Source organism: Dasypus novemcinctus, chromosome 10 (assembly GCF_030445035.2).
Source record: "Dasypus novemcinctus isolate mDasNov1 chromosome 10, mDasNov1.1.hap2, whole genome shotgun sequence".
In the NCBI taxonomy this organism is placed as follows: domain Eukaryota; kingdom Metazoa; phylum Chordata; class Mammalia; order Cingulata; family Dasypodidae; genus Dasypus; species Dasypus novemcinctus.
Genome location: NC_080682.1, coordinates 100794567 through 100866655, shown reverse-complemented (window position 1 = coordinate 100866655; position 72089 = coordinate 100794567). Strand labels below are relative to the sequence as shown.

The 72089-nt window shown below is 40.4% G+C and overlaps 2 protein-coding genes across 5 annotated transcripts in view; one reads left to right on the top strand and one right to left on the bottom strand.

The window, feature by feature from the left end:
• TRIM21 (tripartite motif containing 21) overlaps positions 1–6659 on the bottom strand; it is a 19510-nt gene extending 12851 nt beyond the window's left edge. Inside the window, exons 1-4 of one of the 4 annotated variants that reach the window (XM_071218231.1) lie at positions 6586–6659; positions 4751–5205; positions 4216–4311; positions 2901–3148 (exon numbers count right to left, since the gene is read on the bottom strand). In XM_071218231.1, coding sequence (XP_071074332.1) covers positions 2901–3148; positions 4216–4311; positions 4751–5158 — 752 coding nt within the window. In that variant the 5' untranslated portion in view covers positions 5159–5205; positions 6586–6659. Of the gene's footprint in view, positions 1–2900; positions 3149–4215; positions 4312–4750; positions 5209–6585 lie in introns of all 4 variants that reach the window. The other 3 variants (XM_004478396.5, XM_071218230.1, XM_004478397.5) reach the window with 3 other exon arrangements.
• A 25373-nt stretch (positions 6660–32032) lies between these two features.
• On the top strand, positions 32033–32986 carry LOC101427443 (olfactory receptor 51G2-like). Its single transcript, XM_004478399.1, has one exon. The coding sequence runs from the start codon at positions 32033–32035 to the stop codon at positions 32984–32986; it is 954 nt and encodes a 317-aa protein (XP_004478456.1).
• Positions 32987–72089: the final 39103 nt, after the last annotated feature.

The following is a 72089-nucleotide window of genomic DNA, read 5'->3' as shown; positions in this document are numbered from 1 at the left end:
ATTAAAACCTTCCCATGGGCTAAACATCACCTAAAAGCCTCTGGGGATTCTCTCATTGAATTCTCACAAAAATTGTTTGAGATGTGTAATATTTTACTGGTATACCTTTTTTTGTTATGCTTCGCAGATAGTGCATTTTTACCTGTTCAAGAAAGACTATTGGTGCCATTTTCCCAGCATCATGTGTTCACTTCTAATCTCTGTGTTCCATTTTGGTAATTCTTGCAATATTTCAAACTTCTTAATATCTGCTAAGGTGATCTGTGATCAGTGATCTTTGCTGCTACTATTTTGTTTTGTGGTGCCATGACTGTTTGCCCATATAAGATGGCAAACTTAATTGATAAATGTGTTTACTGACCAGCCATTCCCCTGCCTCTTTCCCTCTCCTTGGGTCTCCCTATTCCCTGAGATACAACAATATTGAAATTAGGTTAAAGAATAATGGCTTCTAAATGAAAGGAAGAGTCAAAGTCTCTCGCTCTAAATCAAAAGCTAGATAATTAAGCTTAGTGAGAAAGGCATATCGAAAGCCAAGAGAGACTGAAAGCTAGGCCTCCTGGTGCCAAACAATTAGCCAAGTTGTGAATGCAAAGGAAAAGTTTTTGAGGAAACTAAAGTGCTCCTCCAGTGAGCACATAAATCACAAGAAAGGAAAACAGCCTTATTGTTGATATGGAGAAAGTTTTAGTGGTCTGGAGAGGATCAAACCAGGCACAACATTCCCTTAAGCCAAAGCCTAAGTTCAGAGTAAGGCGCTAACTCTCTTCAATTCTATGAAGACTCAGAGTGGTGAGGATGCTACAGAAGAAAAGTCTGAAGCCAGCAGAGGTTGGTTCATGAGGTTTAAGGAAAAAAGCCATTTTCATTAACATCAAAGTACAAGGTGAAGCAGCAAGTGCTGACACAGAAGCTTCAGTAAATTAACCAGAAAATCTAGCTAAAATAATTGGTAAAGGCGGCTACACTAAATCATACCTTTTCAATGTAGACAAAACAGCCTTCTATCGGAAGAAGATGCCATCTAGGACTTTTATAACTAGAGAGAAGTCAATGCCTGGCTTCAAAGCTTCAAAGGACAGCTGACTCTCTCGTTAGGGGCTAATGCAGCTGGTGACTTGAAGTTGAAGCCAATGCTTGCTTACTGTTCTGAAAATCCTAGGGCCCTCATGAATGATCACAGCTCTACTCTGCCTGTCCTTTATTTATGGAACAACAAACCTGGGTGACAGCACATCTGTTTACCACATGGTTTATTGAATATTGTAAACCCATGATTGAGACCTACTTCTCAGAAAAAGATTTCTTTCAAATTAATACTGGTCACTCAAGAGCTCTCATAGAGATGTACAATGAGATTCATAGTGTTTTTATGGCTGCTAACACAACATCCAAGCTGCAGCTCATGGATCAAGGAGTATTTTGACTTTTAAGTCTTATTATTTAAGAAATACATTTCATAAGGCAATAGCTGCCAGAGTTAGTGATTTCTCTGATGGATATGGGCAAAATAAATTGAAGAGCTTCTTGAAAGGATATACCATTCTAGATGCCATTAAGAATATTTCATGGGAGGAAGTCAAAATATCAATGTTAACTGGAGTTTGGAAGAAGTCGATTTCAAGGCTTTGGTGGAGGAAATGCAAATTGACAGAAATAACAAGAGAACTAGAACTAGAAATGGAGCCTGAAGATGTGAGTGAATTGCTGCAATCTCAGGATAAACTTTAATGGATGAGGAGTTGCTCCTTATGGATGAGCAAAGAAAGTTTAACCTGGTGAAGACTGTGAACACTGTTGAAATGATAACACAGGATTTAGAATGTGGCAAGGTTGGAAAGGATTGACTCCAATTTTGAGAGACGTTCTACTGTGAGTAAAATGCTTACGGTAGTTTGAAGTTGTATGTATCCCAGAAGAAAAACATGTTCTTAAATGTAATACATTTCTGTGAGTGTGAACCCATTGCAAGTAGGACCTCAGTTAAGTTCTGACCCACCTCAATCAGATGGACCTTAATCCTCTTATTGGAGTCCTTTATAAAAGAATGTATATTCAGAGAAAGAGAAAGTTATGGAAGCAAGAAGCTGAAAACAAGGAAACCCAGGAGTGGACTAGCAGATGCACCATGGGCCTCGCCATGTGGCAGAGAAGCCAAGGATCACAGGCAGCTGGTCTTAGAAAGAAAGCATTACCTTGATGATGCCTTGGTTTGGACATTCTCCCAGACTCTAACTGTGAGCCAAACCATTTCATGGTACTGTTTTGAGCAGCCTAGGAAACTAAAACAATACTATCAACCAGCATTGCATACTACAGAGATTGATGTGCAAACTTCTCTATTGTCTTATTTTAAGAACTGCCACAGCCACCCCAACCTTCAGCAAGCACCACCCCAATCAGTCAGCAGCCATGAACACTGAGGCAAGACCCTTCACCAGTAGTTTTAAATTAAGATAGGTACATTGATTTTTATATATGTTATCACACAGTTAATAGACCATAGCATGTTGTAAACATAACCTTTACATGCACTGAGAAACCAAGATTCACGTGACTCACTTTACTGTGGTGGTCTGGAACCTAACCTGCAATATATCCAAGGTATGCCTGCAATATCCATTTCACGTATGAGAAATCTGATGCTCAGAAAGATTAAGGAACTTACTCAGGGACACACATCTAGTACATGTTACCACAGGCACTTCCAGGGATGTCCATTTCTGTTCACTGCTGCATGGAATATTCCCTCCTTAATCTGTCCCTTTCTATTCCTTGAATGCAAACTGCCCAAGGATCTTAATTTAAGAAAACTTCAGGGACAAGGTTTCCATTTGCTCTAACAACAGCCCCAGAGACCTTGCCTTTTTTCAGTTACTTCCTGAATCTCAGAGAGGAACCTCTTGCCAGCTCTCACCTGCAGCAGCTCCAGTGCTGAGCCCCGGCTCCTCCTCTCCAGTTCTGAGACCAGCTCCTGCAGGGCCTGGCTCTGCTGGGCCAGCCTGGCTTCAGTCTCTCCCAGGATTATTAACTGCTCCCTCTCTTCCTTCTCCAGCTTCTGTAGCTGCCTCTGTTCCTCTTCAGCCAAGAAGTTTTTCTGCTGCACAAACTCTGCATGAATCCTCGATTTCTGCATCTCAACCTTCCTCTTGAATGTCAAGGGCAAGAGAGATGGTTTTTATCAGAATCACCCAAGGTTCAGGAAAGGAAGTGATGATACCTATTTTGATGCCTTGCCAACTCACCACTCTGGTTCTGGCTGGAAAAACACACATACATACATGCACACTTTTTTGCTAGGGAGGTAGTGGATGAGGAGTCTGGGACTAAGACTGTAGTGAGATTTGTGAAGCACCTTGTATCTGGCCTACAATCTTAGCTTATGGTGCCAGAGACTTTCCCCAACCTCTTGCAAATACCTGTCACCTCCCTAATGTGTCCCATGGCCTTCATTTCTCAGTGAATTATTGAAGTTATTGGTGCCAATAATCTCACGAAGATAGGCTCACACCATTCTTAAAACCCAATAGAGGGAAATCTTTGGGATGTTTTTGCCTGCCTTCTGCTGGTAACGGGAAGACACCTGCTTGGAAAAGAACACCCCTCTTGTTACTGCAGCCTGATTCACCCTTCCTTCACCCCAAAATCTTCCTCTTCTGAGGTTTATTGGCCATGAGCTCTTGCCACTCCTCTCCCATCACTATGAAAAAATCACCCGTGGGGGACAAGCTTTCATTCTCTATTTTACTTTGGACTAGTGTTCTGGACAGTCAAGTGACCACCTGGTCAGACTGATTTTCTTACCTCATAGTTTCCTTAAGCCCATTCCTTGCAGCTCCCACAGTTTCCTAAAAGGCATAGCCCTTGGGCTTTTCTCCTGAGATACTTCTGCCCCAGACACTGAGACACTAGTGCTACCCTCCCACCCCCACCCCTGCACAGGAACTGGGCTTAGAGGAGCAGGGAGCTTTAGAGTATGGCTTGTCCCCCTCAGCACCTGCTCCCATGGACTCTAAAGCTTTGTGTCTGACTGGGGGCTCTCCTAACCTCCATCCTTTTAATTACCATCAGCAGAGGACAGCTGGTTTTTGTAGAGATATAACAACTCTATCACTATTCAGACAGACTTAGTTATGTTTAGGGCTTCTTAAGCCCAGGACATTGGATATTGCACAGGCTTCCAATCTAAGGTCCGTTTTAGGGCACGACTCTTGCCTTCCAGGCTGTTCTCTTGTTCACAACATCCACTTCCAACTTCTCAGCCAACTCCTGTTCTTTTCTCAGCTTCCCTAATGCCACCTGGAGCTTCCCCTGCAGAGAAAAACAGCAAATCAGTCCCCAACCAGACCAAGAAGTGAAGAGGGCAGTGAGGGGTGGGCAAGATTGTACTGGTTCTTAGAAAGGCCCAAGTAGTAGAGTCTGAGTGGGTAGGAATTCTGTGAATGGGGAGACTTCAGCAAAAGCATGATGCCTTCTTTCAGAATAGACCCCTTGCAGTCACAGGGTGAGGGCAGGAACATTACTCATTCCTAATTAACCAGCAGGCCACAGGGAAACATAACCCTTGCAGCATTTTTTCATTGCACATTCCCTATTTCTGGGGAATGAGAAGGTTGTGTTTAGTTTGCAGTTCTCCCCTTACAACAGACAGGGAGGGAGGGAAACAACCTACCTTTCCCCAACCATTCTACTCCCCAGGTGGTTCTCCTCCATCCCCTCACCTGTCCACGCCTCCCTGCTAAGGCCTCACCTGGTACTCCTGAGCAGCCTCTTCAATAGGAGTCATGGGGTGACCACGGTGTTTCCGGGACTGGGCACACACCAAGCAAAGGGCCTTCCCATCTTCCTCACAGAACAGGTGAAGTTTCTCTCCATGTATCCCACATTGATTCCCCTTTGCGTCCTCCTTGGCATTCTGGCCAACTTGTCTGAGGTTGTTCACCACGTTGGCTAGCTGCAGATTAGGCCGGAGGTTCCTGAGCAGGAATTTCTTTCGGCATATGGGGCAGGAACCGCCATGCTCTTTCCCCACCTCAGAGATGCATTCTTGGCAGAAGTTGTGGCCACATTCGATGCTCACGGGCTCCACAAAGGGATCCAGGCAGATAGGGCACGTGACTTCCTCCCACACCATAGCCAGGGCCGCTGCTGAGGCCATAGCCGTAAGGTCCCTGCTAAGCAGCTGCACAGAGATTTTGCTGATAACTACTGGGGAGACGAGAAAAGGAAAGCAGATGAGAATGGGTTGTGGGAGAAAAAGAAAATGATTCAAAGGAAAGTATAAGGGAGAGTGAACTGGAAAAGATGAAATCAACTAAATAATAAGGACTTCTCCTCCATGGTCTGGTCTATTGATCCAGTTAGAGAGACAGAGGGAGAGAGAATTCTCCAGAACCTTGGCGATAAAGCTGTATAAAATTCTACTTTCACCAAGTCCGTCCCTGTTTAAATCTTTCAAAGGTTCCTGATTACTAAAGCCTAAAGCAGTAATAATCCAACTGCCTGGAAGGAATGAGAAAAGATGTAAAAACTCTTGATGGCTTAGAGAGTGCCCAGCTGGGCTGAGCTCATTCAAATATGTCACCTCCTCTCTTTGGGGCATGCACCTTAGCCAATCTGGTTGGAGGACAGGTCCAGGTGGGGGTTGCTGAGGTCGGGGTCTCAGAACGTGGGATCTCCAGCTTTCACACTAGGACTACTTCCACCACCTGTCACTTAGAAATCCTGCTGGTGACTTTTTATAAAAATTCCCCTCAGTGTCCAGGCTTTTTATATCCATCTTCTCCCATCGCATTCCACCAGCCCTCCACATCGCTGAGAAGCTAAGCATACTAGATACCATTTGCCATGGACGCTTCCATCTTCCATGTGCCAAAGAATGTGCTCATGCTTTGCATACATCTTCATTAATTATTACAATAATGGCAGGAGTCACATATATATATGTAAAAGGAGAAAGACATTTAGAGATTTTGCCATTGAGGAACAAGGAAGTGGAAAAAGTCCTCTGAGCTGTTGTTAAAGGGGCAGTCTATGGATGTAGCGAGGGTGTGTGGAGGAGCAAGTGTCTGCGCTCCTCTGAACTACTCCAGACCGGGTTCCTGCCTTATTTCCTCATCTCCTCCAGGGCATAAACCAGCTGGGTCTTAAACCAGCATAAATTTCTAGTTCTGTATCTTTAACAACTCTGTCCCTCTGACGTCCAGAAGGGGATTTCTGGGGGTAGGAGGAAGCAAAATTCGTCAAGGATTGCTGAGCTACGAGGCGGGGGTGCCCTGGGGCAGCCCACCCTGCAAGTCTAGTTGACAATCCCGCTTCTCCCAGCTTCACCCCCGCCCTCCTCAGCTCTGGTGCCAGCATGGGGCAGCTCCCTCCCCGCGGAAGTCACATTCACAGCCCAGTCTCCTTCCAGGCTGTCAGGCTAGCGTGGAACAAGTGCTGGGTTTGGGGGCACAGAGCGAGACGCAGAGAAGGGGCAATCCAGACAGAAGGCTCTAGGGGTGGGAGGGAATCTGGAAATCTGGGGAAAGGGAAAGGAGTTCCCAGGGAGGGCCGGGGTACCCTGGTCTAGCCAAGTTCACTCACCCTCCCGGGATTCGCCGAATGGCAATCGCCTCCCAATTTCACTTTCGATTTCCTCCCAAAGGCGGCCCGAAAAAAAAAGCGGGGGGGGGGGGGGAGGAGAAATGGGCGGGGAGGGGAGGTGCAGGGGCAGTAGAGGGAGAAAAGACTGGGAGAAAGAGCAGTGTGAAGAGAGGAGGAGGAGCTGGGGTGGGGGAGCGTGACAGGCTCTGACGGATGCAGCTATCTGGGGTTGAGAAAGCTCAGCAGCATTTCGTCCTTCACGTTCTCTCCCCATAATCTGATTCTGGGGCTTCGCTCTCATTTTCCTCTCCCAGCCCCGTAAAACTGGGGCTCGGAGTATCCCTCCCTTAAGTACTAGGTATGAAAATTTTCTCTATGTGGCCTGGGTCCTCCCGTGCTGAACTCCTGTGCAGCTGTCCTTTCTAGAGGCGTGTGCTCTGCCTGTGGGGAAAACTGTCACCTCCTAAGGTGTAAGGTAGTAGCTGAGCCGACTTGGAGGTGGTTTCTACTACCTTCCTCCCACTGAGCATCGAGGCACAGTAACTTCCATGGATTCCTATGGAGCGAGCTTGGGGGGTGGGAAGGTGGGTGGCGGCTGTCCGGAGTAGATTCAGTCATTCTTGTTTGGCTGCCTGGGAAAGAAGTCTTGGTAAGAAAATTGATGAATCTAACCACATGTGATGCTTCTTGAAGATACCACCTTTCCAGGGTGTTTTCAGCACAAAGGGATTTGTTTTAGCAAGGAGAGGCCTGTTGAAAAGGCTGGAAAAGATCAGGAGGTGGTGGCACTGGCACTAGGCATACATTGGGGGTACAGGCTGCATCTGTATTTCTTTCTGTCAATTAAGAATGACAGAAAAGGAGAGATCTGGACAGAGAATAGCTAATTAGGCTGAGGCAGGGCTGCCTTAGGACACTGGGCCATTAGGAAAAGTCTTTAAGCCAATGCTGTGCAGTAATTCCAAATCTGCAAATGCTTATGTGTGGAACTGTGGGTATTCCTGCCAATTATTAAGTTATTCTCACCTAGATACATTATATATGTTTCTGCTCAAATCCAGGAGTTTAAAAATCAAATTATTTTCTTTAGTTCTCAAACGAACTTTTAAATTTTTCATAGATCTTATCTGCCAAGTTAGAAACTTAGAAGCATAGAAGGTAAAGTCCCACTCCCAACTAATTCTAGTTGGTCAACAAGTTCTATGGAGTTTGCTTCTTTCATATGACTATTAGCCTTTGCCTTTCCTACATTTCTTCTGTCACAGCCTTAATTCAGGTTTCCTCTTCTCTCTCTTAAACTTCTATCTTCTCCTTTCCAAGCCAAAAAGCTCTGTATATAGTACACAACCTGCACCCTCGTGAGTTTGATGACTCTGTTCGCAGGAGGGGCTAAAGGAGTTTATGGAGTTAGGAGGTTACATATGACTTACTGTGAATACTGAAATTCCGGGGCAACTTTCAAATCCAGACCATGATCTAACTCATTATTTCAATTTAATTAGTGTTTAGTTGCTTAATTTTTTAGAATTTGAGTATCTATGGTAATTGCTTCCCTTAATATAAAGCCTGATAAATTGTATATCTTTATGTAAAAGAGGGTCTTTATGTGTACATTTACCAAACAGCTGGCTCCTTATCTTCCAGCCTCACTCGTGTATCAGCTTCTAATTGCCTTATCTAAAGCAGCTCACTTGGTCCAGTTACATTATCATTTCTCTTTTGTATTATAGTAACTGTTACCTTATTACATTTTATGTAATGCAATATATTAAATTTTCTTTACGGAACAGATCATGTTCTAAAATGATCTGGTTTAGATATGTGGTTGTGTGTTTGTTGTCTTCCCGGTTAAAATCTCAGCTCCTTGTAAATTACAAACCTTAGCTGTATTATTCACACTGTATTTCCTACACCTAGAACAGTATCTGGCACAGAAGAAACCCTTAATGAGCATTTGTTGAATGAAAAATACAGGCCTTCCTGATATGTGGAAGTCATAGGGCTGGGTGAGAGCCTCTATTCCAGCTATTTATAATAGTAGTTTGGATTCAAAGTGGAATGTGAGGGTTTGCAAGACAGGCTTTGTGTTTAGGTCCAAAGAACCAGTGTTCAGGGTTTTAGTAAAATATAATATCTATGAGATGGAAGAGTGGATACTACTTTCCTTGGCCCTGGTTACCTTCCTACATCTAAATGCTATGCCCACTTATGGGTGCTTCTTCTAAGAGGGGTTTGGATCCAGAGAAGAGTGCCTGGCACTCCCTCTCACAGGCCACTACCTGCTTCCGGCTTCCATAAACAAAGTACTTTTCGCATAATATGATCTTTTAACATCTGAGAGATTTATTCAACAGACTCCAGGCAAATGTCACACCAGTGAGTGGCAAGAAGGAAACTGGCATTTATTGGGGACCACTGTGTTGTTGTCATGGAGGTAGGGGTTTTATCAGGTTATATTTTTGAAGGTGCCCAACAATTTGGCAACTTAGGGGTTATTATCCTCTTATTTCAAAGGAGGGCACTGAGGTTGAATGGAATACAGTGACTTGCTTGAGGTGACAGAGTAAACCAAGTTGAATGAGCGTGAACAGTCCAGGGCAGGTGCTCAATTGAGTGACAGCCCAGAGATAATTGTCTTCCCTGTCAGTTCAAGAAGAGGCGGCAGGGGAGGGAGGAAGGGTGTGGTCATAGACTGCAGAGGAGGAGGAAGAAAGAGGAAGGGTGGGGAGATCAGAATTCTAAATTCCTTCCATCTCAGATGATCCTTGGGTGTGTCCCTGCATAACATAAGGTAGAAACATCAGATAACTTCTCTTCATCTTTACTATAGATTTAGGAATCCTAAAAACATTTTTCATGCTTCTTTAAAATTTCCAGTTCTTTTTTTAAGAGAATTTGCTCAGGTGATATCTAATGTCCAAGCGGAATGAAACAGAATGTTTTTCTTAAAAAATCAAAAAGAGCACATCCAATTTCAGACTGAATGTGAAAAAAGAATTTAAAATATGTCATAAATAATTACATAATGATTACAGGGGAAATAATACTATTTTGATATATTGGAATAAATGTTATATGTTATCAAAAAAAAAAAAACAACAAAGAAAAAGAGACCTGTATTTGAATTTGCAGACACTCAAAAACTGACTCTTTCACATCCCTGTACACCCTTTGCTGTTTCTTGCCAGAAATGAGGTAAGCAACTGTTAGCAGGGGTAAGAAAAGAGTTTAAGGCTCAAAAGAGAGAAGAATGGATTCAATGCTGACCCTGCTATTTACTTGCTGGGTGCACATCTCTCTGAGTTTCAGTTTACTCAGCTATTAAATAAGAATATTAAAATATTCATCACAGGTTTGTTTTGGTACTTATTAAATAACATGCACACAAATCAATTGACAAAACACATGCATAGATGCAAGAGTCCTGTTGAAATAAAATACAGGAGGCCATTATAAAGTGGGGTGACTAGCCTTGGCCAATCCCTTACCCACAAACTCAAGTTAAAAAAAGGAAACTTGGGAGGGGCAGCCTTTCCCTTAAGGCCAGCCAATCAGAAATAGACACCTCAGGAAGGGACTTTTCACAGGAAACAGCACATATACAGTGGGACAGCCAATGGTCTGTACCTATCCAATCAAAAATATCCTTACTTGCTAACCAAATTGCTCTAATTAAGCGCCCCTTTCCATTCCCTCTGCTGAGCTCTTAACCACTTGTGGTTGCTCCTGCCAGCTTCTGGAGACAATTTTAACAAAGTTTTAAAATTGCCTCAGTTTTATCTTTTGCAATCCTCACCTAGGTAATTGCGTGTGAGACCAAAGTTGATAATCATGATTTCTTCTTATACCATCCATTCCAAATTTCCTGTCACTCATTGCCAGTATTTCAGCTTGTTCTTTACATGGTAGGGGACCCAAATCTTTATTCTTGAAGGGTCAGTGTCCATAATGTTCTTGCCTTTAACACATTAGCACCGTTGTCTTTAGCATACAGACCATTGTTATTGGACAATGAGAACTAGGAATCTCTTCAGTGTATACATTGGGTTTTGGGCCCAGTCTTCCTTGCCCCCAACGTGTACCAGCAACCCAAGTTTTCCTTAGTAATAAGGATAATTCGTTGCAGCCAGCATATAGGAACCCTGCCATCGGTGGTTTAAGAAGCCCCGAAAAGCCAGGGGATAGTCACAGATTCCTATTATTTCAACCAGGTTTGTGTTCCCTGGTGGAAGGGCTTCTCCCTTACTTAGTAGGGACCTTGAAACTGAGCCCTTGGGGGGACTAAATGGAAAAATTCTGTAAATGAGTTATTAATGTGGCAGTAACAGGGGCCATTTCCACCACCTTCCCTTGATTCTTTGAACAGTGTACATATACTGGATATACATTTCAAAAAAGCTACCATACACTGGTTACTGATTTCAAGCATGTATCAGAATTTATAGGACACTTCCTCATTCTAATACGGTAAGATTTCCAAACTGGTGCCACAGCACCTTCAGCAGGCCATTCCACAGTTCAGCTGGGCCATCTGCTTCTAGCTAATAGGATACATGATAAGACCAATGCATATTATAGGTAAGCCCATTATCAGAATTCTTGGTCTGTAAAATCAGTTTCAAGCAATGTGGTTGGGGTACCCTGGTTATGTAAGTCTAAAACTGGTGGTGCTGGCGGAAGCATTATAGGTAGGAAAAGCAAACCTGCCTGGAATATGTAACAATTTTGTGAGGACAAATTTCTGTTGGTTCAAAGTAACTTATCTTCCACTGGAAGATTGTCTAGACCCTTCTAGATATAGTGAAAAGTTGGGCTTTGCATTGACCTTTCATGCATAGGTGTCTGTAGCAGCAGGGATAGAGGCTGTGCCTGAGATCAATAGCATGGACTTTTCCCAGCCAAGGTTTATCTTTTGCCACTACTGATCTGGACACTTGTGAGTCCATTGAACAAGCAACAGATGACTGGGACAAAGGCTGATCAACAATCTACCTGATTTACTGATTGCCTTCTCCTACAGAATACCATTTGGTGGGTATTCACATGGGATAAGCATATTTTTGTATCCTGGACCACTTCCTAGAAGTTCAACAAATACCTCTACCCATACCTCTTTGTCATAAATTTTTCAATCTTTTTCCAGGCCCCTCATCAACAATCCAACCTGTTAAATATGGTCAAGTTATCCGTTTAGATATAGATCAGTTTATCTTTCCTTCCCTGCAAAGTGAACAACCATTTGTTTGAAAGCTTTTTCCATTGGAAATATTTTCCTTAATTACTGACTTTTGGGGTGATATGTATTGGAAACCAATCTGTGTGCCACCTGAGATTCTCTTAACTCCTTCTTTTATTCTTTTAGCCAGCACCCACTTGTGCTGGGTCATCTTCCGTGTACATGCATTCAGGATTTGGATGAAACATCATACTACAGTGCATAGGATTCAGATTTCTTAGCAGCCACTATGTGACCAAAAGATATAAACAAAAATTACCAGGAGTTAGCACCCTGTGGAGTGAACATTGACCAACGGGAAATAAGAGACAGGAGAGAAGTTTACTTGCCCTACTTTCCCCTTTCTTACCTATGGACTACATTATTTCAAGGTATAGGTTCTCCTTGAAATTCTTCTAATAAGCAAACCTATTGGCTGAGTGAACAACAATGTCTTTTTGAAATTCGTTATGACTCATTATCAAGTATCATAATACATTGCATTGTTTTGCATTTTTCCTTGCCTCACTTTCCTTTCTTCCCACTCTGATTGCTTCACTTCTCTTTTTTCTTCACTCTCTTTGCCTTCTTTTTTTAAAAAATTTATTGAAGTATATCACTCACACATAAACATACATAAATAATAAGTGTATAGTAATAATTGTGAACTTACAAAACAAACATACATATCCCCATACAGGACTCTCTTAACTCACCCTACCCACAATACCTTGCATTGTTGTTAAACACTTAAACTAATGATTGAAGAGCATTGTCAAAATATTACTACTAACCAAAGTATTTTCCCCCAACCCAGTATCACTACTTTAACCAAACCTCAGACTCATCTAGAGGACCTGGTCTAACATATCACCTGGGATGTGGCAGTGATACATCAGCTGTTCACTTACAGTTGGTAGCAGAATTCATGCACAGCCATCTGTTGACCAGGCCTGTGCTTTACTCTCTTCAGTTAACTGGTTGCTGGAAATTCCCAGTGGAACCATAAGTGTGAACTGAGGAAGAGGCTATAATAGGTACCATGGGAGTCTGAGGAACCTGTTTGAGCACAGTTTCATGAGTTAATGAAAAATTGCTTTGCACATATACACTTTCATTAATGAATCATATAATGTCCAGCTTATAATGGGAAACTTAGATGCCATACTACTTTAGGGTCACATGGTCAGGTAGTTCAATCTAGTGGAATCTAAATGCTGAATTGTAAGAGAAAAGGAAATGGCTTTGCTTAAAAACCCTAATTGTCTGCACTATATTTCTGTTTGTACTTGTCAGAATTCTATAACTTCCTTATTTGCCACAGTAACTTCATTTACCATCACTCTTAATTCCAAGAAAAAGTGAAAGCAATAGCGCTCAAATCCTCTCTGCTTCCTGTTTACCTCTACTAATGTTCATCTGGTCTTTCAGTGTGTTTCTCTCTCTGCACTTCAGTTTGGATATTGTCTATTGATCTAGATTTGTGTTTACTAGCCATGCCTTTTGCCTCTGCCAGAAAGGTTTTCAACTGCATATATTGAGCTTTTCAGATCTAGAATAAAATTTTTTTTAGAGATTCCAATTATCTGTTGAAATCCTTTATCTTTTCATCTGTTTTGTCCATCTTTTCCTCTATTGTTTTCAGCACTTATACAACTCTGATTTGTACATCTGGATCATTTGGGAGTCTGCATGTACTGTCTGTATTATTGGTCCTTTTTATGCTTCTTTGCATGTCTCATTTATTTATTATATGTTGAACATTGTGCATATATAACGATTGATGCTGAAGATACTATTTTCTCCAGAGAGGCTTCACTCTTTCTTTCCAGCATATCCCAAACAGTATAAAGGATATGTTGAGCTGAGACAGGATTGGGTTGCAGCCTTAGATAGAATTTTTCCATTTCTGGTTTCAAAGGTCTCAAAGGTGAGGCTTGTCGTATGTTTGTTGTGCGTTCTTCTCTCTAGTGGGACTTGCTTCCTAAACACTATGAGACTATAAGTGATTTCACTTTGCCTTTCTAGGCCAGGTCTCAGCCGTCTGTAATTGTAATGTGGGAACAACTGGATTTGTGTTGGTCATTTCTGGATTTTTATCCATCACTATGGCCCATAGGACCATAAAACTTTTTATATTGGATATATCTATTCCATATCTAATTCGTTCTTTGAGTTTCCAATTTAAAGTTATTTTATTATGGATTTTATTTTTCTTTATAAATTATTAAAATATTTATATTTTCAAACATTATAATTCTCTTTTTTTAAAAATCTTCAACTAGGCTTATCACTTTTTGGTAATGTCTCATTCCATACTAATTTTCTATATTCATTTTTAAAATATATTAAAATGCTTCTTTCATATTCTGTATCCATTAATTACAATACTTGACATTTTGGTGGCCTGATTCTCTATTGCTATTGTTGTAGTTGACTAATTCATGGTACGTTGTTTTTCCATACGTTTTCTAGATATTTTGATGGTTAGCCTTCAGGAGAGGTTTGTTGGCAGCATCAGTAATCCAGTAACATTTCAAACTAAATTAATTGCTTGGAGATTTTAGAATCTTATGGATAGTGAATCAGTCTCCAAACTCATATGATGGCAGGTTTCTGCTTATGAATTTGAGGGATAATTTGTTTTATGTTCATCATAGAACTAATCACTGTTTCACTTTGTGGGACATTTTATTCTGGACCATCTTTACACTGAGGGTTAACTGTTTAACTATGACTCATCTTTTTAGTTCCATATCTAATAGATTTTCCAAGTTTCCTCTTTCTTAGTCCAGTTTTAGTAATTTACATCTTCCCAGGAAATAATTCATTCTATTTATATTTTCAATTCTCTTTCTTTAATTCTTTCATGGTATTTCTTATACATTAAAGAATTTTCTCTCTGCTTGTACTTCCTTCATTCATGCATTTATTCATTTAACAAATATTTGCTGAGTCTCTACTATGAAACAGGCACTGTAGTAAGTTCTGGAAGTAAAACAGTAAGCAGTAATAGGCATAATTCTCAGCATGATAAAGCAGTTTTATTTTTAAAATTCCTGCTGATTTTTTGACTTGTCTTCCAGGTTTTACTATCTCTACTGCTTCCTTGACAAACAGGAAAATGTTTACATAGAAGACAAAATGGGATAAGGAATGGTCCATGGATGGTAGTAGAAATTATGGTGTTCCTAATCTTTCTCAATTTTCAGGGCAATATTTTCAACTGACTACTGGACCTCATTTCTCTGCTGGCACCTCCAGCATCACATTATCAAACTGCATTCTTGCCTTCCACTGTAATATTTTTCTTAAATAAAAGCTTATTGCAACTCATTCATTGTCTCTGCAATCCCCATTAATGATATTCCCCTTATAATCATATAGACTTATGGTGGGACATGCAAACAAGGAAAAAGGAGGAGCCAATCAGTTGTTAATTTCTGTCTCTTCTTTCTACTCAATTTCTCTACCTGCTCTTCTCTCTAGTTTATGCCCTCATCTCTTCTGGGTTATTTCAATAACTTATTATTTGTTAAGATTAGAGATTACTCTGATTTTTACTAATTTCTTCTGTTCCTTATATGACAGTGGTGTGTAAAATGAAGTGATATATGCAATTTTTACTTTTAGAAGGGCACTAGAATCCACTGACTCCCCAGGACTGCCATTGCCTATAGAAAAATGGATAGGATACATAGCTCTAATTTTGAAAATTTTCTCAACTCTATTTTTTTAATTTTTTAAATTCATTTTTAAAAAAATATTACATTCAAAAAATATGAGGTCCCATTCAACCCCACCGCCCCCACCCCACCACTCCCCCCACAGCAACACTCTCTCCCATCATCATGACACATCCATTGCATTTGGTAAGTATATCTCTGGGCATCGCTGCACCTCATGGTCAATGGTCCACATCATAGCCCATACTCTCCCATGTTCCATCCAGTGGGCCCTGGGAGGATCTGCAATGTCCGGTAATGGTCCCTGAAGCACCACCCAGGACAACTCCAAGTCCCAAAAACGCCTCCGCATCTCATCTCTTCCTCCCATTCCCCGCACCCAGCAGCCACCATGGCCACTTTTCCCACACCAATGCCACATTTTCTCTGTGGACCTTGGATTGGTTGTGTCCATTGCACCTCTATGTCAAGAGGAGGCTTAGACTCCACATGGATACTGGATGGAATCCTCCTGCTTTCAGTTGTAGGCACTCTAGGCTCCATGGTGTGGTGTCAACTCTACTTTTTAGGTCCCACATAACATGACTCCATTCTATCTTTTTTTAAAAAATATACATAATTTTTATTGAATTGTCTTTTTTAAAAAAATACATAAATCACAAAAAATGTTGCATTAAACAATATAAAGGGATCCCACATGCCCCATCCCCCATCCCTCCACTCCCCCATATCAATAACCTCTTTCATCATTGTGGCACCTTCATTGCATTAGGTGAATACATTTTGGAGCAGGGCTGAACCACATGGATTATAGTTTACATTGTAGTTTACATCTCCCCCAGTCCATTCAGTGGGTTATGGTAGAATATATGATGTCCAGAATCTGTCCATGTGATATCATTTAGGATAACTCCAAGTCTGAAAATGCCCCATATCTCATCTCTCCTTCCCTCTCCCTGCCCTCAGCAACTACCTTGGCAACTTTCTCCACATCAATGCTATGGTTTCTTCCATTACTAGTCACAATAGTTCTATAGTAGAATACCAGTAAGTTAACTCTAATGCATATTTTATTCCTCCATCCTGTGGACCCTGGGTTGGTGATGTCTGCTCCACCTCCATATAGAGAGGAGGCTAAGATACATGGTTGATGGAAGCGATTCTCCTGCTTGGAGTTGTAGGCACTCTTGTTTCCCTGGTGTGGTGGTTGACCATCTTCACCTCCCTGTTAGCCAACCTGTGTGAGTCCAACAAATTGGAGAGTAGGAGCTGCAAGTCTGCTGAGACTCATGGTCCAGCTGGCACATGGCCAGTCCAGAGATTGAAGTCTTCTGTGTATACACGAACCCCAGCACCAACCACTGGTTCAGTAAAAGTGATAAAAGAAGCATGTGTAGAAAGTTCACATCTGAGTCCAACTCCATGTTGGACTATCTTTCTATCATTGTCTCATACTATTGCCTTTCATTCATACTTCAGTTGAGTCAAATCAAACCATGCATGGATTTTTTAAATGCAGTTCAGCTGCATTGGGTGACATTTGGTCAGAATGAATGATATGAGAAATATCCTCATAGAAATGATGATGATAATAGTAATGAAATTCATGTTCTGGAAACTTACCACATGCACGAATTTTCTTTAAAGCTTTGTATCAGAAAACCAAGGACCACTCTAGGTGTTTGAATCAGAGGGAATTTAATATGTGAATTGGTTACATGGAGAATGGGCGAACTGAAACACCAAGCAAGGTGATAAGACAACATAGAGGTTAGCAAGAGCATGAAACTATCAGTCTTATGGCTGAAGGGACTAAAAGAAGATGGTCTTGTCAGAGCCCAGGAAACAGGGTCACTTGGCAGTATATGGAATTCCAAACTGCCTATTCACAGTAACTGGAATTGTATAGGAGGTAGATACTGCCAGAAATATTGCTTAAAGTTTAAAGGAAGGGGAGAGGACCTTTGATTATGCCTTTGGTTCTATTTGATAATCTCCCTCCAGTATTTGGAATGCCTAAACCCAGCTGGAAGTCAGATCACAAAGGAGCCTGGGGAAACCAAGAATGCAGGAATAAAATTTTTGTAATAAAATACAGAGCAAGGATAGTGGTCAAAACAGCATGGTATTGGCACAAGGATAGACATACTGAACAATGGAACCAAACTTAGAGTTCAGATATAGATCTTCTCATATACAGTCATCAGATATTCAACAAGGCCACAAAACCAACTCAACTGGAAGAGAATGGTCTCTTTAACGAATAGTGATTGGAGAACTGGATATCCATAGGCAAATGAATGAGAGAGGATTATCATCTCACACCTTACACAAAAATCAACTCAAGATGGATCAACAATCTAAATGTAAGAGCCAAGACCATAAAGACCTTGGAAGACAATGTATGGAAGCTTCCACAGGATCTTGTAATAGGAAATGGTTTTATGAATTTCACACCCAAAGCATGAGAAGTGAAAGAAAAAATAGATAAATGGGACTTCCTCAAAATTAAAACCTTTTGCACCTCAAAGGAGTTTATCAAGAAAGTGAAAAGACACCTTACCCAATGGCAGAAAATATTTGGTAACCATATATCTGACAGGAGCCTAATATCCAGCATATATAAAGAAATCCTAATCTGGAAAAGAAAAAGACAAAAAACCCATTTTAAAAATGGGCAAGAGATTTAAGCAGATGCTTTTCCAAGGAAGAAATACAAATGACTAAAAAGCACATGGAAAGATGCTCAACCTCACTAGCTATTAGGGAAATGCAAATCAAAACTACAAAGAGATTCCATCTTACTCCCATTAGACTGGTGGCTATTAAAAAAAAGAGAACTGTCAGTGTTGGAGAGGATGTGGAGGAATGAGAATCCTCATCTACTGCTGGTGGGAATGTAGAAGGATCCAGCTAATGTGGAGGACAGTTTGGTGGTTCCTCAGAAAACTAACTATAGATTTTCCATATGACCCAGCAGTTCCACTGCTGGGTATATACCCAGAAGAACTGAAAACAAAGACAAGAACCAATATATGCACACCAATGTTGATAGCAGCATTATTCACTATTGACAAAAGTTGGCATCAACTCAATTGCCCATCAACAGATGAATGGATAAATAAAATGTGGCATATACATACAATGGAATACTACCAGCTATAAGAAGGAAAACAGTACTAACACATGGGAAACATGGATGAATCTTGAGACCTTATGTTGAGCAAAGCAAGCCTGGCATTGAAAGACAAATAATACATGACCTCTCTGAACTGAATTAAGGAAAACAACCTGTCTCAGAGAGCCAGAGACTGGAAGACAGGCTTACAGGAAATGAGGGAGGTTAGAGGAAGGAAGTGAGCCAATGCCCACATGGGTGAAGTCTATGATAAAGTGGAGGTAAGTAGTTGTGCAGAGAAGGGAGAAGATGGGGGCATAGGGATACTACTGGGTTGTGCTTTGCAGGCTTGAGGGGGGCTACTGTTGGGAGGATGAATCAGATGGTCCACGGAATTGGGGAGAGGGTTGGGGAGAGCAGTGAACATGAGAAATTGCTGGGTGTGTGGTTGAAATTATAATGTAGAGAAAAACTCTTTAGCAAATATAATAAGGAAGGGTTACTGGTTTAAGGCATTTGATGAGGTCATCTGGCACAGAGCGCACATGGGGCAGACTTCTAGGGACTGTGTGAGTGCTCATCATGTCATAATGTGTTATATCAGTGGGTAAAGACTCATACAATGAGTGGGAAGTGTTATACCCCCATCCTGGGGAGGCCTGATAGTCTCAAACAGAGGGCAGGATATCACTCGAGAGCATGGATGACTCCCCATCAGTGAGGACATACTAGTGTGTCAAATCCTCAGCATAGATGCAAATATCTATCAATCTTGTCTTTCAAGCAGTGAAGCAAGGTTGTCACTATGGGACCTGAGAGGAGGGGTGAGAGGAATAGAATAGTTAGAAGAGGGGGTAACTGGGGGGCAATGGATGTGTTCTACATGATCCTGCAATGATGGATACAGGCCATGTTAAACTTCACCAAATTTATAAAAGTGTATAGTCTAAAATGCAAACTGTAATGTAAACTATAATGTAATGAAAAATTTATAAAATGTAAATCATAATGTAAACCAAAACGGAACCATGGTTGGTAGCTCTGTTTCAATATCTGTATATCAGGTGCAGCATTTGCAACATCCACATGTAAAAAGATCGTGTTGGGGAAGGTGGAAAAGGATTTGATGTTGTGTATATGGGAGTCCCCTATATTGTATATGTGACTGTACTGTGATTTAAAACTTTTTTGACAACATAAAAAAAAAGACTGTAAACACTGAAGGAGAAATGGAAGAGATTGCCTTACTCCTGTACATACAAGGCAAAAGTTATTATGGCGATGAAAATGCAAAACATAAAAAAATTTTTTATGACATTTTTCATTTTTTTAACACCCTAATTTATTTTTTACTTTATTTTTAGTTTTTCTACATTGTTATGTATTCTATTTCTAATCTTTAAACCTATCAGTGCCATTTCATTTTCCTATTAGTTGAATAGGAAATTTTTGAAGAAGTTTTGGATCACAGAGGGGTTCAACTATGGCAGGGGAGGAGCACTGATGGGGGTGTCATTGATGAGGTATGCATGGGTGAGAGGGAGTTCTCCAGGGCATGCATATAGGGTATACAGATATGTTCAGATGTTTGTTGGGTATTGACATAATTGGTAGGGTTTCACATGACAACTGAGGAAGTGCTGAGTTCCCATTCTGGAGAACTCTGTTGTACTCCCCAATGGAGAAGCAACTATCTCCCAAGTGCAAGGGCAAAGGCCAGTGAAGAAGAAATGTCCAATGATGGGTTCTTGATACTGATGACTATGCTTATGAGCCTGTGTGCTGGAAATACCAACTAGGCTTAGAGCTGTAGGGTGCCTAAGAGTTATCTCCTGAGAGCCTCCATGTTGCTCAAATGTGGCCACTCTCTAAGCCAAACTCAGCATGTAAATGCATTACTTTCCCCTCAGTGTGGGACATGACTCCCAGGGATGAGCCTACCTGGTGACGAGGGATTTCTACCAAGCATCAATTTGTGATGCAACTAAAAAAGACATTGAATAAAAGGAGAAATCGGTAAAGATGAATGAGTTTATATGGCTAAGAGGCTTCAAAGTAGGTTGGGAGGTCATCAGAAGGTCATGCTTATGCACATCTCAGCAGGATCTGAGACAGTCAAAGTAGATACAACCCCAAGTAGTGGTGCTCCTGAGGGCTACAGAGACACCCAGGTCCTACAGTCATGACAGATGGCTCTGGAGTTCAGGGCCTTGCCAGTGGGCCCTACTTTGTGCTCATGAGTGTGATAGAGTTTGACTCAGATGTGACCTCTCTACACATGCCTCTTCTGTCACTCTTACTGAACCTGTGGTTTGCACTGGGGTTGGTGTATTCTCAGGAGATTTAGTCTCCGGACTGAGTGTGCTGACTGGGCCCCGAGCCTCAGCGGAGTTGCAGCACCTACTCTCCCATTTGATGGACGTGCCCATGTCAGCTAACAGGGAGGTGGGGTGGTCAACCACCACACCAGGGAAACGAGAGAGTCTATAACTGCAAGCAGGAGAATTCCATCCATCAGCCATGTGGGATCTAGGTTCCTCTCGAGTTAGAGGCAGAGTTGGCATTGCCATTCCAGGGCCCTCAGGGTGGAGAAATAAAATGTGGATTAGAGTGGACTTACTGGTATTCTAGTATAGAATTATTGTGACTCTAGCAGTGGAAGAAACTGTAACATTGATGTGGAGACAGTGGCCACAGTTGTTGCTGAGGGCTGAGAGAAGGAAGAAGATGTGTGATATGGGGGCATTTTCAGAACTTGGAGTTGTCCTGAATGATATTGCAGGGAAGGATGCAGGACATCATATGTCTTGTCATAACTCACTGAATGGACTAGGAGAGAGTGTAAACTACAATGTAAACTATAATCCATACTGTGTAGCAGTGCTCCAAAATATATTCATCAAATGCGATGAACGTGCCACACTGATGAAAGAATTTGTTCATGTGGGAGGAGTGGGGGGCAGTGGGAGTGGGGGTATATGGGATCTTCTTATATATTTTAATGTAATATTTTGTATGATCTATGTATTTTTTTTTAATTTTAAAAATCAATGAAGAAATGAATAAAAAAAGAACAGAGCAGGGGAAGGAATGGATCTGAGAGCAAACATGTGAATGATCTATTTGGTGTTTTATATATATTATCTCATTTATTCTTTTTTTCTCTCTATTTTTTTTAATGTTACATTAAAAAATATGAAGTCCTATCATCTCAACTTTATTGAGTAGAATTGACGATTTCAGAGGCTAGATACCTGGCACAGGACCACTCAGCTAAAAAGAAATTGAACTAAGTTCTGTGTTATTCCATATCCAATGATCTTAATTATAATGCTAACAATCCTCTTCTTTCTACGTACTTAAGGCCCAACCACCCTCAAAAGCTCAACTCAAATACCATCCTCTCTTATATATAATCTTCCCTATAGTCTCCTTTCTCTACTAGAATAGGGAATACTATATCAGTCCAATGTTACACATGCTTTACTGCCTGTCAGAGACATAAGCTACTAAAGGTTAGCATTAGTGCTAGTTAATCCTTACATGAAGCATAGTGAACAAAGGAACTACAATTCTGTGGACTTATTTAAAACCTATTAGACAATATAGGTTTTAGAATGAGTAGACTAGGGATCAGTCTCTTTGTGAAACAGAATCAGTCTTTCATTTCTTTTGTCTACTTCCATTTATCTCTTACTCTTCCATTCCAAAATTGAGAGACATCCTGGCTTGGCCACATTTATTTGTTGTTAGACACAGAAAGGATCTTACAAAGAAGGAATAGTAAAGTTTAAGAAAAGATCAGGTGAGGGAAGTAAGTCAGTCTTTAAAAAAATATATAGTTAAAATTTCATTTAAAAAAACATGATGCCTTACCTTCAATGCCTGAAACATGATAAAACTTATAAATTTTATAACTAAAATTTGAATAAATGAAAATAGGGAAATGTGATTTGATCTATATTAGAGTACAGGCCATGGAAGATGGAGATTGTTCTTTAGTTTGGAAGAACTACTTGAGTGACCCTCAGGAGCCTCCAATGGCCTCAAGCAAACTGAACCATGCTTTGTCTTGTTTTCTAATCTCCACGACATACTGGACCTATAACAGAATCAGGAGTCTGGACATCCTGGAATGTAGCCTGTCACTCTAGATAGTCTCTTCCTCTCTAACATGGACGAGATGCTGAAGTGGTGAATTTAAAACTCTACCCTTCTATAAAATACCTGATCAGTACTCATCAAGATTGTCAAAGTCATGAAACAAGGAAAGACTGAGACATTGTCAGAGATCAGATGAGACTAAGACGACATGATACCTAAATAAAATGTGGTATCCTGGATTGGGTCCTGGACTAGAAAAAAGACACTGGTGGGAAAACTGGTGAAATCTAAATAATGTCTGGATTTTAGTTAATAGTAATACATCAGTATTAATCTTAGTTTTGACAAAAGCATCATGGTTATGTAAAATGTTATGTTAGTTAAAAGCTATTCAGAAACTCTCTGTGCTATCTTTGAAATATTTTTGTAAAACCAAAATTATTCCAAATAAAAATATATCTGAAAAAATAAAATCTCTGACTGTGAGTACTTGGTGAAGATTAGCATAATGTATTGGATGGGCAGCTTAGCAGAGTCCTGACAGGTTATCAAAATCAGTTCTCAATTTCCCATTGGAATGGAAAGAGGGTATATGTAGAGTTCATAAGATGTCACAAGCTCTTTTCACAGTACCTTACCCTGGTCAGGTGTAATTCTAGCCATAATCCTATGAAATAACCATTATCCCCAATCTAAAAATGAAACTTAGGAAGCTTAAGGAGGTAAATTCATTTGCTCATCATCACACAGTTGATAAGTGACAGATTCAGAAATAGATTACAGCTTTTCTACAACTTCATGCTTGATGTGTGACCTTCAGAGGTATTATCAGGAGAGAAGGTGATTGTTTCAGCATTATAGCTTTGTTTTCGACTGCCCTAATTCCCTAGGTATAAGTATAAAGTTAGATGGAGAACTTGTTTTCTCCTTTCTAATACCCTCCCCATGTCTAAAAGTTCTCACCCACATCTCTTTGGTTACACTGCCTGCTTTCTCTTCCAGCAGAATTTGGAGAGAACCTGTGCTCACTCTCTCACAGCTCTGTTGCCCCAGAAGGAAAAAGCGTGCTCCAGACTCCAACCATTCTCTTGGCTTCCACCTTCTTCTGCATGTCACCAGGCAATTCATAGGGTGGGCTGTTTGAAAGAGAAGTTGTTGCATATGGGGCACCTTGGTATCCTCCTGGTGTCCCCTAAAAAGAGACCATCAGGTGCGGAATCATCAGGATGTACAGTTTGATATCTGCCTCCAAGTCCCAGAGCTGTCTGACCCAGCACTCAGGGGGTTCAAGAAATTCAACTATGAAAATCTCTTGGATTTGTACCTGGATCCCAGCAGGCCTGTTATTTTCCTACCTCCGTCTCGAGGATTATAAAGTGCTTATCTTTATTGACCCAGAAAGAAATGCTTTTAACAAACAGAGGGACAGATGAGAGGAGACACAAGCTCTGGAGTTGCGGTGAGTGTCTGGATGAGGGTGTCAAAGCCAGGGCTACAGTGAGGATACTGAACACAGGTCTTGCACCAGTGACCTGCAGCAGCCTCTCCGCCTTTGAGTAGCATGGAACCCTTTCCATCTTGGGCAGGGCAACTTCCCTCCAGATCTTTCCGAAAGCTAAGCAGTGAGAGTGACCTCAAGGCCTCTGCTGATCCTCCTCTTATACCACAATGGGTTTGGATGAACTCTTATGTCATTGCCCTCTTTGACTGTTACTTGTTGACCTAGGCCCAGAAACATATACATCTCATGATAAAAGAATACTTTCATCCTCCTCAACACTCAACTGACTATCCAAATCTGTAAAAACAAACTACAGATGGCTGCCCAGGCTCACCTGCAGTGGCTGCTCCTAGCAGGGCTGTCTGAAAGGTGCTTTGCATCCTAATGTGGGCCTTCTGATTATGGGACAAAGCTAGGCATAGAAGATGGCCTCTGCCTCAGTTGGGGTTCAGCTGTGACCCTGTAGATGGCACAGTCTGATTAGTTTGAGCCGGAGCAGAGGGAGCCCATTCTCCTTCTCTTCTTAAACGAACTCAAATTGATCAGGCCTGTCAGCTATGTAACCACTGATTATAACTGACATTTAAGTGCTAATTATTTCTTGATGAACTCATTTAAGGCTCACCACCACCGAAAGTAAGAAGCAATCTTAATTTCCCTATTTTATGGGAAAGAACATTAGAACACAGAGGGGTTAAAAATTTTTAATACATAGCTAATGTGTATTAAAGCCAGGATTCAAACCAGATCGTGTAGATCTAAAGCACATGCTTTAAATCCTGTGCTGCCTGACAGGAAACAAACTCAGGGTAAAATATGTGATATGCCAACCAGCCCCAAACCTTGAAATGCCAAAATGAGGAAATGCATGCTTTTAATAGAACACTTATTATTCATGCTTCTAAAGACATTTAGGGAATTAGAGAGATGCCACATTTGTAGATCTCTCAAACCCCTTAGCAGGCTTATCTGGGTTAATCCTAGCCTAGAGGGACAATCAAGGGAGGCTGAGTTACAGCACTTTGACAGGTGTAAGTGATTTACACAAAAAGCCTCAGTACCATCTGTCTGTCTGTCAATCTATCTAACTGCCTATCATCTACCTATCTGTCCAATTTTACCTGTTATATCATTCATTACTAGAGCTATTCCCATCCCACTCCAGATTCTGGCATTTCTTTATAAGTAGCCAGGTCAAATCTAATTCAGGGTTTTGGTTGCCAACTTTCTAAATGAAGTAACACATAATCAAATTTGAAGGGGATCTACTGTTTAAAAAATATTTGAAGAGATTAAGTGAAGAATAAATGAAAAAAGGCAGATAGGCTCAGGTGTATTTCATAATCATGATTTTTTCTATAGAGATCTCAAATAATTAACTTTTGAGAACTCCCATATTATGCTTTCAAATCATATTTCACTGCAGTTTCTTTGATAGCTTTGAGGATCTAAGTCCTGAATTAAAGCAGTACTCTTTGAATGTCTCTCGGTTTGGATGTAGTGTGGGGAGGAAGCGGGTGTGGAGACCAGAGAACAGCCTTCCAGTCTTCCCTAGAAGAGAAGCCTCAAGCAGCTGGAAAGCAGCAGGAGGTGGAGGGGTTCTGAGCTAAGGGGGAGCTGGAGACCTGCTGGCAAGTGTCTGTGACTGCCCACGGAGTTGCAGTCTTGGGTCTATTCTTGGCAGCATCGTGGGCTTGGGTGTCAACTTGGGTCCCCAGCTCCTGGAAATCTTTATTGGCTAAGGCTGGAGTGCCAGAGCCTGTTTTCCTGTAACTTCCCTCTTGGGCCCAGACCTGGGGCTTCTTGAGCCCCAGGACCCAGCTGGCAAAGCCAGAGGCTTAAAGCCTTACATCCCCTTGAGTGCTGGAGGCTGTCCCCTGGTGGACATAGAAATCTTCTTGGCAGAAGAGGGTCTCCAAACTTCTCTAAGTTGGGACATTTCCTTTCACTGTTTGACCATATCTTGTCTTTCTTGCCATACAACAATTTGGGGACAGTCTTCCCTGATTAGAGAAAGAAACTCTCTTTATTCACATTCTCCTGGAACCCAAATGAATAAATGGGTAGAGAGGCAGAGAATGTAATTTAACTTTTTCCTCCATCTCCTCATAAGGGTCTGCTCTGCATTGATTCTCTAATATAATTTTTTTCTTTCCATATATAATTTTACTGAGTTTCTCCTTTTTCTTCCAGGATGTTACTGCTTTGAGGAGAAAATTCTGCTTAAGCCATGAGTCTATACTTAAACTCACGCAGCATGAAAACAGGGATGGCCAATAAGTACATGAGTCCCTTGGAGTCTCAGGGCTTTTTTATGAGGCAGGGGTGGAAGTGTGTGGCATTTATATTATAATAATCCTCATGGCTAAGACAAAGAAGCAGTGTAACTGTGCTTAAGAATGTGGGCTCTGGAACCAGACTGCTCTGCTTGAATATGTAACTTGGCTCATCCATTTTTGAATTTCATGACCTTAGGCAAGCTACCGAAGGACTTAGTGCCTCAGTTTTCCCACATGCAAACTGGGAATAATAATTGTACCCATCTTATAGGGTAGTAAATATTCAATAAATCTTACCCATTATATTTTTATTCATGTACCAGGTACCGTTCTAAGATTTTACATCTATTCTTTTTCAGTTCTCATGACTTCCTCAAGGGTAGATAGGAGTTTTAAAGATTTTATGGAAGAGGATGCTGAGAAACAGGCAGATGCATGTGCTTTGGAGTCAAATGCACCATGCCGGAAGTCTGTTTTCTGCTAACTCCTAATGTGGTCATTGGCAAGTTTCCTCACCTCCAAGGTTCTGTTTTCTCACCTACAGAAAGGGGATGATGCCACTCACTGGCTTGGGAAGGAAGGGGACTTCATAAGATAAAGGGTGTGAAATCCAACGAAGGTTATTATTGCACTTTAATAAATGCTAAGTAATAAACAGTTTACGTTCTTCCTATGTTCACAGCCACCCTTTGAAGTCAGTATTACTGTCCCTTTTCACATGCCAAGGGCACAACTTGTTAGTGAACTCCCTTGGCACCCCCACAGCATTAGACAGCAGGACGCAGCTGCAGCCTCCCTTGCATCAGACACCACTTGATCTTCGGGTCTTGGATGCTACTGGGCTGTGGACAATAACTTTTTCACTGCATCTAGAGGGCCACAATCTATGTGGAAAGGTGGGAAAAACTGGGAGTGATGGGAAGCAGAGTGGCCTTGCTGGCTGGGTCTGAAGACTGCTCCTCTTAGGGAGTGCACCTGCTCAGCTTGCCATTGTGTGCAGCTGCTTTAAAGAGTAATGAAACTGGAGGCAGGGGTGGGGGCATGGGGGTGGGGGCTGGCTTTAAAGTTATCCAGTGAGCAGAGGACCTGAATTCCAAGAGTCAGAATTGCTCTTTCGTTATATGGAGCAATTCAGAGCATAGCCTTTGTCTTTAGAAGGATTTGGATTTGAATCGAGGTTCTACAATTTAGCTTCATGACCTTCAGAAAGTTACTTAACCTTGCTGAGACTCAATTTCCATATCAGGAAATGGACAAATATCCCACCAGGCTGGAGGAATAAACTAAGTAATATGTGTAAAGAGCTTTTATAAAACGGAAATGTGTTATTTTATGAACATTACTATTATTCGATCAGAAAATAAACTAAGAAAACAAAAAGGGAGTGGCAAAAAGGCAAAAATGGGGCAGGCCGGGGAGGCTTTATCTCAAGCATAGTAATTTAGGGACCTCTTAGGTAGCACAGAGAAAGGGGATGTCCAAATTGCCAAGTGTAGAGACAGCAGTTCTCTGACCTTTCTTTGGCTGTGCTTGTGGTCATGAGGTGCTGTCACCTAAGCAGGATAACAACCAAGAGGATGATATTTTTCATAGATGGCCACAGGCCACACTTATTGTGAAGATTTCACGCAATAAATGTGTGAAAGGGTGCCTGACCTTGCTGCTATTTTGCAGGGTGGGTTAAGTTGTATGCAAAACAGAAGCCCCTTCCATTTGGACTCAGGCCTGTCAGGTAGTCTCTTCTGATAGTCTGGGCTACAGTCCATAACCTGGCTGCTAGCACATGGCCTTGAGAATTAGCCAGTCCTGAGCTGATATGAGGATCATTCAAAGCCAGAGGTTTGACTCGTGGCTAATTTTCAACCTGAGATGCTTCTCCTTACTGTGAGGATTGTAGGTCACATCCTTAGCTCAGTGTGTGATGCAGGATCAATAAAAGGTAGCAGCTGTTACCATCAATAATAATTGTGAATCATCATCCTCATAAACTGATTAGTACAACTGTGCACTCTCAGATTGGAACAAAAGAGCACATTCTTTTAGGGTTTCCTTGCCTTTAAGTGAGTTTTGATTGCTCTATCGATTTCGTAGCACAGTGCTTCATATATAGCAGAAACTCAGCTTGGTGAGTAAACTATGCTTTTAAAACATAAATCATATCATGAATTCATTCCTTCAACAAATATTTATTTAGTTCCATTCTATGGCAGGCACAGAGGTCCTCTATACAAACGGGTTCACACCTACAGAACCAGCGGCTGGCACAGTCGATCCTTTTTTTCCAACATAATGTCAGTGTCTATTATCTGTCTCCCCATCAGTGTGGGGAGCCAGCAATGCAGTTTCTGGCTTGTAGTCAGGACCACCACTACGGCTGCATAGACTGAGAACCACAACTACAGAGGGGTCCATTCACACAGACTGAAATGTCAGTAGCAGCCCTGCAGCTGTGTAAAGTGGTAGCCTTGACCTTGAGGGTTACTTAGATGTATGTAGAGTAAGCACTTAAGTAGACTGTGGTGTGACTTATGATTGCTTTTGGCATGTACAGAGGAATACTCAACTCAGCCAGGGGAGACTGCCTGGAGAGTTTAGACAGGTGAAATGTCTCCCTTTGTGAACTTTTCCTCACCTGGTTGTATTCACTAAAGAGATATGTCTTAAGAACAGGAGCAAAAAAGAGAATGATGGAATTTTGGCTTAATTTTCTGGAAATCAAAATCATAATGCAATACTGCTACACATCCCTAGAATGTCTATAATTAAAATGATCAACATCAATATTTCAATACTGATGAGGACGTGGAGCAACTGAACTCTGCCCTTTTTTACACATACTGCTGCTCTGACTATAAATTGCTATAATCACTTTGGAAAGCTATGTTAAAGGGGCTCCTAAAGCCAAACATATGTATAGCCTATGATGTAGCAATAGCAATTCTATTCCTAGTTATACCTGGAGAAGTGTATATGCATTCACAAAAGACATGTACTAAAATGTTCATGGCAGCGCTGTTTGTACTAGCTTCAAACCGGAAACTGTCCAAATGTCCATTAACAGTACAATGGATGAATGTATCATGGTGTGGGCACACCACAAAAAATTATATAACAATGAGAATGAATGAACTAAAGCTACACACAATGTAGATGAATCTCATAGACATAAAGTTGAGCAAAGGAAGCCAGCAACAAGAGCACACAATGGATGATTTTAATAGGCAAAATTAATCTATGGTATTAGAAGTCAGGATAGTGGTTACTGTCGAGAGGATGGAATGATTAGAAGGGGCCACAGTGGGTTTCTGGAGTGCTGACATTATTCTGTTTCTTAATCTGGGTGCTTGTTACATGGGTGTGTTTACTTCATGAAAATGCATTAAGTTTTATGCTTATGCTATGTAGATTTCTATGTCACATTTCAATATGTTATATTCAATATATTGCATTTCAAAAATAGTATTTTAAAATGATTAAATATGGAGAATCTGTGAATAGAAAGATGTCTTCTGAGTAGAATTTATAATGCTAAGGGACAGATGATTGAAAAGGCTAGAGAGTTAGACTGGAGAAAGTCCTTCCTGTTCTGGACTCAATATAAAGATCTTGTATAGACCTGAATCTCATGTCAAGCAATCGGTGGTAATCATTAAACAAGGTTGTGAGAGGAGACATCTTCGTCATCTGATCACTGTTCCTTCCTCTCTATGCATGTTCTAATTTAAATGTCCCTACTTGCCCTTTCATAAACATTCTGGTCATGATTTTAATGGAAATTTAAAAGATGAATCAGAATGCAGAAAGACTGAAAAAAGGAAGAAAGCTAGAGACTGTTTCTCACTGATATCTGAAAAGAGGGAATAAATTAAAGAAGTGGATTTTGGGAATATGTTATGGAGTGAAAGGATATACAGGGAAGCAGAGGTGGCTTAAGAGGTTGAGCTCCTGTGGTAGACAGGTCCCTGGTTCAATTCCTGGTGCCTCCTAAAGAAGACAGTGAACTGACATGACAGGCAGGTGCTGGAACAGATGCTCAACAAGATAACACAACAGGAGACATGGGAAGGAAAACATAATGAGAGGCACAGCAAAGCAGGGAATAGAGGTGGCTAAGCAATTAGGCACCTCCTTTCCACATTGGAGTCCTGAGTTTGGCTCCCAGTGCCTCCTAAAGAAACAAGGAAGACAAACAGACAGAGCAAGTGGAAACAATGAGGTAATGGGGAGAAATAAATAAATAAAGTAAAATCATTTAAAAAAATAAAGGATATACAAAGTTTTTTAGGGGGGGGTTGGATTTCAATGAAAATAGGAATGAGAGAGGCATTAATCCAACAGGTACTGGCAGGTGAGCTTTGGGGAAAGAGGGGGGGAATTGCAAGTTATGATTCTTCAGGATATTCAGTCTATAACCCAAAACAATGCAAAGATGCTTTACAGACAAATGGAGATATAATACAGTTGCTGAGGAGAGAAGCTAGGGAGGACATGTGGCCTAGAAGTGCTATGTGAGTTTGTGAGAATAGATGAGCTTACACGCTCCACTCTGTGTTCCCTTGTTTAACATTATTAATCCTGGGCTTTTGGAAGTCAGGCTTCTGGAAGTCACCTTTCTCTGCCTACTCCTCCAAGACCTGTCTGCCTCACCTTTCTTCACCCAACTAAGGGAAAACTTTGAAGTGCTTGGTTCTGTCATATCAGCTTATATAGTTAGAGGGCTAAAAAGATATATTTAGGAGGAAAGTGCCTTCTAATAGAGTCCACAGCCACAGGGACTCTATTAATTAGGGAATGAGATGGCAGTTGTGTTGGAAGTGAGTAGAAGTTTAACTAAATGAATGCATCTGGGTCCCCAACTGCTTACCAGACTTGACTTTGAAGAACTCTTGAATGTTTCCTTTAAGCCAACCCATTTTCACAGGAGAGAGATTTGTCACTACTGAGCAGGCATTTCCAGAAAGGAATAAGGAGAAGGTGGGAATATAATAGCACTAGAGGAATAAGCAACCAGCCTTATAGGGGGACGGTCTTAAAAATAAATAATTTATTTGAATGTTGTCCTCTCTGGTGTGTTGAGAGCTGTGTTGGACTGAGGGAAACCTATATCTAAGAATAAAGAAAAATGAAGTCTAAACTGTTTGTTCCTAATATCCTAAATTGCAATGGAAAATTATGTTCCTTTCTTCATTATTTAGTCTGAGAAGATGCTCCAGAGGTAGATAGGCTTTTCAGTATAGCTTAACTAATAAAAGGAGTTTGTTTAGTTCAAAGGGTAGATAGTTGCTTAGTCTTTACTGAGTGGCTATAAGCAGAAATCAATTCAGAAAAAAATTTTTTCAGTACCACTTTATTGAAAGAGAAGATTAAACTAATCAGGAAATGGAAGGGAATGGGGCTTCTGGAAGAACAGAGTTTCTTTCATAGCCCAAGAAAGCATTACAGGGAAGCTCTTCCTCCACAGGCCATACTTACGCATCGTAAATGACGATTGGATGAATGAATGCCTCTTACTCCTAGGGTGGACGATTCTCTTCTGGAATCACTATGTTCTCTTGCAATACCAGCACTTTTGGTAACTCCACCTTCCTCCTCACTGGCTTTCCAGGCCTGGAGGCCTCTCATCATTGGGTGTCCATCCCCATTAACCTGATCTGTGTGGTTTCTATTCTGGGCAACAGTATGATTCTCTTCCTGATCCGCACAGATCCAGCTTTACATGAACCCATGTACATCTTCCTGTCCATGTTGGTGGCCTCTGATTTAGGACTCTGTGCCTCTACCTTCCCCACCATGGTCCGACTTTTCTGGTTGGGGGCTCGTGAGCTGCCCTTTGATCTCTGTGCAGCACAGATGTTCTTCATCCATGCCTTCACCTATGTTGAATCCGGTGTGCTGCTGGCCATGGCCTTTGATCGCTTTGTTGCCATCCGGGACCCTCTGCACTATGCCACGATCCTTACCCACACAGCCATGGCCAAAGTGGGGGTGGCCATCCTGCTGAGGGCTGTCCTGCTCAACCTCCCAGGACCTATTCTCTTGCGGCGCCTGCTCTTTCCTCAAATCAGTGTACTATCTCACTGCTACTGCCTGCACTGCGACCTTGTGGGGCTGGCCTGCTCAGACACACAGATCAACAGCTTGGTTGGCCTGTTCTCCATCCTCCTCTCACTGGGCCTTGACTCCTCCCTCATCATGCTGTCATATGCCCTGATCCTACGGACTGTGCTGAGCATTGCATCACCTGGGCAGCGGCTCAAGGCACTCAATACATGTGTCTCACACCTCTGCATTGTTCTTATCTTTTATTTGCCCAAACTGGGGCTATCTGTGTTGCACCGAGTGGAGAAACACAGCTACCCTGCCCTGGCCGTGCTCATGGCCAACCTGCACTTTTTGGTCCCACCCTTCATGAACCCCATTGTCTACTGCATCAAGTCGAAGCAGATCCGTCAGGGCCTCATGAAGCGCTTCCGGGAGAAGAGGGTTGACGTGTCCTAGAACAGCACAGTGGCACAGGAACCTGTTGGGTCGATCTGAGTCTTGGTCTCATGGGGAAAATAATAGTAGTGGTGGAGAGTTAATTTTTGAGGCTCCTGAATTAGTCAACCCCTACTTTTGAATCCTCTGTGGGACATTATCTGCCTCTTCAGTTGTACTTTTGGAAACTGAGACTGTTGAAAAAGATTTAACAGTATCACCTCGATAATCATCTCATGGACCTTAATAACTACTTCAGACTCATGAATATAGTGACATCTTACCCAGGGGACTTAATCACACTAAATGAGAGGATCTACTGTGTAGGCACCTCTTTCCCTTTCCCTATGGGAAAACAGTATACACATTGAATTTCTCTAGCACTTATCTGAAGTTTAGGGAGTAATAGTTTCCTCTTAGTTCTCTTTCTGTGTGTCCGTGCTTTGAACTGGAGAGAAAGTCTGGCACTGCCAAGCCTAGGAAAGCTGCTCCTTCTAACTTTTGAATAGTGCCTGTTTCTTAGGCATCAATGGTAAAAGTGTAATAGCCACTTGCTTCTGAGTGCACATTCAGTGCCGGTGATATGCTAGGATGTAAGCTATATGAGGGCAGGGATTCAGGGGCTCTTTTGTTCACTGATGTATCTTAAGCTCCAGAAACAGTGCCTACAAAATAGTAGGTGCTCAATACATTCTGTTGAATAAGTGAGCTGGGAAGAAGAAGGGGCAAAAGATTCTTGACAGTTGTTCCCTAGGAAGGGAGAGGACTAGGAGATCTGAATGTCTGGAGAGTGTGGGGTAACAAGTAGTTGATAGACAAGAATAGAATGAGGTAAGGATGGTTGCCAGAGAACTTGGGGATAAGGCATGATCTTATACATGGTCAAAAAAACTGTGTCTAAGGGTTTAGCTCAGAGAGTAGCTAAGTTTATTGTGGAACTTTTTTCCATATCTGATTTTTGACTTCTAGATGGAAGTTTACTCAGAAACTGAAGGATGTGTCACCCATAACAAGCTTTGCCCTTGACCTGCTCAATCCTAAAATACCCATAAATTTCTAGAATAATTATAACAGCAATACTGCTGGTGGAAAATTACTCAAATTTAATAGAACAAGCCATGTTAGAGCCCTTAGAAAGTGCTTCATCTATACCTGTGGCCATCTAGACAATTGGGAATTCAGTGACTGGGTTGTTTTTGTGTGTCATTTCCATCAACTGATATAAGACAGGACTAGGAACTCAGAAGCAAAAAGGCAGGGTGGGCTGTTGTGAATCCTGTACAAGCATTTCTAGTTAGAAATGTTCTTTCCTCTACTAGATTGTATTTACATTTCCTTCTGTAGTACTGATTCCAGGAACTTGGGTCCCTGTTCCCATCAATAACTAGGAGAAGGCCACTGCCAAATCTAAGTGCCTGAAGGTGACCAGATCCTGTCCATAGAGCTCATAGGGGGTAATAAATCCTAAGTTCAGAGATACCCTTTTAGAATATGATGTCAAGTGGTAGTTAACCAACAGTTCCTGTAAATCCAGTTTGACCAGCCACTTTGGAAAATGATAGCATGTGTAATTTGAAAAGGTCACAGAACAGGGCCAGAAAGCTTCAACTGAATCAACACTGCATCATCCAGGCTCATCTGTCTGCTTCACCCACTGTCCCAATAACATGACTGGGGAGCCAGAGGCTGTAGGTCCACCATGCTGAGGTTCTCACCACCCTTATCAGAAACCATAGGCTGAAGTAATGATATTGGGACCACTAGCAACTCTGGCAGTCAAAAAAACAAAGACAAAAATAAAACCCAAAGGCTGGAAAATTCCTATTCAGAAAATCAGAAGAGTAAAGCTTGGATATTAGACACCCAGTCAAGGATTGCATGATCCTTTAGCTTCCTCACTCTTACCTTTCCTCAGCAGCTCTGAGCTTGGAACCTTCTCTCACCCATTATCCTGTTACCATAAGACAGTCCTTCCTATTGCTAGCCATTCCACTGCTACATGACCTCAAGTGCTGAAAGGAATCTGGGTATTTATCTCTGCAACTCTACCTTCAGTGAACAAACATTCCAGCACATCTTATAACTCCTTCCTCTGCTCCATAAGCCAAATAACTGCTGAAAAATTTGAGCTTGGCACAAGGGTGGGTTCCGATATGGTCCCTGAAAAGCTTTGTTACTGGTTTTCCCAGTTGAAGATTATTTGGGTGTGATATAGAGTGGCCCTGCTCATAAACATTATGCTAATCAACCTGCTACCCACCTGTGGTAGGTTGGATTGTGTACCTCAGAAAAACATGATCTTAATCCATTCCTGTGGTTGTGAATTGCTATAACAGAACTTTTTGAAGATGTTATTTTTAGTTAAGGTGTGGCCCAACTGAATGAGGTCAGGCCTCAATCCTCTTACTGGAGACTTTATGAAGAGAAAGCCACAGAGGGGAGAAGAAGCTGGAAGCCAGGGGAACCAGGAAGAGAAAGGAGAAGGCATTGCCATGTGCATCACCATGTGACAGAAAAGCCAAGGGCCCAAGGATCGCTGGCAGCTGGCCCCAAGACCCCACAGTCTCCAGGAAGAAAGCATCAGCATGTGACAGCTTGTTTTTTACATCTCCTAGCCTCAAAACTGAGCCAATACATTCCCATTATCTAAGTTCACCCACTGTATGGTATTTGTTTTAGTTTCCCAGCTGCTGAGACACTACTCATGCAGAAAACTTGAATTAAAAATCTCAGCTTTGGCCCATACCAGCTCTGTGACCTTAAGTTAATTACTTCACCTCTCTGAACCTCCACTTTGCATCTACCTCACAAAGACATTGTGAGGATTCAACTATGTACATTCAGCTGAAAAGAGGATGTTTTATGTGTGTTTATGAGGCTATTTGATAAATGTTTGTCTCCCTGATTTGCTGGAAGTGCCTTGAACACAGGGACCACGTCTGTTTCTACTGACTTGTCTAATCCTAGTATTTAGCACATGGCCCAAAATATTGTACATAGTAAATGAATGGATGAATGAATGAATGAAAAATTACATTCCTAGCAAACGGTAAATGCAATTAATTGAGCTTGATTGATTTAAGCTCACTAGATAAGAGCATTTATTTTCATTAATATCATTATTCTTATCATTATACAGTTTCCATCAGGTAGTTTTGATTTTGGGATGGAAATGGCAAGTGTTGGTTGGTTTGTTGCAAACAATTTTTGATCAAGGTCACACTGCTCCAAGACACCTCTGGTCTTACTAATTCATAACTAAGCCTTTAGTAGACTCTGGATAAATTTTCAAAGTCTGGTCTAAAAGGGATCTATGGTGCATAATGGCAACCGCAAAGGCTTGTCCTGGGTTAACCGCAGAGTATCACTCTAAATCAATAGTACTTTAGGCATGGGTAGGGCTCTTGGTGACTAGGGAATGAGTGACCAACTCTCCTTGTACATTTTTAGAACAAGGAAAAAATTGTGAGCACCCTTATGCTAGCCCTAGCTGTTAGTAATAAAGGGATGGGGGTGGGTGGTCCCAGACAGGAGGAGAAGGCTTATAGAAACCAGGGTGCATGCCCCAAGTTCTTCAATGCCAAGTCTTCCCAAGCAGACTAATCTACATAATGCATAAATTGATGATGGGATAAGTGATTTCTTAATAGTCCCCTGTTAGGTTGTTTTACCCTTTACTCAGGAGGAAAAGGAAGCCTGCAAAGATTGATCTAATGGAAATTTGCTGTGGATTCACTCAGAGTGCTGTGAAGTCATGATAAATACAAAGTCATCTCTGTTGTAATCTTTTGTGGATAAGATCAATATAAGGAAAAAAGGCTTTTTGAGAATTGTCTTTCTGCATTTCTTCTACTTTCTCCCATGAATGAGTGTAAAAGTATAATTTGAAGAAGAGAGGAGAGAAACTGAGGTCAACTGCATATCTGAGAGAGGGAGGGCAAGAAAGGGAGAAAAGACGCAGAGAGAGTGTGTTCTTTGCATTCCTGGGGCTTACTACTGCATGGCAGGCCTTGCTAGGCAGTTTTCTCTTAACTTGCTATTGAGTACTGCTAGTCTTTGTTTTATCACTTGAAGTGTGCTAAGAAGCAGATACCTGCAATTTAACTCTCCTGAAGTAGACTCTAATGTTCAAATCCCAGCTCTGCTTTCAATTATTTCATGTATCTCTAAGCTCAGTTCCCCAATGTTAAATAGCAGTAACCCTCATTGGCCCATAAAATTGTTGTGAGACTTACATTGGACACCACAGACAGAACACCCAGAAATAAAATATAATGAAGTGTAGGTCTAAGAATTATTAATATAAATAATGAGATGTCCCTTGGGCCCCAAACATCTGAGGCAACTTCAGTCACCTTAATTCTCTACCAATCCCACCTCCCTACACCTCAGACCAGGCGCCCTAATTTAATCACCATTCATCAGAACTGTAAGAATTGCAGGAGACTTCTTCTGGCTTTAAGACAGATTTGAGATTATCTAATTACTCAGCATCCTGATCCCAAACAAACAGAATTTCACAATTCAATTAGACTTAATTTGAAAGTCTGCATTTTCTAGGTACTTTACAAAAATATTTAGTCACTGCATATTCTAGGAGGTTGGTACTGCTATTGCCTCCTTATAGAGGAATAAATTCATGTTTGCTTCTGAGTAGACAGTAGGTTTGACCTCTCACACAGCTACACATGTTCTTCCTGAAAGGCTTTCTCAACAACAGACTCCTGTTTATTTTTCAGGGTTTATGTGAGTCTTTCTATGATAGGCAGTGTTCATACCCCTCCTCCATGTTTATATATCTACTTTGTGTAGGTATTTAAAAGCATTCATTGTGATATTTGTCTGCCTTCTTCATAGATTAGAATTTTTCTTTTGAGGTTAATTTTGTTTGTTCAACTGTATTCTAGACACTATCAACAAATAAAAATTACAGGGCTGTTGAATGAACCAATAATATTCTTGTTATGAACAGAGAACCAACAGTCTATATTTTCTTGTGACTGAATGTTTGAAATTAACACATTGACTATGGTTAGATCTATATTCTAATTCTGCATTAGAGCCCACAGGTGGGAAAAGTCAGCATTTAGTGCTACAGTCCAAGATTCTGTCTTTAGAGGGTATCTTTTCCCATGTCAGACAAAGGTCCTATTTCTTCAGAGCTGTCATCGCTCTGTTATGATTTGTAAAGACATAAACACTAATTTTCACACATTTATTAGGATGTCAATATTTAGTAAATATATGATGGCTTACTATGTATGAGCTTACATCTTTCAGGGATTTTCCCCTTCCTTCATCTAGGTAGTTCTTTGTTCATCCTTTATTTTAATTGGTATAATATATTGGACACTTTTGAGGAAGATGTGAACCCTATCAATATTCTGATTAAACACATATCCCAGGAGGTCGGGTTGGTTTGTGGAATTCATTTTAGACTTTTTCCTTTAGCTAGTAAAACAAAACAAAACAAAACAAAATAAACAAAACCTGGTAGATGCTGCTCAGTTTGGTGCTAGTTTGAAGGTTTTAATTACCTTTGCCAATCTTCAGTGTAACACACACAAGGAAAATTGTACCTCCAAATGGCTTTTTTATTTGTGGTTAGGATTAGAAAGGATCAGGCTCTTATACATTAGTGTTTGGATTATGCAAGCAGCCATGTAAGAATGAGAATACTAACAGACCTTAAAAGGACTAAATGTAATAGAAAACAAATGACAATGTCTAGTTCACTCCCTTGCATTCAGGCAAGACTGTAGTCTATGGTTAACACCAGCATCTTCTTTAGCCCTTAGGGAGAAGGTGTGGTGCACAGAACAAAAGAGGCAGAGCCCTTATTAATTTTCTTTTAATTAGAGAAGCTGTAGGTTTGCAGAAAAATCATGCAGAAAATACAGAGTTCCCATATATCCCTCATACACACAGTTGTCACTATTAACACCTTGCATTATACTATTAACAGTAATATAGGTTTACATTAGGGTTCACTGTGTCTTACAGCCCTGTTTTTTTTTTTTTTTACATCTTATGCTAGTAATATATATATACTCTACAATTTCCCCTTTAACCACATTCAAGGATATAATTTAGTGCTGTTAATTATTGTCACATTATTGTGGTACCATCATGACCATGCATTACCCAATCATTTCCATCACCCCAAACAGAAATTCCATACCAATTAAGCATTAACTTCCCATTACCAACCCACACCCCCCAGCCCCTGGTAACCTGTATTTTAGTTTGTGTTCTTTAAACTTGCTTATTCTAATAATTTCATGTCAGTGAGATCATACAGTATTTGTCCTTTTGTGTCTGGCTTATTTCATTCAATATGCTGTCTTCGAGGTTTAATCCATGTATTGGAATGTATCAGAACTTCATTTCTTTTTATGGCTGAATAATATTACATTGCATGAATGTCTCATGATGATGGAGGAGGTTGTTGTTATAGGAGGAGGAGTGGGGTGAAGGGGGTGGGAGGTATATGGGGACCTCATATTTTTTTAATGTAGCATTAAAAAAAATAAATAAAGACAAAAAAAAAATCCAGGAGGCATTAGGGCAGGAGGAATTGAACCTGGGGCCTGGTACATGAGAGGCAGGTGCTCAACCACTGACTACACATACTCCTGCAATATGATCTTTTTTTTTTTGTTTCCTTGTTTGTTTTTCTTAATCCAATGTCATCTTAAATTTGCTTTTTAGACATGTAGGTATACATTCAAAGAGAGAAAACACTGGAAGAAAATACACAATATACACCCACAAAGTTTATCTTTGGGTGATGGGGTTGTATTCTTTTTAGTTTACTTTATTTTCAAGTTTTTTATGAATATGTATTTCTTTTATAATAAAAAATGTTTTTAGAAATAAAAAAATATTCCATTGCACATATATACCTTGTTTTGTTTATACATTCATCAATTGATGGACACAAAGTCAAAACGATGAAAAGCAATTAAAGTCAGCCTTTGGTCGATTTAATTGTGTATCCCATTTTGGACATATTCTTGGATTTGGTCCACATTCTAGTGGGTATAGACTGATTGCAATGAAGAGCTCTTAAAGATGTTACTTCACTAAAGGTGTGGCTCAAATGAGTCAAGCTAGGCATTAATCAGGACTACTGGAGTCCTTTACAAGCAGAGTGAAGCCATGGGAAGCAGCAAGAAGCAGGGTGTTAGCATAACTTGAAAGAGAAAGGAGACGATGTTGCCATGTGCATTGCCATGTGACAGAAAGCCAAGGATCAAGGAACTTTGGCAGCAGCTCCAGAACGGCACAGTCTTCAGGGAGAAATTTGATGCCTCAATTTTGGACTTATTGTCTCAAAACTGTGAGCCAATAAATTCCTGCTGTTAAAGCCAAACCATTGTGTGGTATTTATTTTAGGAGCTGGGAAACTGAAGCACAGCCCATGAAAAAGGATACCAGTCATATGTGGAAACAATAAGAATTGTAACTTTCATCAGAAAAAAATGATTTAAAAAAGAACTAAAGTACTACAAAGTAAAAGAACCGTGTCAATCTAGACATTTATGGTTAGCAAAGGTTTAATCAAAAATAAAATTTAAGGGTGTTTTCAGGTAAGCAAAAGCTAAGACAATCTGTCACCTAGAGACCTATATTACAAGAATGCTAAATGAAGATTTTTAGGATGAAAGGAAATGATACTTTGTGGAAATTTGGGTCTATAGAAAGGAAAGAAGAGCATTGTAAATATTAAATATGTGTATAATATAATAGTTTATTTTATCAATCTTCTTAAAAGATAATTATTTTATATAGTATTTTGAGCTTTAATATATGAAATATACATATGTGAATATTTTATGTAAAACACATTGGATTGGATTGTTGTAATGTTATATTTTACATGAAGTAGTATAATGTTAATTCAAGGATGATTGTGATAAATTAGGGACTGTGTAACCCCCAGAGCCACCTATTCAAGAATAATATGATGTATATCTAAGGACACAGTAGACAAGATAGAAAGGAATTTCAAAATATATTCAACTAACCCCCCCAAAAAGGCAAGAAAGAAGAAAAAGGGTGTAAATAGAAAATAAAGAGTAAGATGATAGACTTAAACACAAACATATAATAATATTAAATATAAGTGGACTATACAGTCCGGTTAATAGGCAGAAACTGTCAGACTAGATACATAAAGCAAGACCCAACTCTTTGCTCTCTATAAGCAGTTAAATTAAATATACAGCCACTCATTGTTTAAATGTAAAAGGATGAAAAAGAGTGTACCATGCATACACAGAAGAAATCTTAAACTTTGTAGTGATGCTATCATAAAGAATTGACTTAAAGGGGACCCAAGACAGTGGACTAGGAAATGAAACTGTGGACCCACAGGGCAATTGGAGAGGGTAGCTAGAAAGGAGGAACCCAGGTGGCCGTGAGAAGCCATGGGAAGCCTTGGGAGATAGGGCATGGAAGCCAGGACACAGCCGGCTTAGAAGGAAAGGGAAGCCAAGGAAATAACTTAGCCTAAAGACAATGTTCAGCTGAGTCCCAGAGTGAGGAAAGCCCCTGGATACCCAGAAGGCTTTTGAGGTGAGGGAGCTTTGAAGTAAACAGGTGTGGGACCAGCATCCAGGCAGTTAAGGGAGAGAGGGGTGTAGAGGGGAGGGGAGATAGGGCAGACGGAAAAGATCTCAGTCCATTCCAGAAAAGGCAAGATGCCAGTTGCACTGAAGCAGCTCCAGGGAAAGGGGAAGGGAGAGTTGATAAGGCAGACTGTCACACCCAGCTGCCCTGGGAGAGAGAGGACTGGGTCAGTGAGGGGGTGGGCTGACAGGAGCCAAACAGCTCCTGAGAGAAGGAAGCCTGGAGAGGAGGTCATCAAACCATGAGGGGCCCAATTGGCCTGAGGGAAAAGACAGCAGGAGAGGCAGAGAAAAAGCCTTCAGAAGCCCAACCTGCTTGAGGAAAAAGGGGGAACGGCTAGGCAGCCCAGGAACTGGCAGGTGCACAACCAGCCCTGAAGAAAAAGGATCCAAAGAGCAATCCAGAAGATGATCAGGCACCCAGCCGGCTCCCTGAGGGAATGGGGAGTTGATTGACAAGCAACCTAGTGACAGGGAATTTAGACTGAAATTTGTTTTTAGGTTTTTAAAATTTGTTTCATATATTTTTATTTTATTGATTTATTTTTACTCTATATACTTTATTTTTTTCTCTACACCTGGGTACCTTGCATGGTGATTGATTAGTGAGCACAGGCAGCCTGAGATAATTGCTTGTGACCTGAGAGGAAGGCTTGTTTTTATTCCCTTGGTTTCTTTTTCTTACCTTTTCCTTTTTTTTTCTCCTTTTTCTCATTGTCTTTTTTCTCCTTTCATTTTTTCCCTCTTCTGTTGCTTTTTCTTTATTCCACTGTCTCTTGTTTGATTTTCAGTTTTCTTTCTCCTCATCTTGCTTGTCTTTTCTTTTATTCTACTGTATTCAGTCTCTTTTTTTTAATCCCACCATTTTAATTCTTACTCCTTTTTATTTATTTTATTTTTTATTTCCTCCCCCCACAGGTTTTTGTGTTTTGTCTGCTCTCTGTATCCATTCACTGAGTGTTCTTCTATGTCTGTATTTTTAAATTTTTATTTTATCATCACCCCCTTGTGGCTTACTTGCTGTCGGCTTCTTTGTGTCCATTTGCTGCATGCTCTTTTGAGTTTTGCTTGTCTCCCTTTTTTGTTGCATCACCTTGCTGAGTTGGCTCTCTGCAGCGCTTGCGCATCGGGCAGCGCTCTGTGGTGCTTGTGGGCCAGGCAGCACTCCATGGAACTTGCGGGCTGGGCAGCACTCTGTAGCATGCAGATGAGCCTACCTTCATAGGGAGGCCCCGGGACATGAACCCAGGGCCTCCCATATGGCAAACAGGAGCCCAACTAGTTGAGGCACAGACACTTCCCTCCTTTTCAGTTTTTATAATTTTTAACTTTTCTTACATTTTTTCCTGATTTTCTTATGGATATTTTTCATCTTTTTTTATTATTCATATTCTCTTCTAATTTCATACTCTTTATACAGACTTTTAAAAAATATATCCAAAGAAATGGTTTGGATTTATTTATTTATTTATTTACTAAAATGTCTTCTTTTAAAAAGGATACACAGATCACAAAAACTGTTACATTAAAAATATAAGAATTTCCCACATACCCCACACTTCACCCCCCATTCCTTCCATGTCAACAACCTTTTTCTATAGTCTTAATATTATTGGGGGGGGGGCACAGACAACTACAAGCATATAGAATAAGTGGAATCAAGTGTCAAAGAAGTCACTTAACACAAAATAAAATTAAATAAAAACCTAGAGTAGAAAGAGAATCTAACCAACAGAATATGCCCATTAATATAAAAAGATGCCTAGACACCAACAAAAATAACAAGCTATATTAAGAAACAGGAAGACATGGCCTAGTTTAATGAACAAAAGAAAAATAGGAGATGCAGAACATGGGACAACTAATCAAGGACATCCAAATAAATATCATGAAACAATTTAATGAGGTGAAGGAAGAGATAAAGGATATTAAGAAGACAGGGAGGGAACATAAAGAAGAAATAGTAAACATACATAAAAATCTAACATATCTGACAATGAAGAAAGGCACAAAGCAAGAAATTAAAAATATGCTGGAAGCACATAACAACAGATTTGAACAGGCAGAAGAAAGAATTAGTGACATTGAAGATAAAACATCTGAAATCATACAGATAGTATAACAGATAGATAAAATGATAGAAAAACATTCAGCAGGGACTCAGGGAATTGAACAACAACATGAAAAGCATGAACATATGCATTATAGGCATCCTAGGGGGAGAAAAGAAGGGAAAGGAGGCAGAAGGAGTGTTGGAAGAAATAATAGCTGAAAATTTCCCAACTCTTTTGAGGAACATGGATGTACATTTCCAGGAAGCACAGCACACATCAAACAATATAAATGCTAACAGGTCTACCCAGAGACACACACTTATCAGATTGGCAAGCACTCAAGACAAAGAGAATTCTGAAAGCAGCAAGAGAAAAGAGCTCCCTCACACATAAGGAATGTGCTGTTTTCTCATCTGAATCCATGAGACAAGAAGGCAGTGGCATGATACAGTTAAAGTGTGAAAAGAAAAAAAACTGCCAGCCAAGAGTCTATATCCAGTGACGATGTCTTTCAAAAAAGAGAGAGAGTTCAAAATATTCTCAGAAAAAAAGAAATTGAGAGAGTTTGTCAAAAGGAGACATGAAGGAGTGGGGGGTGGGGGGTGGGGTTATATGGGAACCTCATATTTTTTTAATGTAAAATTTAAAAGAAAATAAAGAAGAAGAAGAAAGAAAATCTTATACAAACTAATAGAACATTATTAAAAACTAATAGTTGAGAGGGTAAAGAATATGGGAAGATATTTCAAAAAAGAAGAAATCCAACCAGTTAATACGTATATGGGAAAATCATCAAGATCACTAATAAAAATTATAAATTAAAAGAAAAAAAAAAAGGAGACCTGACCTTCAGGAAATACTAAAGGGAGTTCTGCAGGTTAAAAGGAAAAAGGAAAAAAAACAACAAGAGAGACAGGGTAGGAGGAGAGTGCGGAAAGGAATATTATGAGTAAGAATAATTAAAAGGATAAACAGAGAAAGAAAAAACAAAATATGACATACATAAACCTAAAGAAAAGATGGTTAATGTTAAGTACTGCCTTGAAGTAAAAACATTGAATATTAATGGATTAAACTTTCCAGTCAAAAGACACACTGATAGAATGCATAAGGAAGTATGATGCATCCATATGTTGTCTAAGAAAAACACACCTTAGATACAGGGACACAAGGAGGTTGCAAGTGAAAGGTTGGAAAGGTACCAAACGAGAGTGGGAGTAGTTATACTAATAATGGAAAAAATAAAATTTATTTCTTTTTTTTCTTTATTTTTAAAGGAGCTTTAGATTAACCAAATGACACCTGGAAAATATAGGATATTCCCATATTCCCCAACCCCTACCCCAACCACACTTTCTCCCTTTAACAATATCTTTTCATTAGTGTGGTAATTCTGTTATGATTGATGAACACATATTGAAGCACTGCTGCTAATCATGGTGTATTGTTTACATTATGTTTTACACTTTGCACCATACAATTTTTTAGGTTTTGACAAAATGTAAATGGGTGGTATCTGTCATTGCAATATCATGCAGAACGATTCCAAAGCCCCCAAAATTCCCCATTTTATACCTATTGTTCCCTCTCCTTCCCCTCAGAACCTCTGATGACCACTGTCTTTATATCAATGTTACAAGTTCTTCCATTAGTATAATAATAATAAGTCTACTTTGGTCCATAGTTGCATTCACCCCTTATATTTGTTCATTCCTCAATCTTGAGGATTTTGGGATGGTGATGCCCGCTCTGCTTCTGATTGAGAGAGGGCTTAGATCTCATGGGGAAGATGGATGGAACTGTCTTGCTTGCAGTTGCAGATGCTTTTTATAGCATCTAAGGTAGGTGTTGTCCATTACCATCCTTTTGTTAGTTGTCCTGGGTGAGACTGATGAACTGATGAGTAAGTGTTGCCTTCAATTCTGCTGAGATTCAGGGCTCCCTGCCATAAGGGCAGCTGAAAGATTTAAGTCTCTTGGACATATATTTAATGGGTGGAGTGCTAATTATAGGTTCAAATAAATGAGATAGAAGAAACATGTGTAGGAAAATTATAAATGGGTCTAACTGATCCATTGGGGGAAATGGATTAGCATACATTACAAAGTAAGGCCCATTGACAGGGTGCCAATTTCTTGGGGTTGTCTGCCCTGCTGATAGTGTCTAGATATCTCTAGAGCACCCAGGAGCACCCCTACTTGAGGCACTGTTTTTTGTGGCAGTCAGTGAGAACCTCTTGAGACATACATAGCATAACCTTTAGAATAACCTCCCGGCACATTCTGAAATCTCTGAACCATAAAAACACATTTGAATTTAATATTTCTCCCTTTTGGTCTAGGTCTTTCTCCAAATGCATCATTAATCAGTGTTTGGTATTAATCCCATGGTGCCAGGGAGTCTTATCCCTGGGGTCATGTCTCACATCTGGGGGAAGGCAGTGAATTTACGTGCTGAATTTGGCTGAGAGAGAGACCACATTTGAACAACAACAGGGTTTTCAGGAGGTAATTCCTAGGCAATATAGATTACCAGGCTAAGCTTGAATTTCACAAGAACAAGTTTCATAAGTACAAGCATCAGTATCAAGGACCTGGCATATTGGTCTACCCTCCTTTGGTAGGCACTGTCCATGTACACTAGAGATTCTTGCCATTCTATGAGAGAATGTACCAGGACTCAATAGGATGGGAATTAAATATTCCATTGGTTATTCTGTGGTTCTCCATCCACCAAGACAACAAAGCATGGCCACATGAACACACTCACACTCCATAGAGGCATGTCCCATTTGCACTCACACACACATACACATCCCCCTACCACTGACACCCAGGATCAGTGATCCTCCCCTACCACAACTGTACCCCCCTGCAATCCAAACCATTCCCCAAAATAAAGCCAAAAAATAACAATAATAAAATAAACAAAAAATTTTAAAAATGTTTTCTTGCCTTATGACTTCATTACCATAAGATCTGTTATCTTTCACATATATTGACAATGTCTTCTGTGTGTTCTCCCAGTGTCTTTTTCTCAGCTTATTTTCTGAGAAGATTTAGGTTACAGAAAATCACATGGAAAACACTGGGGATTCCCATACACCCCCCCCCCTCCACTACCAATAACATCCTACATGAATACTCTACATTTGTTACACTAGATGAACAAATATGAAAACATTGCTACTAACCATGGCCAATGGTTTATATTATGGTTTACCTTTTTCACTGCATACTTTTATAGGTTCTGACAAAATTTATAATGGCTGGTATCCATCATTGCAAGATCATGAAGAACAACTTCAATGCCCTAAAGATGCCCCATGTTCTATCCATTCCTCCTTGACCCTCCCCTTGGAAACTATGGCAACCACTGAGTTTCAATTTTTGAAGAATAAGATTCATAGTTACATGCATTAATATTAAGGACCTGACATACTTGACTGTTTTCTTTTATTATGCACTGCCTATGTACGTGAGAGTTTCTTGCCCCTCTACTTGAGAATGTAGCAGGACTCTCTAGGATGGGAGTTTAATATATTTTTTTTTATTCTGTGGGTCCCTACCAACTGAGATGGCATCCTATGACAAGATGAACACATTCATATTCTATAGGAGCATAACACAGGTGTCCCCTTTTCCATATATCCTCCTACTCCCAGTACCTTACACAAGCAATCCTACCCTGCCATATTTGCCAAAAAACCCATTTCTGCCATTGTAATTTCTACTACAGTCTTATAAATCCTCAGAGCTCACCTGTTCCCCCACTCACATCCCTGCACCACTATCACCCCCTCCACTGCCAAGGCATCCCCTTCGACTTAATCATGGATTTTACACATACTGAGCAATGGCTTGCCCCACTCTACTCCCTTTCTGTCTCCTGAAAACCTATATTCCAGATCTAGCTCTGTGGGTCTGCTCAATATGCTTAGGTCATATCAGTGAGTTCGTGCAAAGTTTGTCCTATAGTGACTGGCTTGCTTAATTCAGTGCAAGTTCTTCAAGGGTCATCCATGTTGTTGTGTGTGTCAATACTTCATTCCTTCTTGCAACTGAGTAATATTCCATTTTATGTATATACACATTTTACTTATCCATTCATCTGTTGATGGACACTTGGGTTGCATCCAACTTTTGGCAATAGTGAATAATTCTGCAATGAACATTAGTGTGCATATGTTTGTTCATATCCCTGGTTTCAAATATTCTGGGTGTATACCAGCAGAGGAATTGCTGAATCACATAGAAATTCTATAATTAGCTTCCAGAGAAACTGCCAAGCCATCTTCTACAATGGCTGCAATATTCTATATTTCTACAAGCAGTGGATGAGGGTTCCCATTCCTTCACATCCTCTCCAACACTTGTATTTAGCCGTTTTTATACTAGCTCTGGTCTAATCATTATAAGACAATATCTCATTGTAACTTTGATTTGCATTTCCCTAAATGAAATTATGATGAGCATCTTTTCATGTGCCTTTTAACCATTTGTATTTCCTCTTCGGAATGAAAATGAGAGCATAACATATCAGCCTATGGGATGCAGCTAAAGCAGAGCTGAGAGGGAAAATTATTCAGAAGGATAAGTGGCCCTGAAAGTAAAAAACATACTAAAAAAATAAAAACAAAATAGGAGGAATCACACTACCTGAATTTAAAGCATAGTACAAAGCTATAATGGTCAAAACTGATTTCTTCTGCACTTTTCTTCTCGACCCACTGATTATTTTAAAATGCTGTTTAATTTTCATATCTTTGTGCATATCACTGCTTTTTTTGCATCCCATATGTCTTGTTCTCATTTTCATTTGTTTTAAAATAGTTACTGATTTCTTTTGCAATTTTCTCCTTGACCTATTGATTATCTAAGAGTGTGTTGTTTAGTTTACATATCTTTGTGCCTATTCTAGTTCTCTGCTTTTATTAAGTTCCATCCTCATTCTGTTGTGGTCAGGGAAGTTACTTTGTGTAATTTCAATCTCTCTAAATTTGTTGAAGATTGTTCTGTGACCTAGCTTGTGGTTTATACTGGAGAACGATCCATGTACACTCAAGAAGAATGTTTATCCTTCTGTATTTGAGTGTAATGTCCTTTTTGTGTCTATGAGGTCTAGATCCTCTAATGTATTATTCAAAGTCTCTATTTTTATTAAAAAGATTTATTTATTTAATTTATTTCTCTCCCCTTGCCCCCCCTTGTCTGCTCTCTGTGTCCATTCACTGTGTGTTCTTCTGTGTCCACCCAATTCCTGTCAGTGTCACCAGGACTCTGTGTCTCTTTTTGTTGCATGAGCTTGCTGCATCAGCTCTCCATGTGTGTGGCATCACTCCTGGAAAGGCTGCACTTTTTTTTCATGCAGGATAACTCTCCTTATAGGGTGCACCCCTTGCATGTGGGGCTCCCCTACCCAGGGCATACCCCTGCATGGCATGGCACTCCTTGCGCACATCAGCACTGTGCATGGGCCAGCTCACTGCACAGGTCAGGAGACTGGGTTTGAACCCTGGACCTCCCATGTGGTAGGCAGATGCTCTATCAGTTGAGTCAAATCTGCTTCCCTCTGTTTCTTTATTAATCTTCTGTTGAGATGTTCTGTTTAATTGTGATAATGGTATATTAAAATCCCCTACTATAATTGTAGTGGCATGTATTTCTCCCCTTAGTTTATCTAATTTTGCCTCATGTATTTTGGGGCAACTTGGTTAGGTTCATAAATGTTTATGATTAATTTTCTTCTTTTATTAATATATCATGTCTTTTTTGTCTCTTGCAATAGTTTTGCATTTAAGCTCTGTTTTGTAAGGCATTAGTATAGCTACTCCTACTCTTATTTGGTTATTGTTTATATGTAAAATTGCTTTCCAACCTTTCACTTGCAATCCCTTGTGTCCCTGTGTCTAAGGTGAGTTTTTCTTAGACAACATATAGATGCATCATATTTTCTTATCCATTCTCCCAATGTGTGGCTTTTGATTGGAAAGTTTAATCCTTTAACATTCAATGTTATTACTTCAAGGCAGTACTTATATTAGCCATCTTTGCTTTAGGTTTATGTATGTCATATTTTGTTTTTATTTCTCTTTTTACCCTTTTAATTATTCGTATACATAATCTTCCCTTCTACACTCTCCTCCAACTCTGTCTCTTCTGTCTTTTTCTTTTCAACCTGCAGAAGTCCTTTAGTATTTCTTGAAAGGTGAGTTTCTTGTTGACACTCTTTTATTTCTGTTTCTCTGAGAATATTTTGAACTCTCCCTTTTTATTGAATGACAACTTTGATGGATATAAAATGCTTTGCTGGAATTTTTTTTTTCTTTTAGCACCTTATCTATGTCATACCACTGCCTTCCTACCTCCATGGTTTCAGATGAGAAATCAGTGCTTAATTTTATTAAGTTTTACTTGTATGTGATGCATCTCATTTCTCTTGCTGCTTTCAGAAGTCTCTTTGTCTTGAGCTTTTAACAATCCTATAAGTATGTGTCTCGGGAAAGGTTTGCTAGGGTTTATATTATGTGGAGTGTGCTGAACTTTCTGGACATGTGTATTCATGTTCCTCAATAGAGTTGGGAAATTCAGCCATTGTTTACTCCAACATGCCTTCTTCTCCCTTTCCCTTCTCCCTCTGGGATGCCTATAATGCATGCTTGTACCTGTTGTGTTGTCATTCAATTCCTCAAGTCTCTGCTGAATTTTTCTATCTTTTTATCTACCATTTTACTACCTATGAATTTTCAGATGTATTATCTTTGATGTCACTAATTCTTTCCTCTGCCTGTTCAAATCTGCTGTTATGCACTTCCAGTTTATTTTTAATTTCTGACACTGTGCCATTCATCACTATCAGATCTGTTACCTTTTTAAGTATGTTTATGATTTCTTCTGTATGTTCCTCCAGTGTCTTATAAATATCCTTTATGTTTTCCTTCATTACATTGATTCATGATATTTGTTTGGACATCATTGATTTGTTGTTCCATGTTTTGCAACTCTTCCTGTTTTTTTTTAGTTTGTTCATTAGATTGGGCCATATCTTCCTATTTCTTAGTATGGCTTGTAATTTTTTGTTGGTATCTAGGGATCTGTTCCTCTGGATGGTATTATTCAGAGGGCTAGCTTCTCTTTCCACTCTTTGCTTTTATTTTGTTTTGTTTGGTGCTAAGGGTTCTCTTTGACACTTGGTTCCTCTTATTCTATATCCTTGTAGTTGTCCATGTTCCCCTGAAAAAATTAAAACCATAGAAAAGTAAATGAAGGAAAGGAGAACAAGAATAAAAACAAAATGAATAACAGAAAACAGAAAAAAAAAAAACAAAAAAAAAAAAACCCAAGATGGAAAAGGAATCTTAAAAGAACCAGGAAGAAAGGAAAAAAGACTAATAAAAGCAAAAAAATCATAAAAAATAAAAAGGGGGGGGGGTTTGATGTGGGAGTTTTGATGCTGGAGTTTGAAGCTGAAGTCTTAAGCTTGAACCCCAGAAAGAGAGGAACCCTGAACCAGAGAGAAGCAAGAGTGGTTAGTTTAGATGTGCAGTTAGCACTGAGCCCCGTCCTGCACACGGCGCGGCGGTGGCAGCACCTCTCGCAGATCGGGGTGTTCGGGATCCGGTTGCGGTGAGCTGGTGCTCGGCCAGGATGAGATGCCAAGTGGAGCTCCAGTTTTGGCTGCCATATACTTGCTGTAGGATTCATTGTACAGCAGTTTGTCCTGGATCGATTTCTCAGAGTGGAATTAGCAACAATGATAATTGCCTTTCCCTGGCACTAATACTTTCCTTTAAAGTGAACTTAACCAGCAACAAGAAATTAGAATAAGAACAAAGTGACAAAGAGAAGATATAACACTTACGCAAAAACAACAGCTAATTAATCTCCAAGACTAGACAAAGAAGCTAAGGAACTGATTAAACCCATCAAGATAAAATGATGACAAGACAGCAACAAAAATCTACAAACCAAACCAGTAATCAGGAAAACATGGCTGAATCCAATCAACAAACTAAAAATCAGGAAGGGGAGCAGAACTTCGCACAAGCAATGAAAGATCTCAGAACATTTATCACCGACAAATTTGATGAAGTAAAGGAAGAGGTTAACAACATGAAGACAGCACTTGGAGGGGAAATTGCAGACATACGCAAAAAGATAACAGATATGATGGAAAGAACACCACAGTTCAAGAAATCAAAAATCCACTTGCAGCAAATATCAGCAAATTAGAAGAGGCAGAGCAGAGAATTAGTGATGTGGAAGACAGTACATCAGAAATAAAACAGATAGTAGAAGTGGTCGATAAAAAGATAGAAAAAATCCAGGTAGGACTTAGGGACCTGAATGACAATGCAAAACACTCAAACATATGTATTATAGGCATTCCAGAAGGAGAAGAGAAGGGAAAGGGGTCAGAAGGAGTGTTGCAGGAAATAATGGCTGAAAACTTCCCAAATCTACTGAAAGAGACAGATGTACATATCCAAGAAGCACAATGCACTTCACTGGTCATAAACCCCAACAGGCCCACCCCAAGACATATACTTGTCAAATTATCCAATGCTCAAGACAAAGAGAAAATCCTAAAAGCAGCAAGAGAAAAGAAAACTATAACATACAAGGGAAGCTCCATAAGATTAAGTGCTGATTTCTCATCTGAAACCATGGAGGCAAGAAGGCAGTGGTATGATATAGTCAAGGTACTAAAGGAAAAAAATTTCCAACCAAGAATACTCTATCCAGCTAAACTAGCATTCAAACATGATGGAGACTTCAAAATATTCACAGATAAACAGAAACAGAAAGAGTATACCAACAAGAAACCTCCCCTTCAAGAAATTCTAAAGGGAGTTCTGCAGGAAGAAAGGAAAAAACAGGACAGGCAGAGTTGGAGGAGAGTATAAGAGCAACAACAACAACAAAAAAAGACAAAAAATAAAATGAAAAAAAATACAAACAAAATATGACAAACACAACTCCAATCAAAATATGGCTAACACAAATAATTCCTTGAAAGTAATAACACTGAATGTCAATGGATTAACCTCACCTATCAAAAGATTCAGACTGGGACATTGGGTAAGGAAATATGACCCATCCGTATGCTGACTACAAGACACATCTTAGTCCCAGAGACGCATGGAGATTGAAAGTGAATGACTGGAAAACAATCATACAAGCAAACAATAACCAAAAAAAAGGCAGGAGTAGCTATATTAATATCAGACAAAATAGACTTTAAATGTGAAACAATTGTGAGAGACAAAGAAGGATACTACATTTTAGTGAAAGGGAAAATCTGTCAAGAAGATAGAACAATCATAAATATTTATGCTCCTAACAAGGGTGCCTCTAAATACATGAGGCAAACGCTGGAAAAACTAAGTGAAAAAATAGATGCATCTACAATTATAGTGGGGGATTTTAATACACCACTATCTACCTTGGACAGAACATCTCAAAAGAGAATCACTAAAGAAACAAAACATTCGAACAGTATATTAGAGGAGCTGGATCTAATAGACATATATAGATCATTACACCCAAACACAGCAGGATATACATTTTTCTCAAGCGCACATGGATCATTCTCCAAGATAGACCATATGCTAGGCCACAAAGAAAGGCTGAATGAATTCAGAAAGATTGAAATCATACAAAACAATATCTCTGACCATAGTGGAGTCAAGCTGGAAATTTGCAAGGGACAGAGGCCCAGATTTCACACCACGATTTGGAAATTAAACAGCACACTCTTAGAAAAACAGCAGGTCAAAGAGGAAATCTCAAAAGAAATCAATGACTACCTTGAAACAAATGATAATGATAACACAACATACCAAAATTTATGGGATGCAGCAAAAGCAGTACTGAGAGGGAAATTTATAGCCATAAATTCATATATCAAAAAAGAAGAAAGAGCAAAAATTGAAGAACTAACTACACATTTGAAGGAATTAGAAAAACAACAACAAAGTAACCCAACAGGAAGAAGAAGGAAGGAAATAACAAAGATAAGAGCAGAACTAAATGAAATAGAAAATAAGAAAGCACTTGAAAAGATAAACAAGACCAAGAGCTGGTTTTTTGAGAAGATCAACAAAATTGACAAACCTTTAGCGAGACTAACAAAGAAAAAAGAGAGAAGATGCAAATACACAAAATAAGAAATGAGAAAGGCAATATCACCACTGACCCCACAGAAATAAAGACTATCATAAGAGGATACTTTGAAAAACTATATTCCAACAAAAATGACAATCTAGAGGAAATGGACAAATTCCTAGAAACACATAAGTAGCCCATATTGACAAAAGAAGAAATTGATGATCTTAACAAGCCAATCACAAGCAGAGAGATAGAATCAGTTATTAAAAATCTCCCAAAAAGAAGAGCCCAGGGCCAGATGGCTTCACAGGTGAATTCTACAAAACATTCCGGAAAGAACTAACACCAATCCTGCTGAAACTATTCCAAAAAATTGAAACAGAAAGAACATTGCTGAACTCCTTCTATGATGCCAACATTACCCTAGTACCAAAGCCAAACAAAGACACCACAAGAAAGGAAAATTACAGACCAATTCCTCTAATGAATCTAGACGCAAAAATACTTAACAAAATGCTTGCTAATTGCATTCAACAGCACATTAAACGAATTATACACCACGACCAAGTGGGATTCATCCCAGGTATGCAAGGATGTTTCAACATAAGAAAATCAATCAACGTAATACACCATATAAACAGATTGAAGGAAAAAAATCACATGATTATATCTATAGATGCAGAAAAAGCATTTGACAAAATACAAACACCCTTTCTTGATAAAAACACTCCAAAAGATTGGAATACAAGGAAATTTTTTGAACATGATAAAGAGTATATACGAAAAACCTAAAGCCAACATTGTTTACAATGGAGAAATCCTAGAATCCTTCCCTCTAAGCTCAGGAACAAGACAAGGATGCCCATTGTTTCCCCTTCTATTTAACATTGTCTTAGAAGTACTTACTCGAGCACTGAGGCAAGAACCAGATAAAAAAGGCATTCAAATTGGAAAGGAAGAAGTAAAAATTTCATTATTTGCAGATGACATGATCCTATACATAGAAAACTCTGAGAGATCTACAACAAAGCTTCTAGAACTCATAAATGAGTTTTGTAAAGTCGCAGGTTACAAGATCAATGTGCAAAAATCAGTAGCATTTCTGTACACCAATAATGAGCAAGATCAGGAGGAAATCAAGAAACAAATACCATTCACAATAGTAAATAAAAAAATCAAATACTTAGGAATAAATTTAACTAAAGAGGTAAAAAATTTATACACTGAGAACTATACAAGACTGTTCACGGAAATCAAAGAAGTCCTAAATAAATGGAAGAATATTCCTTGTTCATGGATAGGAAGACTGAGTATTATTAAAATGTTTATCCTACCAAAACTGATCTACACATTCAATGCAATCCCAATAAAAATCAACACAGCCTTCTTTAAGGAACTAGAAAAACTAACTATGAAATTTATTTGGAAAAGAAAGAGGCCCCGAATAGCAAAAGACATATTGAAAAAGAAAAACGAAATTGGAGGAATCACACTACCTGACTTCAAAACATACTACAAAGCTACGGTGGTGAAAACAGCATGGTATTGGCATAAGGAGAGACACACAGACCAATGGAATCGAATTGAAAGCTCTGATAGAGAACCTCACATATATAGCCATATAATATTCGATAAAGCCACCAAACCCTCTCAACTGGGAGAGAGTGGCCTATTCAACGGATGGTGTCTGGAGAACTGGATAGCCATATGTAGAAGAATGAAAGAGGATTACCATCTCACACCTTATACAAAGATCAACTCAAGATGGATCAAAGACCTAAATATAAGAGCCAAGACCATAAAAACCTTGGAAAGCAGTGTGGGGAAACATCTACAGGACCTTGTAATAGGAAATGGATTCATGAATATCACACCAAAAGCATGAGCAGCAAAAGAACTAATAGATAAATGGGACTTCCTCAAAATTAAAGTCTTCTGCACCTCAAAGGAGTTTGTCAAGGAAGTAAAAAGGGAGCCCACACAATGGGAGAAAATATTTGGCAACCATATATCTGATAAGAAACTTATAATTTGCATATATAAAGAATTCCTATATCTTGAAAATAAAAAGATAAACAACCCATTTAAAAAATGGGAAAAAGATTTAAACAGACACTTCTCCAAAGAAGAAATACAAATGGCTAAAAAGCACATGAAAAAATGTTCCAAATCTCTAGCTATCAGGGAAATGCAAATCAAAACTACAATGAGATACCATCTTACACCCATAAGATTGGCAGCTATGAAAAAAAACAGAAGAATACAAGTGCTGGAGAGGATGTGAAGGAAGGGGAACACTCATCCACTGCTGGTGGGAATGCAGAAGGATCCAACCATTCTGGAGGACAGTTTGGCGGTTTCTCAAAAAATGAACCATAGATTTGCCATATGACCCAGCAATACCACTGCTGGGTATATACCCAGCAGAACTGAAAACAAGGACACAAACCGATATATGTACACCAATGTTCATAGCAGCATTGTTCACTATCGCCAAAAGTTGGAATCAACCCAAATGCCCATCAACAGATGAGTGAATCAATAAAATGTGGTATATACACACAATGGAATACTACTCGGCTGTAAGAACAAATACACTACAAACACACATGATAACATGGATGAATCTTGAGAACCTTATGTTGAGTGAAGCAACCCAGGCATTGAAGGGCAAATACTACATGACCTCAATGATATGAAATAAGAAAGCTGCCTCAGAGAGCTAGAGACTGGAAGATAGGCTTACAGGAAATTGGGGGGTGGAGGAAGGATATGAGCCGGCGTCTGCAGGGGTGTAATTTATGATGAGCTGGCGGTAAGTATGAACACAAAGAAGAGATAAAATGGGGGCAAGGGGTTGCCTTTGGGTGGGGCTTTGCGGGTTTGAGGGGGGCTGGGGATGGGAGGATGGGTAATATTGCCCAAAAAGTTGGGGGAGGGAGGGGTAGCATACGAACATAGGAGAGTGTCAGGTGTTGGTTGAGAGTAAAATGCTGAGAAAATCGTGTCAAAATATAATTAAAAGGGTTACCTGTTTAGGGTGCTCAGAGGGGATGGTCTGATGCGGGACAGGCTCTTGGGGAATGTCTGAATGCTCATTTTGCCAGAGTGGGTGGTACCATTGGGTAGAGACCCAAGTAGTGAGAGTGGGGGTGGCCCTACATCCTGGGGAGGACTAATGCCATCAAATAGAGGGAACCGTATCTCTCAAGAGAAAGGGTGGCTCCCAGGGCATTGGGGCAGTTGAGCAAGTTGGGCCCTGAACACTGTTGCAAGTATCTCTGGACGTGGCTCCTCAGGAAACGGAAGTTGGCTGTCACTGTGGGTACCAAGGGGATGGGAAAATGGATGTTAAATGTGTGGAACCAAAGTAAATGTGCGGTAAGAGAGGAGTTTCGCGAGAGTACACAAGGATGGATATAAAACATGTAATATTACATCATAAACATATAGGGGATGACAGACCAATAATGTAAACCATAATGTAAAACATAGGATAACTAAAAATTTAGAAAACTGTATATCCTAAAGTATGGACCACAATGTAAGCACAGATGTCACTTTGTTTGAAAGCTATTGTCTCAGAGTCTGTACATCACTTTAAGTAAATATGATATGAATAAGTTATAAGAATATCGCTGTGGAAGGGAAAAGGTTTTATGGCAGATGTGTGGGAGGACTGCATATTGTATATATGAATTACTGTGGTCTAGGGCTCTTGTGAAGAGAAGTTCAATAATTAGGGGAAAAAAAAAGAAAAAGATAGGATGTAGAATTTTTCCAAGTCAACACGTATTGTATATCTAACCTTTAAACCCATCGCTATATGCCATTTTACTAGTAAGGGATCCTGACATATTGGGCTTCAATTTTCAGGAAGTTTTGTATCACAGAGTGGCTCAACAATGGCAGCGGAGGAATACTGGTATAGGACACTATTGACAGGTGATATATGGCTGACAGGGAGCTATACAGGGCATATGTCCAGGGTGCATGGTAATGTTTGGATATACTCATAGTGGCAACAATTGAAAACTACAACTGGGGGGGTCTGGGTTCCTGGATGGGGATGCTCTGTCATGGTCCCTAGGGGAGCAGCGGCAGTCCCCCAGGTGCAATGGTAAGGACGAGGAAGGAATGAGGGTTCAACAGTGAGAGCATGATACTAATGACTATGCTTGTGAGCCTATATGCCTGAAATAAGAACAAGGCCTAGAGCAGCACTGTGCCTGGGAATTTCCTCCTGACAGCCTTCATGTTACTCAAATGTGGCCAGTCTCGAAGCCAAACTCAGCATGTAAATGCAATGCCTCTCCCCCAGCATGGGACATGACACCCAGGGATGAGCCTCCCTGGCACCGAGGGATCACAACCAAGTACCAACTGATGATGCAACTGGAAAATGACCTTGAATTGAAGGTTCAATGCGGATCTAGCAGAATATCCCTGTCTACATATAATAACATGACTTTAAAATGCTGTTTGACCTAATGTAAGGGGGAAATGGAAAGGAGAAATGAGTTTATATGGCTACGAGTCTCTAAAAAAGAGTCTGGAAGCTGTCAGAAGGATTGCCCTTATGCACACCTGAGCAGAGTCTAAGAGACAGATAAAGTAGATACAACCCCAGGTATTCGTTCCTTTGCGGGCTAAAGAGACCCACGGGTTCTATGGTCATGGCAGATGGGGTTCACTACCATGTCAGATGGCCCTTCTTTGGAGCTGGTGTTTCTGCATGATGAAATCGGACTCAGATGGGATCTCTTTTCACAAGACTTTCATGCTACTTTACTGGAATTGTAATTGGTGTTGGGGTTTAAGATATATTTAGGGAATTTGAATCTCTGGACTGACAATATGAGAGCCAGGCCCTGAGCCTCAGCAGACTTCAGCTCCTACAATCTGATTTATTGGACTCACCTCACTCAGCTAAGATGGAGTTGAAGAAGGACAACCACCACACCATGGAGCCTAGAGGCCTACAACTGAAAGCAGTATCCATGTGGAATCTGAGCCTCCTCTTGACATAGAGGTGCAACGGACACAACCAATCCAAGGTCCACAGAGAAAAGGTGGCATTGGAGTGGGAAAAGTGGACATGGTGGCTGATGGGTATGGGGAATGGCAGGAAGAGATGAGATGTGGAGGCAACTTTGGGACTTAGAGTTGTCCTGGATGGTGCTTCAGGGGCAATCACCGGACATTGTAAATCCTGCCAGGGCCCACTGTATGGAATGTGGGAGAGTATGGGCCATGATGTGGACCATTGACCATGAGGTGCAGAGATGCCCAGAGATGTACTTACCAAATGCAATGGATGTGTCATGATGATGGGATGTGTTGCTGGGGGGAGGGGGGGAAGGGAGTGGTGGGGGGGGAGTGGTGGGGTGGGGGTGGTGGGGTTGAATGGGACCTCATTTTTTTTAATGTAATATTTTTACAAAATCAGTAAAAAAAAATAAAAAGGATTAAGAATAAAAAATGTAGAGTAAAAAATCCAAAAGAAATAAGAAAAAGGATAGAATAAAATAAAAGACTGGAGAGATGAGAAGGAAGAAAATGAGGCCTTAACAAGAAAGGGTAGAATGAAAGAAATGCAATAGGAGAGGGAAAATGAAAGAAAAAAAAAAAGAAAGAAACTAAGGAGAAAAGAGAAAAAGGAGAGAGAAACAGAAGAAAGAACTCCAAAAAATAAAAATAAAAATGAAAAACAAAATAAAACAAAAAAACAAACTTCCCTCTCAGGCCACTAGCAATCATCTCAGGCTGCTAGTGCTCACCAAACAATCACTTCACAAGCCTACCCTTCCCAGGCAAGGTACCCAGGTGTAGAGAAAAGAATAAGGAAATAAAAACAAAAAATGAAATAGCCTAAAAAAATCATATCTCAGTCTAAATTCCCTGTCTGAGGCTACTTGTACTTCAAGTCCTGCTCCCTGCAGCTCCTAGGTGCTTCTCCCCACCCTCTTTATCATTTGGGCAGTTTAGGCTTTGTATTTTTTTGTTGTTATTGTTTTGCTTTTTGTTTGTTTGCTTTTTTCAGGAGGTAGCGGGTCTTGAACCCTAGACCTTATATACGTGAAGCAAGAATTTAACCACTGAACTACATCTGCTCTACCAGTTAGATTAGACTTCTGAAGACATCTGAAGGCTTGTTATCTGCCTCTGCCTACTCTCTTTAACCTCAATCCAGTTAGGCTTCTAATGTATGCCTCTCTAGGCTTCCCACACTTCAGGGATTGTTAGGTGTCTGTCAGGCTGCCCAGTCACTTAATCATTTCCTCTCTCTCCCAGGTTTGGTAGGTGTGGCAGACTGCCTGATCAGCTCCCCTTTCCCCTCTCCTTGAATCCTTGAAGCTCTTTCAGAGCTGGTTGGTGTTTTTTTTTTTTAACCCTGGTCCACCTGCCCTATCTCCCCTCCTCCCTATACCCCTCTCCCCCTGAGTTGGCTGTATGCTGAACCCCCACACTTGTTAGCCCAGCAACTCCCACACCTCAAGAGCCTGCTGGATACCAGGATGCATCCCTGATCACCCTGGGGGCAGGGGACTTAACTCACTCTAGGAGCTTGCTGAGCTCTGGTCTCCCAATCAGCTCACTTCCCTGGTTTCCCTAGCCTATGAGTCTTTTTAAGTGCCCTGTCTTCTATGGGTTGCTGTCCCCCTTCCAGCCAAATTGGTCTCCCCTCTCTAGCTATGCTCTCCAATTGCACCTATGGTCCCATGACTTCCCTTCTGCTAGTGCAACTGTGTACCTTTCTGCAGTTTCTGGAGGAGTATTGCAGTCTGCTATTCTCTATTCTGCCATCTTGGAGTCTCTAAACAAAATAGAATTTAACTGCAAAACTATTCCAAGAGACAAAGAAGAATACTATATATTAATAAAAGGGGTAATTTATCAAGAAGAAAGAGTAATAAATATTTATACACCTAACCAGGGTGCCCCAAAATATATGAGGCAAACAATGGAAAAACTAAGGGGAGAAATAGATGCTGCTACAATTATAGTGGGGTAATAATACACCATTATCACCATTACACTGAACATCTCACAGAGGATTAATAAAGAAATGGAGGTCTTGAATAATATATCAGAGAAAGTAGACCTAATAGACATCTATAGATTACACTCAAATACAGAAGGATATGTATTCCTCTCAAGTGCACATGGATAATTCTCTGCAATAAATCACATGCTAGGTCACAGAACAAGTTCATTGAATTTAGAAAGATTAAAATTACACAAAGTAATTTTTCTGACTGCAGCAGAATGAAAAATGGAAATTAATAAGGGGCAGAGAACCAGAATAGGCACAAAGGTATGGAAGCTAAATGCACACTCTTAAACAATCAGTGGGTCAAGGAGGGAATTGCAAAAGACCCAGTAACTACCTTGAAGTTAATGAAAATGAGAACACAACATATCAAAACCTATGGGATGAAGCAAAAGCAGGACTGAGAGGGAAATTTATAGCCATAAATGCCTTTATTATAAAAGAAGAAAGAGTTAAATTCAGATACTGAACTGCATACCTGGAGGAACTAAAAAATGTATAACACACTAATCCCAAAGCAAACAGAAAGAAGGAAATAACAAAGACTAGAAGCAGAACAAAATGAAATTGAGAATTTAAAAAAACTAGAAAAAGTTAACAAAACCAAAAGTTGACTCTTGGAGAAGATTATTAAAATTGACAAACCTGTAGCTAGACTAACAAAGAGAAAAAGAAAGAAGATGAAAATAAATGAAATAAAAAATGAGAGAGAGGATATCACCACTGATCCCACAGCAATAGAGTATCATAAGAGGATACTCTGAAAAATTGTATGCCATTAAGATTGATAACTTAGATGAAATTGAGCAATTTCTAGAAACACACAAATAACCTAAACTGACAAAAGAAGAATTAGAACTCAACAAACCAATCACAAATAATGAGATTGAATTAGTCATTAAAAACCTCCCAATCAAGAAAAGCCCAAGATGAGGTGGATTCATTGGTGAATTCTACTAATCATTCCAGAAAGAGCTAACACCAAATTGCTGAAACTCTTCCAAAAAAATGGAAGTGGATGGAACATTACCTAACTCATTCTATGATGCCAATACTACCCTCATATCAAAGCCACATAAAGATGTCACAATAAAAGAAAACTACAGAGCAATCTCTCCAATGAACTGATTCTAAAATCCTCAACAAAATACTTGCTAATCATATTAAACAACACATAAAACTTATTATACACCATGATCAAGTATGTTTTATCCCTTGTGTTCAAGAACGGTTCAAAAAAAGAAAAGAATATAGTACACAACATTAAAAGATTGAAAGAAAAAATCATGAGCATCTTTATTGATGTTGAAAAAGCATTTGATAAGATACAGAGACTTTTTTAATAAAAACACTTCAAAAGATAGGAATAGAAGGAAGTTACTCAACATGAAAAAGGTATATATGAAAAACCTACAGCTAACATCATACTCAATGGTGAAATGTTAAAGACTTTCCTTCTAAAATCAGAACAAGACAAAGATGTCCACTGTCACCACTCTTATTAACATTGCATTAGAAGCACTTGCTCAAGTACTTAGGTAAGAAAAAGAAATAAAAGTTATCCAAATTGGAAAGGAAGAAGTGAAAATTTCACTATATGCAGATGACATGATCTTACACTTAGAAAGTCCTGAAAAATCTACAATAAACTTTTCTAAAGCTGAAAAATAAGCTTAGCAACATGGGAGGATATAAGATTAACATGGAAAAATCAGTAGCATTCCTTTCCATTATTAATGAGTAATCTGAGGAGGAAATCAAAAAGAAAATTCATTTACAATACCAACTAAAAAATCAAATATCTAGGAATTAACTTAACTGGAGATGTAAAAGACTTGCACACAGAAAACTTCACAACGTATTAAAGCAAATCAAGGAAGACCTAAATATAAGGAAGAATATTCCATTTTCATGGATTGGAATACTAAACATCATTAAGATGTCTATCCTACCCAAATTGCCTTACAGATTTAATACAATTGCAATAAAAATTAAAGTACTTTTAATGAATTGGAAAAGCCAAGTATGAAATTTATTTGGAATAGCAAGGGGCCTCATATAGTCAAAACATATTGAAAAAGAAAAGCAAAATTGGAAGAATCATGCTACTTGACTTTAAAGGATACTACAAAGCTCAGTGATCAGCACTGTATGGTATTTTTGTAAGGATAGACAAACTGATCAGTGAAACTGAGTTGTGAGTTTTCATATAGATCTTCTCATATACAGTCAACTGATAGTCAACAGGGCCACCAAGACCACTTAAGTGGGACAGAATGTCCTCTTCAACAAATTGTCCTGGGAGAACTGGATACCCATAGCCAAAAGAATGAGAGAGGATCACCATCTCATGTTGTGTACAGAAATTAACTCAAGATGGATCAAAGATCTAAATATAAGAGCCAAGAACATAAAGCTTCTAGATGATAATGTAGGGAAGCACACTATCTTGTAGTAGGAAATAGGATTGATAAACTTTACTCCCAAAGTACAAGCAATGAAAGAGAAAAGATTAATGGGACGTTCACAAAATTAAAAACTCTGGAATCTCACAGGAGTTTGTCAAGAAAGTGAAAGGCAGCCTATTTAATGGGAGAAAATGCTTGGAATCTACTTACTTGAAAAAGGTCTATAATAGAACATATATAAAAAAATCCTACATCTCGAAAATAAAAAGACAAATGACCCATTTAAAAATGGGCAAGAGCTTTGAATAGATAATTTTCCAAAGAGGAAATACAAATGGCTAAAAAGCACATGAACAGATCTCAACATTACCAGCTATTAGGGAAATTCATATCAAAACTACAATGAAATATCATCTTATACCTATTAGACTGGTGGCTATTAAAAAACAGAGAACTACAAATGTTGAAGTAGATGTGGAAGAATGGGAACTCTCATACACAGCTGGTAGGAATGAATAATGTTGCAGCCATTGTGGGGGACAGTTTGGCCATTCCTCAGGAAGCTAACTATAGAATTGCCATAAGATCTAGCAATCTCACTGTTGGATACATACTCATGAGAATTGAAAGCAGAGACATGAACAAATTTATGTATCCCAATGTTCATAGCAGCATTATTCACTATTGTAAAAAAGTTGGAAGCAATTATAGTGTCTATCAACAGATAAATGGATAAGCAAAATGTGGTATATACATAAAATGGAATATTACTCAGCTGTAAGAAGGAATGAAGTATTAAAAAGTATTAACACACACAATATGGATGAATCTCAAAAATCTTGTGTTGAGTGAAGTAAGTCAGTTACTAAAGGACAAATATTGCATTACCTCATTAGTATGACCTAAACATATTGAGCAGACACATAAAGATAAAGTCTGGAAGATAGGTTATCAGGAGACAGAAAGGAAGGTAGAGTGTGGTGAGCCCATGCTCAATCTGGGAAGAGCTTATGATACGGTGGAAGGGGCTCGTTTGGCATTAGATGGGGGTGACAGTGGTGCAGTGATGTGATTGGTGTCGATGGGGCTGGAATTTGAGGGTGATCAGGATGGGGTGGTCTGGGTTGTACTATCCATGGAAGTAGGGGGAGGGCCAGAGGAAGGAAAAGGTGAACATTGGGGATTTGTAGGTCTATGGTTGAAACTACAATTATGGGAATGTTGTTTTTGTTTTGTTTTCTTTTGTCTTGTTTTATATTTTTCAAATATGGCAGGGGAGGTTCATTGGTGTAGGGTGTTGGTGGTGGGGGATATGCAGGAAAGAGTGCATCTGGGGCATGTTTCTGTGGAATATGAATGTGTTCATCTTGTCATAGATATTATCTCAGTGGGTGGAGACCCACTCAATAAACAATGAAATATTAAACTCCTAGCCTGGGGAGCCCAGCCACATTCTAAAAGGGAGGGCCAAGAATCTCTTGAGGGGAAGTGGACTTGGCCCAATGGATAGGGCATCTGCCTACCACGTGGGAGGTCCATGGTTCAAACCCCGGGCCTCCTTGGCCCGTGTGGAGCTGGCCCATGAGCAGTGCTGATGCTCGCAAGGAGTGCTGTGCCACTCAGGGATGTCCCCCACATAGGTGAGCCCCACGTGCAAGGAGTGTGCCCCATAAGGAGTGCTGCCCAGCATGAAAGAAAGTGCAGCCTGCCCAAGAATGGTGCTGCACACATGGAGAGCCGACACAACAAGATGATGCAACAAAAAGAAACACCGATTCCCAGTGCCGCTGATAAGGATAGAAGCGGTCACAGAAGAACACACAGGGAATGGACACAGAGAGCAGACAACTAGGGTGGGGCTGGGGGGGGTGGGGGTGGGAAGGGTAGAGTTATAAGTAAATAAATAAATCTTTAAAAAAGAAAAAGAATCTCTTGAGTACATAGGAAGTGCCTAATTAAAAAAAAACAACAGACCCATGTATCAAGGCCTCAATATTAATGCATGTAACTATGAACCTTATTGAAATTTGAAGCTTAGTGGTTACCATAGGTTCTGAGGGGAGGAGGAAGGAGGAATAGGTGGAAAGTAGTGCATTCTTAGAACATCGAAATTGTTCTATATGATTTTGTAATGACAGATACCGTCCATTATACTTTTTATCAAAACCTACAAAATTTTATGGTACAAAGTATAAACCATAATGTAAACCATTGACCATGTTTAGTAGCAGTGCTTCAGTATTGTTCATTAATTGTAGCAAATGTACCATACTCATGCAAGATGTATTAATAGGGGAAAATGTGAGAGGGGGAAGGGTGCGATATAGGGAATCCCTTATATATTTTTTGTCTTTATTTTTTTTAATGTTACATTAAAAAAATATGAGTTCCCCATATAGCCCCCACCCCCCTCACCCCACTTACCCCACATCAACAACCTCTTTCATCATAGTGGGACATTCATTGGATTTGGTGAATATATTTTGGAGCCCTGCTGCACCACATGGATAGTGGTTTACATTTTAGTTTACACTGTCCCTCAGTCCACCCAATGGGCCATGGAAGGACCTACAATGTCCAGCATCTGTCCCTGCAGTACCACCCAGGACAACTCCAAGTCCTGAAAATGCCCCCACATCCTATCTCTTCTTCCCTCTCCCTACCGTCAGCAGCTACCATGGCCACTTTCTTCACATCAATAATACATTTTCTTCCATTAATAATCGCAATAGTTCCAGAATAGAATATCAGTATATTTTGATGTGACTTTTCTGTAACCTAAAGTTTCTTTGAAAATAAAGTAAAGAAAATAAGAAACTGGGGGAACGTACAGAAGAAATTGTAAATATACGTAAAAGATAACAGACCTTACAGTGTTGAAAGGGACAATGCAAGAATTTTTTTTTACCTTTTTATGGGTTGGTTTTTGATTACAGAAAAGTTATAACTATGGCAGGGGAAGATCACTGGTGCTGGTTGTCAGTGGAGGGGGATGTGTGGGTAAGGATGCACCTGGGGCATGCCTCTATGGAATATGAATATGTTCATGTCATCATGGGGTGTTATCTCAGTGGGTGAAATTTAATCAATAAAATATTAAATTTCCATCCTGGGGAGGCCTGTTACATTCTCTAATAGAGTGACAAATATTTCTAGAGTATATGGGCAGTATCTAGCACAAAAGAACAGACTGATATGCCAGGATCTTGATACCAATGCTTGTACTCATGAACTTATTCTTGTAAAATTGAAACTTAGCTTAGTAATATATTGCCTAAGATTTACCTCCTGAAAACCTCTTGTCAGGAGTTTATGTGGCCTCTCTTTAAGCCATAGTTAGCATATAAGGTCACTGCCTTCCCCCCAGGTGTGGGACATGACTTTATGATCTACCTTGGCATTGAGGGATGCAAAAGTGATGCATTTGAAAATGACCTTGACCAAAAGAGGGAAATATTAAATACAAATATTTTTATGGCTAAGAGATTTCAAAAGGTACTGGGAGGTCATTCCAGAGGTTATGCTTATGCAGGACTCAGGAGGCTCTCACTGACTACCACAGTAAGCAATGCTTTAGGCAGTGGTGCTCCTGAGGGCCTCAGAGATATTTGGACACTATAGGCAGGGAAGACAACCCTGGGAAATTGGCACCCTCTCAGTGGGCCTTACCTTAGAATATATGTTAACCTATCTCCCCAATGTAACAAAGTTAAATTCACTTATAATTTTCCTATGCATGGTTCTTCTGCCCCTTTTATTTGAACCTAAAATTAGCACTATAGCCATTAACTATATGTACCAGAGATGTAAATTTTCAGCTGTTCATATGCTGGTTGAGCACTGAATCTCAGCAGCTTTGAAGTCAACACCTACTCTCCAGTTCATCAGATTCACACAAGTCAACTAACAAAATGATGATGATGGACAAAGGCCATTACCCCAAAATAGAGAGTATTTACAATTGCAAGCAAGACTGTTCCCATCCATCTGCCCCATGGGATCTAAGCTCCCTCTAAATCAGAGTCAGTGTGGATGTCACCATCCTAAAAACCTCAAGATTGATGAATGAACAAACATAAGAGGGGAATGCAAGTGGGGACCAAAGTAGACTTATTATTTTTATAGTAATGGAAGAATTTGTAACATTGCTATAAAGACCATGGTCCCTAGTGATTCTGATGGGAGGGAGAATAGGTGTAACATGGAGCTATTTTGGGACATTGGAATTGTTCTGCATGACATCGCAATCACAGATACAGGTCATTACACATTTGGTCAAAACCTATAAAATTGTATGGTGAAAAGTGTAAACCATAATGTAAACTACAGACCTCAGTTAGTAGCAATGCTTCAATATTTGTTGATCAATTTTAACAAATGTACCACACTACTGAAAGATGTTATTAATAGGGGAAAATGTGAGAGAGGGAGTGTTGGGGTATATGGGAATCCCCTATATTTTTGATGTAACTTTTATGTAATCTAAAACTTCTTTAAAAATAAAGAAAAAAGAGAATTGACTTAAAACAGCATTATAAGAGATAGAGGGCCATTTTATATTGCTAAAATTATAAATAAAATTATGAACTCATCAAGGCAGATGGCTCTGGAGTTCAGTGCCTTGTCAGTGGGCCCTTCTTTGGAATTTGTGTTCCTGAGTGTGATGGAGTTGGACTCAGATGTGACCTTTCTACACATGCACCTTTGGTCACTTTTACTGAAACTGTGGTTGGTGCTGGGGTTGGTGTATACTCAGGAGACTTGAATCTCTGGACTATCTATGTGCCAGCTGGGCCCTGAATCTCAGGAGAGTTGTAACTCTTACTCTTCTGTTCATTGGACTTATCCAGGTCAGCTAAGAGAGAGGTGAAGATGGTCAACCACCACACCAGGGAACCGAGAGTGCCTACAACTCCAAGCAGGAGAATCACATCCATCAACCATGTGGGATCTAAGCCCCCTCTTGATAAAGAGGTGGCATGGACATCACCATCCCAAGATCAACAGAATGAAGGAATAAAATATGGATTAGAGAGAATTTACTGATATTCTACTATAGAACTATTGTGAGTAGTAATGGAAAAAACTGTATCATTGATGTGGAGAAAGTGGCCATGATAGTTGCTGAGGGCAGGGAGAGGGAAGAAGAGATGTGATGTGGTGACATTTATAGGACTTGGAGTTGTTCTACAGGATATTGCAGGGATAGATGCTGGACATTTTATATCCTGCCATAATCCACTGAATATACGGGAGGAGAGTGTAAAGTACCATGTAAACTATAATACATGCAGTGCAGCAGTGCTTCAAAATGTATTCACCAGGGGCGGCGGACTTGGCCCAGTGGTTAGGGCGTCTGTCTACCACATGGGAGGTCCGCGGTTCAAACCCTGGGCCTCCTTGACCTGTGTGGAGCTGGCCCGTGCGCAGTGCTGATGCGTGCAAGGAGTGCCGTGCCACAAAGGGGTGTCCCCCGCATAGGGGAGCCCCACCCACAAGGAGTGTACCCCGTAAGGAGAGCCATCCAGTGCGAAAGAAAGTGCAGCCTGCCCAGGAATGGTGCCACACACGGAGAGCTGATACAGCAAGATGATGCAACCAAAAGAAACACAGATTTCCATGCTGCTGACAACAAAAGAAGCGGACAAAGAAGATTCAGCAAATAGACACAGAGAACAGACAACCAGGGTGGGTGTGGGGGAAGGGGAGAGAAATAAATAAATAAATAAATAAATCTTAAAAAAAATGTATTCACTGCGGTCACCCCTCGGGCTGAAGTGTGGTTTGCTGGCCTGGCGGGGGAGCAGCCGCGGTAGGCCTAATTCCACTGCCCCCATAATAGGGTGGTTGGTCGGGCCCACCGCCACCCCTGAAGGAAGCTCGGCATGGGTGCAGAGTGCCCTCGGGTCTCCCCTTCTCGGCAGCCATGCTTCCGCGGCCGCCCCTCCTCCCGGATGGCGCCACACGATGCCTTGTGGGGCGGCACCCTTCTTCTTCCTTCTCCCTGCGCAGGCACAGGGTGGAAAATTCCAGTCTGCCCTTTTCCCTCCCCCCGACAGCAGCAGCAGCCAGACGTGGGCGGAGAAATCCAGTCTGCCCTTTTCCCTTCCCCCGACAGCAGCAACAGCCAGGCATGGGCGGGAAACTCAAGTCTGCCCTCCACCCCAGCAACAGCAGCCACCAATCCCTAAACCCTGCCCCTTCCCCCAGCAACAGTGACAGCCAGTCCCTAACCACCACCCCTCCCCCGTCCAGTACCGCCCACTGACCTTTCGCCAGCAACCAATCAGAACAGGGCGTGGCTTCGACCAATCAGCCTTCCCCAGCCCCTATAAAACTGTTGCCTCTCCCTCAATAAAGTGGACTTGCGTGTTTATCTTGTCTCCGCGGTAGTTCTTCTGCCATGCGCCCTCCAGTCCTGAGAGCCCCCGACAAGGGCCTGGCCTCCCTTGTCCCCAGTTCATCGCCTGCTTCTCCGGGCGACCCCCTCGTCGCCGGCTTCGCCGGGCGACCCCGTCAGCCGAACCACGCAACCCCTTGTGAGACCGATCCCTCGTCTGCTGCCGGACCGACCCCTCGTCCCAAGTGGGACCGACCCCTCATCCCAAGCGGGACCGACCCCTCGTCCAGAGCTGGACCGACCCCTCATCCGCAGCCAGACCCCACCTCTACCGACCGAGCAAACCGTCGCAATTCACCAAATGCAATGAGTATGCCACAGTGATGAAAGAGGTTGTTGATATGGGAGGAGTGGATGGGGTGGGGTGCGGGGTGTATGGGAACCTCCTATGTTTCCTTTTTTTAAGATTTATTTATTTATTTATTTATTTCTCTCCCCATCTCCCCCCCCCCATGATTTTTAATGTAACGTTATTTTTTGTGATCTATGTATGTTCAAAAAAATACAATAAAAAATAAAAATAAAATACAAAAAAAAGAAAGAATATTAGTTAGCCAAAAGGGGTGCTGATGCAAAATACCAGAAATCTATTGTTTTTTTTGTATCCCATTATCATTCAATTCAAAAATTTTCTAATTCCCCTTGTACTTTCTTCTCTTTTTTCTCTATTTTTTAAATGTTACATTAAAAAACATAAGAGGTGCCCATATACCCCCCCACCCTCCTCACCCCACTCCTTCCACATCATCAACCTCTTCCATCATTGTGGGGCATTCATTGCATTTGGTGAATACATTTTGGAGCACTGCTGCACCATATGGATAGTGGTTTACATTGTACTTTACACTCTCCCCCAGGCTACCCAGTGGGCCACGGCAGGACCTACAATGTCCAGCATCTGTCCCTGCATTACCATCCAGGTCCTGAAAATGCCTCTACATCATATCTCTTCTTCCCTCTCCCTACCCTCAGCAGCTACTGTGGCCACTTTCTCCATGTCAATGTTACAATTTCTTCCATTACTAATCACAATAGTTCCATAGTAGAATATCAGTAGACCACTCCAATCCACACTCTTTTCCTCCATCCTGTGGACCCTAAGAGGGGGCTTAGATTCCACATGGATGATGGATGCAATTCTCCTGTTTGCAGTTGTAGGCACTCTTGTCTCTCTGGTGTGGTGGTTGACCTTCTTCACTTCCCTATTAGATGACTGGGGTAAGTCCAATAATCCAGAGGGTAGGAGTTGCAAGTTTGCTGAGGCTCAGGGCTTGGCTGTCACGTGGACAGTCCAAAGATTCAGGTCTCCTTAGTATATACCAACCCTAGCACCAACCACAAGTCCAGTAAAAGTGACAGAAGAGGCATGTGTAGAAAGGTCACATCTGAGTCCAACTCCATAACACTCAGGAATACAAATTCCAAAGTAGGGCCAACTGACATGGCCCTGAACTCCAGAGCCATCTGCTGTGACCATAGGACTTGTGGGTCTCTGTAGCCCTCAGGAGGACCAGTCCCTGAGCTTGTATCTACTTTGGCTGTCTCTGGGACCCTGCTGAGGCTTGCATAAGTGTGACCCCTCTGATGACCTCCCAACTCTTTTTTGGAGACTCATAGCCATATAAACTCATTTGTCCTTTCCCTTTCCCCCTTTTATTCAAGGTCAAAAAGGAATTTTTAACACTTGATATTACATGTAGGCTGAGATATTCTGCTGGTCTGAGTTGACCCTTTTATTCAAGGTCTTTTTCTAGTTACATCATGAGCTGGTGCTTGGTAGAAATCCCTTGGCACCAGGAAGGCTCATCCCTGGGAGTCATGTCCCATGCTGGGGGGAAGGTAATGCATTTACATGCTGAGTTTGGCTTAGAAAGTGGCCATATTTGAGCAACATGGAAGCTCTCAGGAGGTAACTCTTAGGCACCTTGCAGCTCTAGACTTAGTTCATATTTCAGGCATACAGGTTCAAAAGCATAGTCATCAGTGTCAAAGGGCTCATTACTGGAACATCCTTCTTTATTGGTCTTTGCCATTGCACTGGGGGGATTGTTACTGTTCCATTGGGGAGTGTGATAGAGCTCCCCTGGCTCGGAAGTCAGCACTCCCTCAACTGTCATTTTTACTGTAACTACTATGAAAATATCCAAATGTTTTTATGTACCCTGTATATATGCCCTGGAGAACTCTGTCCCAACCTCTATTGGCTTTCATAAATGTTATTTATTTGCAGTAGAAGCTTATAGTCACGAGGCCCTAAAGAGGCTCAAGATTACTTGAGAGATACTTCCTTACCCAAAGTCTGTTGCCACATGTTGAAGCAAGTTGGTGGACAATGTCTGTGAGGGTTCAGCCTTCCTCTTTCCTCTTAAGGCTCCATGCACCCAGCTTTTTTCCATAGGCAGGCATCTTTCTCCCTGGTCTTATTTATTTCTGTGATGAGCTGCTCTGTTTCCCCAAAACTCTGCT

Bases quoted from the DNA above. Each gene is read 5' to 3' on its own strand.
- LOC101427443 (XM_004478399.1), top strand. From the start codon at position 32,033: ATGTTCTCTTGCAATACCAGCACTTTTGGTAACTCCACCTTCCTCCTC.